At 45.4% G+C, this 72,089-nt stretch overlaps 2 protein-coding genes across 2 annotated transcripts; both read left to right on the top strand.

Annotated features, from left to right (window-relative positions):
* The first annotated feature begins 9,007 nt into the window (after positions 1–9,007).
* On the top strand, positions 9,008–27,848 carry LOC147678828 (olfactory receptor 11A1-like). The gene is made up of 2 exons (XM_086946644.1): positions 9,008–9,061; positions 26,239–27,848. The coding sequence occupies exon 2, from the start codon at positions 26,239–26,241 to the stop codon at positions 27,244–27,246; it is 1,008 nt and encodes a 335-aa protein (XP_086802770.1). The 5' UTR covers positions 9,008–9,061; the 3' UTR covers positions 27,247–27,848.
* A 4,140-nt stretch (positions 27,849–31,988) lies between these two features.
* Positions 31,989–64,433, top strand: LOC147678827 (olfactory receptor 6B9-like). Its single transcript, XM_086945747.1, has 4 exons — positions 31,989–32,087; positions 56,025–56,105; positions 58,141–58,290; positions 63,483–64,433. Exons 1-4 carry the CDS (start codon positions 31,989–31,991, stop codon positions 64,431–64,433), a joined length of 1,281 nt encoding a protein of 426 aa, XP_086801873.1.
* The last annotated feature ends 7,656 nt before the right edge of the window (positions 64,434–72,089 follow it).

Here is a 72,089-nt window from a genome sequence, read left to right as displayed (position 1 = left end):
CTCTTCTGTACGAATTGATACTTTAAGCAGAATAAAAACCATTCTTTTGCAAAAGTCTGTGCCACTGACCTCGTCTAAAGAAACGTATAATCTGCAAGTTGCGAGGACATCTGCAGAGATACATGCATTATTATCAACGAACTGCCATGTACATTTTGCAGAAATGTTAAGTCAAATCTCAAAAATGTCTGATACCAATGGCATCTCACATGTATTTAAGACAACTTTTTCGGGACTGTTAACACCATTTGAAGCAGTCCTCTGCATTTTTCTAAATTTCGTGCACTCTGTGTTCGGCGGCCTGCCTCTCATCTTGGGACTCATAGCAGGAATTATATTTTTATTCCTTCTGCTCCGATATGGCAAGTCCGGCAACCAACGATACCCAGAACAATATGGAAGGGGCCCACCTTGCCATGAGGTATCGTGAGAGGATTTCACAGATTCTTGGCTTGGCTCGTTTAAGAGATCGAAACACAACCTGGTTTCTATCGTTCAGACCAATCTGGCAAGATTGCATCTTACCTGTTCTACAATGCCTGCTTTGCGGAGAGGAATGCGTGTTGGACATCTGTCTTACACTTCCATCAGTCCTGCCATCGGATGTCGACGCCTTGCTAGGTCCTGTAACGGCTCATGCATTGTGTTGTCCCCAATGGGTACCAATCCTGATGACGGCATTCATTGAGGTCTCACCAGTAAGTCTAACTGAGGGTGAGATATGAGAATCAACAGGCACACAGGTACTATCTGATTTGAACACTGCTAATGCGGCACCTGGCGCTGACGACAATGCTTCTCATCTGTGCACATTTGATCTGCTTGATCAAGTGGTTCCTCTTTCACCTACTGTGGTAGATGATTTCTTTGCCAGCTTTGATGATCTGATGTTTTCTCCTGACACCGAGAATAACTTTTGATTCATGCACACAGCGTTCCCTGAACTCTGAAATTCGGCATTCAATTTTTCATAACAAGGAATTCCAACTTTGAGACTATATTTTTCACAGCCTTTTAAATGTTTTATCTCAGAAACGTGGATTTTTTTTGGCATAGACTAATCTGCTTAAAGTAGAACTATACTTAGAGAACAAGAAATTATTTTCCTTTTTGAACACTGCCTAGAGAAAATATTTGGCCTTGTCCTCATATAACAATTATAATAATATGTTATGTCATGAAATGGTCTCGACCTTTTTTTCTGTATTTAAGAACCATTTTTATAAATGTAAATTCATGATTCATTCGGTTTGCATATTTAGATACCATACTATATGCTTAGAGTGCCATCACTTCCTTAAAATGCATACTGCAGAAATGCTCAATATTTTCTCATGTACAACCATTTCAAAGTGTAATTTTTGTATTTTTGGGGTGGGATTGTAAACACTAGCTTTAGATATGTTCAGTGCTTATTTGATTAGCTTAATTGAACTTAAGATCGTGGAGTGGGTGTTGTAATCGAATCTTCCCGATTCATGCCCCTATATAGGTATACTTTATCATATCCTTATATAGGCATAGAAATCACTACCCTATTTGGTCTAAGCCTTACAGCCCAAATACGGCATGGCTACTTCCACTAGGTTCCGAGAATTAACAACAATTTCTTGGAAAAACCCACCTTCAGCAGCTAGGAACTTCCCCCTGCTTGAATATTAAGTTCTCCAAGAACTCCTGGTGTTTTCCAAGAATTTAGCCTTTGAGTGACGATATTAAGTCCAAACATGTGTCAAACTCGGCACCTTCAAAGTATAAATATGCTCTGGTTTGCCCAATCAAACACACACTGGTTTGGAGCAGATCGACTATCTACTTGCCCGACGCCCTTCAACAGCAAGTGCCGAAGGAAGCTGACCCTCCAGCTGATGCACCGAGAGAGACGCTGTCTTTTCTCTTGCCGAGAAATCCTGCTCCAGTGTTTCCGGCTCACCCTTGCGGGTATCTGGGAAAACGAGTCCTGAGAGAGAGATACAAGACCTCCTTCATTCTAAAACCAAGGTACGTAGCTGATTAAACCTCTTCGAGAATTCTTGGAATACATTCCTGGCAGAGAACAACTAAACTTAGGCTACTCCTCACTTACTTCCTCCCTAGTACTAGACTTAGGTTAGGTACACTGGGGTAGGCGTATTTTAAAAGCACCAGTTGATTACTATTAGTCATTATTTATTACTGTATGTATTTTATGCACTTTTATGGCTTAGAAACCATATCATGCTTTTACAGTACTACTTTATAATACTGTTCGTATTATATGCCTTGTACTTTATAACCAGTATTACGATTGTAGCAGTTCATTTTCAATGCTTGAGAGAGAAGACTGTTCAATAAATACTTTTGTTGAAAACGCCCGTCTCTCTAATTCTCTGCATCTCTGGTGAAACGTAGCATGCACGATTTACTGAGTAAAATAGCTATCTATTGTTTCCGCGACTCTAGAGATTTGATTTCTTATTCTTGGGAAACAAAGTTGTCATGTTTATGCGGTTGTCAGAAACTAATCCCTTCTTCTGAATTCGAGAAAAGTTTCTAGTGACCTCTGAGCTAGCTGGCACTCACTATTAAGTTTAATATATTTGGTAGGGACCTATTAGACCTCAGTCCTACGTCTAAACTATAGTATATATTATTCTATTGCGCAGAGCCTATTGGGAATATAGGAACTATACTAAAACTTAGCCCCTCCCCACTCCCAGCTACATTATAGCATTAAGATATATAACAAGTCTAATAATCTGATCCCTTGTTCTGCACCTTTCCAATTCCCTCTCATCCTATGAGCATTCAAATGTCATCATTCACCAGTTGTCACAGAGAACAGACAGATTCTAAATCAATGCCTCTAAAATCCATCCACACTTACCATATCTTGTTGTGTTTCTGCAGACAACCCCTCGCCTTGCACCAGGGAGATCAGACAGGGCTACAATGTACAGGTTAGTTCATGGTGGAGCTGAAGGTAGCAATTAAACTGACTATGATGGAGCTGATACTCCACCTACAAGGTCTGAAAATAATTAAGAACTGAACCCTATGAGGTCCCACCTCCAAAAGCCTCCCAATGCAGCAAACTGCTAAAGCAAGCAGGCCACCTGCACGCTGTCCACCATCCCATCTGATGAAGGGATTGTCTCCACTAATTAAGGACCACCATAGTCACCTGATGAAGACCATGAACACATCTCTCATGGTATAGATATGAAACAAGAGGGATGTCCGCCACTGCCCACTTCTCAGATGCAAAGGCGGGGTCGCGCTCGGTGATTGTACCGTCAGCCATTGATGATCAACAAATAAAACGCACTGTAATATAACTCAATATCCGCTGCAGTGATACCCCCACTACAGGTTGATTGTTGGAAGCTTTTACTGCGGGCAATAAGGGGGTTTCACCCTCCCAAAATAATTATTTAAGAATTGAATTCAGTTTTCGGAACCAATATGTAAATTTCTGTAGCTGGTACAGAAATCACAGAAAGACACCATTTAAAAAAATACATACCTACCAGTCAGGGACTGTTTGGTAGTCCCTTTAACTGTATATACGGTATGCATGTTTAGACAACATAAACTAAGGGATTGGGGTCCAGACTGATTCCATACACCCCAAGAGGATATATTTGCCTTTAGACCAGCTAGTTCACAGTGCCCTCTGACCTTAGAAAGGAACCAATAGTTTCTGGCAACTATCGAACATGAGAACCCTTAGATCCTTCAGGGATCATGGCAACAGTGTACTACTTTTTGCTCAGTCACTCATGCTCAATTGGTGTCAGAGAAATACACATAATAAGGGATGAGGCTGTTTCAATAAGCATTTATTGAGCCACTGTCATTCCAGTATAAAATATGTGTGCTGTGATAACCATTGGACAGAAACAAATACATACGATTACAAGCACCAACAGAGCAATTAAAAGGTAACTTTCTACCTTGTTGCTGAAACAGTGAATATATTCATGAATATCCATACATGGCTGTAACCATGTGTACACCTAACATGCTAACCCTATCTAAGTGTACCTAAATATACCTAGCATGTATGTAGGGTGTAAAGCCAAGAATCCCCTAGGGAAGAGCCATCCCCATTACCTGATGGGAGAGAATGAAGGACCCTGTCTTGGTCTTGAGTTGGACACCCTGCAAGGGATGTCAGAACACTGCATGCTGGGGTTTTTGCGTACAGGAATCTCAGCATCTCGTTTCAGCAGGGAAGTTTCTCGTCTGGCTGCCCAGTGAAGATGTTCTTCTTTTATACCCACAAGATACACTCAGAGGTTCTACCTAAATGTGTAATGGTACTTTGGAACTGTCGTCCAAGGATGATGATAGTAGTGACGTTTGCACAGATTTATTATCAGGAAGATGGCAACCTGCAGGCACGAGATTGAGATGTTATACTAAGAATCCTCATGCATGAGAGGCGTGGCTTAGCGGCAACCATCATGGCCGCAACCTAGGGCTGCTCCGCGCCCCTCCAGTCCTACCGCACTGATCCAACCTACTTATCCAGCCAGAGGATGCATAATTAATTATGGGTGCACAAACGGTGCTGAATGAAACTTCCCCGGGCGAAATTGATGAAAGTGGGCAGGAGTTGTGCCGATCGATGACCCCGGCCTATCGCTGAAGAAGCTGGGGCATCGATTGCTGAAGTGGCCGTCCAAGGAGTTGAGGTTAAGGTGTGACCCACTCCTCCTCCCTCGGGGGGATTGTGAAATAACATCAGGCAGATCCGCAGTTTTCTGGGGCCCCCCACGGGGGTGAGACACTCACCTGGAGCCCCGGATAGGAACTGCGATCCCCGAGCATGCAGGGCCGTGACAGTGTTTGTGCATGCACATTTGTGCATGCGACCCACCGGAAGTGATCCTGTTGCTATTTGGGACCGCAGGACACTTTGAGGCTTCATGACGTCGGCGTTGTGGTGAAGATCTGCCTTGCTCCCGCAGACGACGAAACAGGCTGCACTCTCCCCGCGAGTGACTGCCCCCACCTTCACCCCGCATTGAGACAGGCCAGTGCTAGGTTTTGATCACGTTCTTGGGTGCAGCACACGCTGTGATACAGCGACTACACCCACTGTGGCGGAGATAGAAGGGGTATGAATGGCTAGCTAAACATTGGTCAGATAATAATCACAACATTTCCCAGGTCAGGTTTTCCATACTGGAACTCATAAAAATGCATGAGGGGGTCGATCTTACCAGATCCTTCCTCCAGAGAGAGATTAACTGGATACAATTTCTAAAAACACAAGAACCTGCAGGTCTTAATGAAAAAATAGATTTATCATGTTTTTTGTGACCCTTTTCACTTTGTCTGTATTCATGGCTGTCGCATGTATTTGGTAATATGCCACAAGCTCTCAACATTGGTTTCTTGTATATTTAATTGCTGTAAAATATTCCATTTCACTTCTATGTGGTTATTCCCTTCCTTATTTCTTTGTATACTTCACCCCTTCACTATCGAGTGTGTTCGTTTGCACCCCGTTTTAAGATGGCGCCCGGTTTTGATGAGGTCGAACTACAGAGTTCGTTGATAGCACTAAGTAAGGGAGTTTTTTTTTAACTACTAGTCTGTAGTGAGTACTTATGCTTTGGCTCTTGGTTCCGTTTTTATATTCTTACGTTTTACACCGTTAGTGGAGTTCTTCCCCACGCTTCTAGTTCCGATGAAGGATAAGTACCAGTCCGTCTTCAGTCTTTAGAGCACTGACATCATAGAGGAGCTGCAGGAAACGGAGTGAGCAGCGGTTGATTGAATCATAGTGAGACGGTCCGTTGGTGAACAGGAGTAGTCTTTTCTGACGTATAGAAAGAGGTAAGGTTTCGAGAGAGGAGTCTTTGTATTGAGTTGTGGAGTTTTTAGATCGTGCTAGTAAGTTTGGTTCCCTTCATTGTTGACAGGGTGCAGATCACGGTTGCTGCAAGTGTTTTTGTCAGCTTGGTAAAAGACTCCAAGAGCAACGCACCGTTTAGTAGATTTTCAGGAAATTCAGCAGTGAGGTTCTAACCACCATGTTTTGGTGAATGAATAGCATGAATTTCACAATACTATCCTCTTTTTGCAGGACTATGATTATCGTCGTTTCGGAACAGTGAGTATGAGAGGATTTTCCACACACAGTGGTGGGGGTTAAGGTTCTATTCTTTTGTTGATTCACCTTTCTTATGAGTCTTTCATTCATTTTTTGAATTATTTGCCATGTACTGTGTGAAGTCCTGATTTTCCTGTATTTGAGTCAGTTGACATTTTGTTTATTTCAGTTTCAGGCCCCTGATGAAGAGCTTTTAGAGCTCGAAATGCATTGGGCACAAGAGAAGATTCATCACTTCTGAATGCTTGTCACATAAAAATCTTTAGGAAAATATTTTCAAGTTGTTGCTGGAATGTCCATATGAGAATTTCTGCTAATAATTATGTTTATAATTTTGTGAAGTAAATTTGATGACTACTAACAGTTAAAGACTGATGTTTATTTTTGTTAAAACTGTTTAAAAATCAGTGTTATTCATTTTTTGAACTACATATAGCAACAGTGCATCGAGGTTAAGTGTGTCTCACACTTAAGATAGGAGATAGAAGGGGACCTACGAAGCTCTGCTGGATAACACTGGGGGTGAGTTGTATCTCTGTGGAGATTGGGCGGGCCCGTTGATAGAGCGCCCAACAATAATCTGTTCCCTGCTGGATCGGGTTTCAATGACTAAGAGGCCCCCCGTGACTGGAGGTGAGAGTACATAACTTTGAGTTGTGCTTAGGCTGTGGTTTATGGGGGCACGAGGAGTGAACTTGAAGAGTTCTTCCTGCTCCATCTACGTCATTGCAGTCGACTGCCTTAGGCCACATGGGAAGATCTACCCTGCTCCTCCACCTTTCCTTGGCACACCGGTGGCACATGAGTCTGCCTTGCAGCGGTTGCCCTCTTCTGTCTGGAGGGCTTAACAGCTGATAACGTCCCGGACCTAAGTGGCGACTGGACTGAGTGGCAAACTGGTGAACTGCGACTGAGTCACTTTCCGCGACCGACTTGACCTGCGAGGTTCTCCGCGACAGCTGCAAGCGGCGCCCTCACGGACGTTGACGCCCTTGGTGCCCCTTTCCATTGCTTGCCAGGTGTTTTGGAAATCAGAAGGGTGTTGTCGGCAAAGAGTAGCATTGGTGTTTTTTCCCTTACCAAAATGGGGGCATCTGCCGGGTCCTCTCTAAGGTGGCTTACCACCCCGTTCATATACTAAGAGAACAGGGTGGAAGCCAACAAGCACCCTTGGCGCACGCCCCTATTCACTTATACCCTTCCTTCAGCTGGCCCTGTGAACCCCACCTGACTCTGGCGTAGTTGTCCTTGTGCAGACATTTGACAAAATGTAGGATCTGTGGAGAGATACCTATTTCTTGTAAGACCAGCCAAAGCTTGTCCCGTGGCACTAAATCGAAAGCGGTTTTTAGATCGATGAATGCCAGGTACAAACTGCCCTTCTCCATTGTCACAACTTCCCAACTGATCAGAATAAATCTAAAGACCTGGTCCATTGTCCTAACTTTTTCCCTAAAACCTGCTTTGAAATGGGAGAGAACTTTTTTGTCCTCAATCCAGGACCTTGTCCTCATAAGGAGAACCCTGCCCACCACCTTCTGGATCACATTGATTAAGCTAATCGGCCTGTAATTGGCCGGGTCCTCCCTATCTCCTTTTTTATAAATTGGGACGACCTCAGCTCCTCTCCATGAATCGGGGATTGCAGCCCCCATGGCGATTGCATTCATTAAGGATAAAATAGACTGTGCCCGAGGCTTCAGGTCATGCAAGAGAAGATCACCAGGGAGACCGTCAGGGCCCGCAGCTTTTCCAGGAGTGATCCTATTTACTGCTAGTTGTACCTCGTGGAGATCAAACGAATCTGGTGGAAAGGGGGGTGGAGGAAAAATATTTTCGTCCCCCGTATGGGCTATGGGGAGACCTTCATTGCCAGAATATAGTTCAGTGAAATGTGCTGCCCATATCTGCCCTGTAATCTCTCCCCTTTTAAGTAGATCCCAGAGTAGAGTTGATTCCTCAATTTGGATGCATGTTTAAGTTCCTGCCAGTGGTCCTCGTTCCAGCTACGTTTTGCTTCAGCAAGTATCTTGTGGTATGCTTTCCTTGCAGATCGAATCGCCAAGGGGGCTTTCATTTTCAGCGCTTCAGTCAAAGCCGGCCTCTTCGCCCTGCACATAGGTGTATACCATACGTTCGTGGTCCGCACCGGACCACTATTCGGGCCTTGTTTCCCTTTGACAATAAAAAAGGATCCTATCTTATCTGTTGTTTCTGGATAGCTCACAGGGAATTGCAGTAAGCCCCCTGCTTCTCTTGGCAGACCTTCAAGCTCAATGATCTTTTGGTCCAAAGTGTCCCTGATGCTTAATATTTTAAGTTCTTTCTGTGAGACTCTGAGCCACTTGAGCCGTCTGTTGAAGTGTGAGGGGATTACCTCTCTTGTGGACATTGAAGTGGTTGTGTGAACGACTAGAGCAGAGGGCGACCAGACATTGTTCATTTGGAGACAGAGCGGCTTATGGTCGCTTACATCGGTTGGTTTGACAGAAATCAAACAACAAGGTTGTGTTATCATTAACAGTAATATGATTTGAGGCCGTGTCTTGCCGAGCTGTCGAACCTTGCTTCAGCCAGGTGATGTGGTTTACTCCTGAAACACACATTTCATCCCTCTTGAATGTCCTTTAATTAAATCTATATCTATACTACTATTATAAAGAGAGAACTTGCACCTTTGAGCCAGGTAAACTTGAAAAGTGCACCACCAATCGCAACACCGAATACAGTGTTGGAAATGGGGGGTCCAGTAGAAGGACATAGGCTATAAAAAAAACAAAAAAAAACGCTATTTAAAAAATAAACAATAAAATAAAAGTAGTCCCTAAGAAGTAGCGCCGGCCGTGTGTGCTAACGACGTGAACGTGCGTGCTGACATCATGGGTGGGGGGAGTGGCGGACAGGAGCCCGAGGAGGTCGAGGAGCAGCGGACAGGAGCGAGGAACTCAGGCTGAGGTAGGTGAAGCGAGGGGAGGATGGTCCGTCCTAAAATCCTGCTTTAGAGATTCGACTCTCTGTTGAGCAGAAAACCTCCTCACGAGGGCTTCTAAAACAAAATCGATCTTGCGGCCTGTCTGCAGCATAAAGTTCAATGGAGGTGCCTCCTTCGTGGATGTTTTTATAGGGGAAGAAAACGCTTGGGAAGAAAGCCTGCATAATTAATTCAGAGGCAAAGCGGGACGGTAGCAAGGGTAGCATCGCAAAGTTTTCTACTTAAAAGTTCAGTTCCATGTGTATGAAAGTGCATGAAATCCGGTGTGTCAGACAGACTCATAAACATCTATGCAGCCGGTTTCTTCCACCCGAGTCCCACCAGCAACTTCTTGCACTAAATATTCAGTGCAGCTATTTCCCTCCATTTCTGGGCGTTTGTCAGATGCAGCCCTGTAAATATTCCAATTAGCAAGTTGTGTTGGGGAACCAGCGCGCCCGGATGTTACCGTGCTGCAGCGAACGTCAAACAGGACCCATCTGAGTCTGCCGACTACACACACTGCTCGGTAAAAACACAAAGTGACACAAATGAGTTGTGATCCGCTCTGGGGAAATGAACAGAGACCTCGCTTGATGCAATGCACAAACTCAGACATTAATGCATTCGGCAGCGAGGACTGATTCACAACAAAAGAACTCGTGCTCTTTCATCCTGGTTTGTGACGGGGAAAATGGGACCTGGGGATTAAGCATTGGGTTCGGGACTGGAACTGGAACTTTTTTCAAAGGCTTCGAATGTTCACAAGTGTTTAGAAATGCGTGTCCGACGAATAACAAACACAATAAGGAAACCGACAAAAGCAATAATGTCTTTTGAGTCATAACCCACTAAACCAAGTTCATCCCTGTGAACTAAGCATTACCTTTCTACATACCTGTGATCTTGCTGCACAACAAATTAATTTAAAACACAAATCGGAGATGTTTAGGCAACAAACAAATCTTAACAGAGGAAACCTTCAGTCATGGTTGGACTGGGACTGAACGGACGCACTTGCACTAAAACATATGCCCTCATCTGTGAATTAAGGGGCATATTTATGAGTTCTGGGGCATCTCTGCAAATCAGCAGGGATGCGCCAGAACAAATGCGTCACTCAAAACTACCCTTGCGTCACGGCGGATGCGCCGCATTTACAATGCGGCGCGCCGTGGCGCAAGGGTAGGCAGATGCGTGACGCATCTCATGACGTAAGAGCGGCGCATCGTTGGAGTCGCGTCGCAAGCGCAAGGCGACTCCAGCAATGCTCCGTTGTGCCCTATACTTAACGTGCTGCGTCAGTCCTTACGCCTGCTTCAAGCAGGCATAATGAATTGACGTAGCAGGGTCGCACAAGTGCCTACGTGAAATCTTGTAGATTTCACGCAGGCACTTTTGCGAGGCGCACCTGCCCCGGAACGCCCACCCTGCGTCAGAACGCCCACATGTGGCGCTGGGCTTTACAACATGACGCATCTGCCTAGATGCGTCACGTTGTAAATGGGTCACAGGGATACGCCACGTTTATGCCGCCGTTGCGTCACGCAAGGTGGCATAAACGTGGCACAAGTGCCTTGTAAATCTGCTCCAAAGTACTAAAAGATGCCCATGTTTGCAAAATAGGAGAGTTTTGAACTTACATAGATGCCGTATACGTGTTTTGCAAGTTAAGGACGCATGCATAGATTTGAGCTTGCTTCAGGCAATATTTGTTTTAATCTATACTACTATTATAAAGAGAGAACTGAGTTGGTAAAAGTTTAATCCCTTTTGCTTTTCAAGGTGGAAATGTTCAAAATCTGGGGACATATTAGAGGTGGGTGGGTGGTACAGGAGTAGAAACCAGGCAAGTCAAAGAAGCAAGACAGGCCCACACATGACTCACAGGGGCACAGATATGCCTGACATAGCGAACAGCAGCATACACTTGGTTGATGCCTAGGACACACCCACTAATAGCCACAACCAATAATGTCAAGTATTTCAAGAACCCTATCATATGGATGAACACTGTATGGGAATTATATGACTTGGAGGCAGATATCTGTTTTCAACAGGAGACACATCTCCATCAAGCAGGCCTGCATAGAATACATCTTGCTGATTTCATAACACACCTTTGTGGAACAAAATACCAAGGCTAACCAAGCAGGGAGATGAGTAGCTGTAGATAGAGTGTGGGGTAGACAGCACATCACTCTAGCAGCAATATATGCCCTAATCGTGGAAAGGAATAGTTTCTAAAACAAACAATCCATCCATCTATACTACTATTATAAAGAGAGAACTTGCACCTTTGAGCCAGGTAAACTCGAAAACTACACCACCAATCTGAACACTCAAGACATCTTAGAAAACCTCAGGGCAAGCAGAAGGACATAGGCTACATAAAAATAAAAATAAAACGTTGTTTAAAATATTTACAAATAAAAATAAAGTAGTCCCTTGCAAGTAGCGCCGGCCGCGACGTATGCATGAGGGGAGTAGCGTCAGGACATGAGCGCCGGGAGGAGCGTCTGCGTGAGGGGAGGAGAGGAGTTCACCAGCAACAGCAATACGGGAAAACATGAGCGCCGGGAGGAGCTGCTGAGCGGTGAGAAGCGGAGGAGCAGTGGCAGCGCGGGGAGGAGCAGCGGATGAGGTAAGTCGGGACCTGGGGGAGGGGGGGGGTTACAAAGCCGGGGCAGGAGGCGGAAGGCGGGCGGGAGGCTCAAGGCGCGAGGCGGGAGGCGGTAGGCGCTATGCGCTATGCGCTATGCCCAATGTCGGGGCGGGGGGGCTCAAGGCACAAAGCTCAAGGTGGGAGGCGGTATAGCCAATTTCTGGGCGGAAGGCGGGAGGCGGGAGGGATGCGAACTGGGCAATGTCGGGGGGGTGCACAGAGGCTTAAAGTGCTGCCCCCAGCCCTTTTCTGCCCCAGGCAACGCTTGGGCGGGCTGCTAGTATATTTATAAATGGTATTGTTGATAATGCGGTGTTCTTTGTAGTCTAATTCTCAATATCCCTTCTGAATAGGTTAATTGTGGAGTAATACACTGGGGACTCACCTGTTATGTGCAGTGTATTTAAGGCAAGGGTGCAGCTAATACACACTACTCGCCTGAGTCTTAGCATGTGACCTGATAACAGCCTTGCACGAAAGCACTTTACTCTTTGCAGCTTTTTCCTGATTTCTATCTGTTCTCTCTAGCACCGTATGATATGAATAATCGAGAATTCTCCTGAATGGGACTAAGTTTGAAGCCTTGGATCCATGACACGTGTAGAAAAGGTATCTTCAGCCCCACTCTGCAGCAACCGGATTTCAAAGCACTGCCTGCCCCCATGTATGAGTGTGTGAATGAGTGAGACAGTGCATTACCAAGAGATTGAGTCTGATGACCCTGAGTGCACACCCCTTATGCGAAGTCAAAGAATGGGGGGGCTGAGCCTTGCACTGAGAGTTGCACAGTATTGCATCTCGCAGCGGATTCTGTGATCAGGCGATAAACACCAACACAGAGTGTCCTAGTGACCTTCCTCCCCTTCTCAAAGAACCCAAATGAATCACAAACTAGAGCTGGCTTCCTTCTCCAGCTCCAGGATGCAGTGAGATTGTGTTTGTTTCTTTTCATTGCAGTTGTTTTCTTACAGTGTGAAGGAGGGGTGTGCATTGTGCGTGCCCAGGCAAGTACAAATGGAGGGATTTCCTTAGGATTGGGAGGACATACAGGTTTGCTCTTTTTTAGATTGTTAGAAACTCTGGTCTATGTATTGTGTTTATATATACATTCATTCATTCATTCATTCATCATTGTAAGTGTTGCTACAAATTAGTAACAAAGTGGGGAGCAGAAGCTGGACAAGGGGCGGCGGATATTCCGTGAGCTTCCGGTGACGGGAGCGGCTCTTTAAGGATATGGAAGAGCTGCTTAATATGTGGTGGATCCTGGAAATGTTGAGCTCAAATAGAATGTCTTTCCTTGCCTCTTGTGGTGAGAAGGCTACATGTGGGGGCATGTGGCTGGTACATGAAAGATGCCTCTGCATGTGCGAGCGGCCAGCATCAGAGGCATCGGAACATGTATGGCACTTTTGTCAATATTGGGTAGGACCATAGGGCTCCATTAGTAGCTTCAGCAGCATCTGCTCAACGTGATTTGTCTGCTGGTCTCTGGCCTCAGAATTTACTGTGTTCTCTGCCTCTGGTTCTTAGGAGCCTAGACAATAAAGTGCTGTTTATAACATAGACACTTTCTTTAATAACTGGGTCCCCCCTGTCTTTATGTTTAATGTTTATAGCGTACCGACATCACAAGGGAATGTGTGACCCGTGCTCCATGCTCAGTGTTATGGACACTGACCATCACATGCTGACGTGCTTTCTTCTTTCTGTTTGTGCACTTTAAGCATACATACTCAGGATGCACCTGTGGTGTCAGCATCAGTTTCCTGGAACGCGCTCTCTTGTTTTGAATTAGAGTTCATTCAACTGTGAGTTTGCAGAGACAGGCCTGGGCTGTGGACCGTGGAGCCCACACAGCTCTGAGGACTGCGCTGCTCCCTGCTGCTCTGGAACATGGGGTACATGCACAGCAGTCCCCGCGTGCCCCCACCAGCAGTGCCCTAGTGTGTGCTGGGCCACATTGAACCACTAAACACAGACCCCCCCACACTGGGGCGGGGAAGCATCCGCGGACATGCGGGTGAGTTACTACCGACACAGGAGCTCAGTCACAGACCCCCCACACTGGAGCGGGGAAGCATCCGCGGACATGCGGGTGAGTTACTACCGACACAGAAGCTCAGTCACAGACCCCCCCACACTGGGGCGGGGAAGCATCCGCGGGCATGCGGGTGAGTTACTACAGACACAGGAGCTCTGTCACAGACCCCCCCACACTGGGGCGGGGAAGCATCCGCGGACATGCGGGTGAGGTACTACCGACACAGGAGCTCAGTCACAGACCCCCCCACACTGGGGCGGGGAAGCATCCGCGGGCATGCGGGTGAGTTACTACCGACACAGGAGCTCTGTCACAGACCCCCCCACACTGGGGCGGGGAAGCATCCGCGGGCATGCGGGTGAGTTACTACCAACACAGGAGCTCTGTCACAGACGCCCTCCATGTTCACCAAGTAATTGGTCTGTTTATTTGCTACATTTTCACTGCAAGCTGTATTGTGTGTGCCAGCTTTTTATATTCACTGTAGCAGTGTAAGTGACATTTTATCACCAAAGAAGGGAGGCACCTAGGTCTGTATAAAACCAGTAATATCTTATATAACATAGTATACTATTTGTAGCCTAGTATATTTATGACAGGCTCGATCCATGTATATAGGATATGGTTGTTTGATACATTGCCATATGGCAAATGAAGATAGAAATAATAAAGTAATGACCAATGTCAATAAGTTATAAGATTTATTTTTGCGAACCCCTGTTTTTGTATATATGAAAATGTATCCTTTTCAATACAAAGTCCTTATTTAAATATATATACCTGCTTTTAAAATGTGTTCATGCTATTTGAAAATACCCTTCAATTAAGTTGTAATTTCAAGTTTTGACATATTAAAATATTCAGAAATGTATTTATAAGTGCTTGAATAATTGCCTTGTTTGACATTCTTACCAGTTATATTAATTTTAGACAGTTGACATTTTTCTTCCATTTACCATTTGGTGCCTGCTTCCTCACCCGGGGCATATGACTGAGTGTAGTTGACAGTTAGACTTTGTGGACCCCTCCCAGATAGTCACACAATACAGGGATTACGTGTGCTTGAATGGTCCATCCACTGGCAGGATAGGGCAGAGGAGCTGGACTCAGCCCCACTCACAACTGAGTAGGCTGTGCTCTGCCTTCACACAAAGGGCTTGTCACCACTGCGTTGTTCCTGCTGCCAGGTTGGAGCCAGGGCAAGGGAGTTAGGAATTAACAAGCACTAGAAACCTCTAGATACTTCTCCTAACTTCAAAGAAGGCACCTGGATTGAAAATAGGGCCCTAAGACCCGCTCTTTGGTTCACTTTTCTGGCCAACAGAGGGATGCTCATGAGCCTGCCTGCTGCTGTGGCTTGCTGTGTACTCTACAAGACTACTTTGCTGCACTGGAATGACTGTGTTGCTGACTGGAGCATGTTTTGCACCCTTCGAGCACTGCAATTCTGCTTCAGCCTTGCTTCTCATCTAGAAACCAGGTTTACCAGAATGAGTGCAAGGGCTAGTTTCCTGCCCCCCCGTTCACAGGCACAGGGACATACCAGACTCCCACCATCTTGTACCCACACCTGGATCCAGCCTGTGTGAGTCCTAACCCCATAAATTGTGGCCCTCCAGTCCTGGAACCTTGGTGGTAGCACTACACGTACCAAGTTAGCCAAGATTCAAAATGTGGGACTTAGTAAATGTTTTGCTAAAAGCTGCTCAGAGGCCGAGAAAGTATTGGGACCAACCTGCTCATCTATCTGCCTAGGGTGCATCTCTGGTCAGCCTGACTTGGCGGATGCTCCCTCTATGTTCTTCTCCAAAGCAGCAAAACCTGTTCAGTGGTCCTCCGCCAAAGGGTATCCAACCCCCTGGAACTGTGTTCAGCTACAGCCTCCAGCCCCATCTCACTGGAGGTTTTTGACTTCCAAAAAAGTGACTAAGGGCCTCATCTAGATATTGGTGGACAGGTTACTCCATCACAACGGTGACTCATATCCTTTCTGAGGAAATATAAATCCCGTTATATCCTCAGCTGACGGGACGTCCGTCACTCTTGTAACGGAGTAACCCGTCCCCCAAGCTCTAATCGTGCCCTGAGCCTGAATGCATAAATCTTCAATGCATCTTCATCCATTGGCTCCTCCATGGTAACGCTCCCTCCTCAGACACTGCCTGCAACCTTGCCCCGCTGAACCTAACCTTCTCAAAGCATGTCCTGAAAATTCTTCTAAAGGTAAGTGAGGACTGCCCCCAATACATTTCTTGTATCTGACACACACTCCTTTCCCGCGGTCAGCCATATCTTTGGACTTTTGACCTATGACCGGGTCTTGTGCTACTAGATGTCCCCAATTGGAGCTTTGATCTTATAGGTGTTCGTTTTTACTAAATACATTACAAAATCAGTATTCCGGTTCTAATCATTGGATTTTTGTCATTTTGGCGTCAAATAATGTATTACAATTTGCTCCATTTCCTAAACTGGTGTGGAATATTTCCTGTGTTGTGTTTTGTGGGCTGCATAAATACTTTACACATTGCCTCTAAGATAAGCCTAACTATTGTTTTTTTTGCCAAGCTGCCCAGGGTTAAGCACAGGTTGTTTAGTGACTTTTTGTGGTTCACTCTGCCAGGGATTGTGGCGGTTGCTTGACCAGGGCTAACACCGCAGTCAACCAACAGCTCCATTCTTTACAGAGGAAAAAGAGAACGAGTGTCTGCGCAGTCTTGTGTCAAACTTGTGGTATTTCTTCTCTCCCCCAACACCGGCGGGACCCTTGCAGTACATAAACTATCCTTTAATAGTTTCCTCGTTTTGTACATGTGACATACAATGCAGCACATATGCAAAGAGGGAAAAACAAGTAGAAATAAAAACATTTCTCTTTGCTATGCCAGTCTCAAAGAAGTGTAAGGTTTTGGTGAAAACACTTGACCACAATTGTTAGTAGATAGGAATTTGTGTCAAAGCACATTGTTGGTTGCGTCGGGACAACAATGTACCACCCATGGAATGTCTCATTGAAGCAAAATAGCAAAAAGGGGCACTACTTTGGGGTACATTCCAAGGCAAATCCTGTTTGTATTGGATGTTGGAACACTGGAATGTTGAGAGCTCCATTGAAAACAATGTAGTAGTTCCGGGCTTAAAATGGCGGGTATAAATCCAGGGCTCCAAAATGTTCATGTTTTTCTTCATATTTTTCCCTGTTTAATATAGAACATTCCACCCTCACTGGGTGGAATGTTCTAATAGCCTTATATCCCTTCTGCCTCAGGCTTTAGTGGTTGTTAATACCCCTCTCCCTCATTATAGGCCGTCATCTGCGGTTTGGTCCTATTACTTGGGTTCAGGGCCTTTAACAGACAGCTGTGCCGGCTCTGCAGAGGGCTATAAGGCTATAATAAATCCCAAAACAACACTGCACTGGGTTTGCACCACAAAGGTGATGTAAATCTGGAGCAAAGTGTTTGTAAATCTGAGCCACTGTGTCTGCTCATTACTGGCGTTGCACTCTTCAATACGAAAAAGATGCTGACATCTATGGGAACCTGGAAAAACACTAATATTTTCAAACAGTGGTTCTCATTGGTATCATTTGCATAGTTTCCAATAATCAGTGATATCAATGTTTGCATTCTATGCATTGAAAGAAAGTAAAGAAAGAACCACAACCAAAAAGAATATAGTATAAGAGACACTAATGCAACGTTTAGTAATCTTCACAGAGTTGAAGCTTTAGTTTATTTTGACCTTTTGTCTCAATATTTTGACCCTCAACTCGATATAGGGTTCTCATCAGGACATTGGTGATAGGGAGCATAAAGGCCGCCTTAAACTAGAGGCATATGCTCATCCCATCTGGTACAGAAGTGAAGGATGTGCTTGTTTAATCTGCCAGTGGTAATCAAGAAGGCTATACTCACTCAAGCATAAGGACTCACCTGGAGTGATAGCACTGGTTCCTGTGCTGCCGGAGTCCACCAGCATGAGGAGGGAGCCAGCACTGTGCTCACTCCTCCATTGATGTGAAGTCTTTCCCCAAGGTATATTGGGAACACGATGAACATCAGTGTCCAACTGACAGTGTTACCATTTTATTTCAGGGGTTGTGGCTCTCTTTCTTTCAGTGGGGGCACATTTCACAGTAACAAACTGTCTTGTTTTTGTTCGTGTGTTTTTAAGATTTCATGCTTCTCTGCTTAGGAACTTTGGAAAGTAGATAAAATGTTTGTACTTATCTAAACGGAGTGGATGTTGGTCTTCTTTTGTGATATAATAAGCAGTGATTTCATTGAATATTTGAAACTACACAGAGGATACCGATCAGACCCAATGTTATATTATTTATTACTTACTACATATCAAATCATGCAAAGTATTTGTCAAACAAGCAAAATTGTCTAGTAAAATAGAGTCCTTTGTTTCCTGCTAACCTATTCCTGTACATTGACACTTGCAACATATACCTGCAAGTATGCCACTAGAAAGATGGACTTGCTCCATATAAATAGCTGCAAGCATGCTTCATAGCACTTCAAATCTTTCAAAGTTCACAGGTCAGGGTTTCAATGCACCTCCCAAAATGGCTGCTATTCACACACATGTATGTGAGATCGCAAGTGCACGCCAGATGTCTCAGAACTTCTGCGACATCAGCATTGAAAGGAGTGCACGGCGAGACAGATACATTGTCTTGTAGATTTATGTAGATTTTAATGTTATTTTTTCAAACAAATCTTTGTTTTTATCCTTGATTTTTGGGGGGACTTCGACAGTGAATGGGGGATTTACTGGGGGAAGTGAGTTTTGCACTATGTACGACACAATTTAGCAATCAACCACAACCATAGAGTGGGACAAACACGTCATCGCTCTAGTAGTGGGACTTTAGGCATTATACAATGGAGACAGAGCAGCGGGCCCACCCCAGGAGCACCGAAGGGGTGCCAAAGCTAGCCTGTTTGCTCCCGTCTGAGCCTGAATGAGTCTAGAGGCTAGAAACCCTGGGGCTTATTTATGAGGCCGTGCATCACTTTTACGCCGCCGGGCGTAAAATAGGTAGATGCGTCAGTTTGTAACCCCCTGCGCCACATTATACCTGCGCCAGGTATAATGTATGCAAGGGGGGGCAGTCCGATGCAAGAAAGGGTCGTAGAAGTGATGCAGTGAAATCTATAAGATTTAATTGCGCCACTTCTAGGACGCAAATGCATCAATATCTTATGCCTGCCTCATGGCAGTGTAGTGTGTCGATTTAAATTCTGTATGAATTTCCCGATTTATGCTCTTATATAGGTACAATTCACATTACCCTTATTTAGGCATAGAAATCCAGCCCGTATTTAGGCATTGCTCATGCTAACCAAATACAGGCATGGCTACTTACATCCGTTCATCCAAGTCATTACGATTTCTTGGAAAACCAGACTCTTAAGCCTTTAGGACTTCCCCTTGCTTGGATATTGATTTCTCCAAGAACTCATTTATTATGCATGAACATCTATTCCTTAGGGGTTCATTCATGATGTTCTTATGCCCGACTTTTACGTCAATACTGGCATTCCTAAACACCTTCAAGGTATAAATATGCCTTCACTTGCAATGGCAAACCACAGTTCGGTCCACGGTTCGACTGCCTACTTGCACAACACGGCTCACCACGGCAAGTTTGGAAGGAAGTCCAGTCACCTACTAACGCACTGACCAGACGCTGCCACCCTTCCTCGCAGAGAATCCAGCTCCAGTGTTTCTGACTCCCCTTGTGGGGTGTTAGAGATCGAGACTCGGAAAGAGATACCAACCTCTGTCATTCTAACAAATCCAGTTGCAATTCCAACCATTGACAGAACTGCCTCTGGCTATTTCATTTACTCTGATATGTTTTCTGAGGATCCCAGCGAACCTGAAACAACGCCAGCACAAAGAACTTTCAAAAAACAAGCACCAGACTTTTTTCATCTCCTGAAAAAGACTTATCTGGTTTCAGCATGGATTGAACTGTGGATTGTTTTAGGAATATTCTTCTTTCTACTTTGGTTAGCTCTAGTAATCACTCTGGGTATGCTGATAAATTGAAAATATATATTCAAATGGACACAGCAAGTAAATAAGAAAACTTACTTCTCCAGCCACACAAATCATCCCATTGTGAACAAACAGACTTGTCAGCAGGCCTACCAGAGCCTATCAGGGATATAGGAACGACACTACAGCAAGCGTAAGACTGACGCAGGCCCTTTCACATGGGACTTGCCCATGTGTAAATGATCCATTGCTGAAGTTATGTCACTTTTGTAACACACTCCAGCAATGCGTCATTTTAGCGCCTACAGATACGTCAGAAAATACTGACGTATCTGACACTCCATGCGACATGATGCGTCATACTGTAAATATGATGCATTATTGGTGTCGCAAGGAGGGAGCAAGGAAAAGTGACACATCGTTTTTTTCTCGCAGCAATGTGTCACTTTTCATAAATGAGGCCCCCGGTGCCTTAACACCCAATGCAGAGACTTATGCAAGGGGCTATCTACTCCAAGTTCGAAGTTTGCCGAAAGATAACTGCCTTCATGTAATGGACTTAACCAAGGACCTTACTTCCAGTACTACTCCTTCTCCCTAAACTGGAACTCATGAATGCCACTGTTTAAGACCAAATATAAAATCTTCTATTTAACTTGTAGATCCCTCCTGTGCCAAAAGTGGGAAATCATTTCCTTCCTGGAAAACAAAAAGCCTTAAATTCTTTTCCTAAAGGGAACTTGGCTCCTTACAGAGTTAGGTCCAGACATAATTCAGGCACTTCCTCCAAACCAATATTTAGCTTTCAAAGATAGAATAGACAGAAAGGAGGGGCCTTGCAATTGATTTGAAGGCCTCTCCTAATTCCCTTACCTGCCTTAACGGCCTGCTCCTCCTACCTACCCCAGTGTGAAAGTCTAATCTTTTCAATTTCCCTGTCACAGACATTTATGTTCATGGTTGCTTTAATCTCTGAGACGTGCTGCAAACCAGCAAGGCCTGAGGGACTAACCACTCGTTGGGGAGTCAGGGCACGTCTGGAGCAACCAGGGAAGCTCAAGGAAAAGAAGAGTTATCTGCATGGGGACCCATCAGTCGACAAACCAGGGATCGCAAGGGGCCTCAAGCAGAAATGATAGGAGTGGGCTCACGGAACACTCGTGGAGTGTAGGCCCACAATCTTCGGTGCAGATGGTGCTCAGGGCTTGGACTACAAGCAGCCCAATGTACAACTTCGGGAAAGCTCAGGAAGTTGATGCACTTGCAAATGTGCACCGTGTCCAGGAGTTCCGGTTCCACATCACTTCTGAGGGCTGCAGGTCTCAGCTTTGCTGGGATCTCGTGTCGGCCTCTGAGAATTCTGGAAGTCTGTGTCTTGGGTCACAAATACTTTGGAGTGTGGCGGGAGCTTCGGAAAGGCAGACCGCAAGATGCTTCTTTGGTGCCTGTTTGAACGGGGGAGTCACTCCTTGACCCCAAGGGAGATACTTCAGTACTCTAGTCTTTAGTAGTGTGTTGAAGTTCCAGGATTCAGTTTCAGAGTTAAGTCCAGGTATAATCTAAAGTCCTGTTGCTAGGGGCCCCTTACTTATACTGAAGAAAGGGTTTGGACATACTCTGGGGAGCCACCTATGGGACGGTCTTTTCCTTTGTCCAGTTTTGCACCAGAGCAGGGGCTTACTACCCCTGTAACCGGTTTGAATTGGGGTATGCACAGGTGCCCCATGCACTGTCTGAAAAGCATTCTCTGAATGCACCCACCCAGCCCAAATACACTAAAGCCTGTCTGGAAATTGTTTACACCTCCCTGTGAGAGGAAACATATTGTCCAGGTCTCTCCTGCTGGCGTTTCGTCCAGCAGCAGGAGGTCAGACCTGTGTCTGTGGTTGCAGCATCCATTTTATGATGCTAGGGTTCTTTCAACCTATTACAGGTTAGGTCTGTGTGTACATATCTCTCCCTCTAGAAGGGTTGAATTCTACCCCCGCCACCAGGACTGGCGGGGGGTAGGATTCCAAAGTGTTTGACACCAAACACCACATGTTTCCATGCAGCCACTCAAAATTTAGCATTTACCACGAGGTTATGATGCACTTAAGAGTATATGGTCTGGCTGCATCACAGAACAGCCTCAGAGCATAGGCTCCAAAAGCTGCATAGGGGTCCAGCTCATGCATGGGCACCCTCTCACACAAAACCAAGTACTCTGCCTTCAGGATTGATAAGGCCTGCCATAGGAGTGACTGATAGGTGTATATGTGTCAGTGATTAAAGGTAGATATAGGTAGCCTATATCTTATTAAGGGGTGCATTCACCACTTACCCAGGCTGCAGTAGCAGACCTGTGGTGCAATTTTGTAAGGCTTCCCAGGGGTGGCATAATACATGCTTCAGCCCCCGGTAGGCCTCTGGGGTACCTATGCACTTGGTACCTAACGTACCATATACTAGAGACTCACAAGGGTAACCCAGTAATCAATCTGGAGTGTATCTAAAGTACATGCAATCATTTTAGAGAGGAAGCTGCTAGGCTGGGGTCCTGGACAGCAGGGCCTCAGCCAGACTAAAGTTGAGAAACAGTGAAACACCAGCAAAAAGTGGGGGTAACCATTGTAAGCCGATCCTACTCTCCTACAACTCTATCTAGGCACGCCTTTGGTAGTCGCTCCGAAATTACAAGTGGTGCAAAATGCTGCGGCATGCATCCTACTTGGAATTCCCAGACATTAGTCAGCCAGAAAACTCTTCAAGAACTAGCAAGTTGATTATGAGAACTGCAGTCATTCACCCCTGTACTCACGGTGGCACAGTAGCGGTGGTCCTGTAGCCGCCACATTATGAGGGCCTTTTATGAAATGGCGCAGTGCAGAAGGCCAATTTAATATGCAAGGCTAGACTGCCGCAATCCGCTGAGCATAATGTGAGTTTCCCCACCACCAGCCTTTTCATGGCAGCGGTCTAGCCTTGCATTTTATATAGACCCTCTGCACTGCTTATGGCGTGCTATATTACATCACTCATCATGATATGGTCAGTGATGCCATCACTGTCACCGACGACACTGATGACATTATCCACAGAACCACTCACACACCTACTCATACACCTGGGAAACATCATTTACAACGCATTTATTACAACGCACTACCATTACAACGCAACCATTACAACGCAAACCATTACAACGCATTGCGATGGGGGGCGCTCTAGGATAGGGAATATATTTAATTTACTATCCAACACCTTCCCTACTATCCACGGGGACTGGAGTTGGAATAGTAAATTAAATAAATCACTATCCAGCGCTTAAAAGCACTATGCGTTGTAGTGGTATGCGATGTAAAAACCGCGTTGTAACAGCAGGCGTTGTAATAGCCTGCGTTGTAACGACACCAATCCATACCCCTATACAACCTCTAAGGTTTTTAATGTTATTCCCTAACTATAATGTTTTTTGAGTGACTTTCTAAGGTTTTAAAATGTTTAATTCCTAGTTTTAACCTGTAATCTTTGAGTGTGAATGAGTGACTGAGTGCATGAGTGTTCCAGTGTGTGTATGACGGAGTGCATGAGTGTCTCAATGGGTCTGTAAGTGGGTGCATGAGCATCTGAGTGGATCTGTGAGTGGGTGTCTCTATCTGAGTGGATCTGTGAGTGGGTGCATTAGTGTCTGAATTGGTCTGTAAATGGCTGTGTGAGTGACTGTATGGGTATATGAGTAGGTGCATGAGTGTCTGAGTACATCTGTGAGTGGGTGTGTGTGTGTCTATCTGTGTGTGTGCGTGTGTTTGCGTGTGTGAGTTCAATTTTCTGTGTGGTGTCAGTAGCTGCGTGAGTGGCTCAGCCACAAAGGAACCACACCTGGCCTTTTATCCAACAAGAGTCCACAGTTTTGCTCAAATTATCTACTTAAGTAGAGTACTATCTTTTGGTTAAGTAGAAACTGCTACCTCTTTTGGTAAATGTCCAGTGCTTATTCTACACTACATCTTTGTAGTTGACCGGGAGGAAATGGCTCCAGTGACCTTTTGCCACGACTATTTCATTTTACAACTCACAAATTGCGATTTTTAGTAACTTGCAATTAGCGAGTAGCAAAATGAAATGTTCTAATGTGTCCCAGACAAATTTGCAATTGCCACTGGGGTTGCAAATTACCTACCTCATTAATATGCATAAGGTAGGTCCCAATTTGCGATCCATTGGGAATTACTTGTAACCACAGGGATGGTGTCCTGCTGGGGTCAAATATAGCACATTACAACACATGCTTTTACTTCGAGTAGGTAACAACGCAGTAATTACAACAACTGTGTTGTTACAACTCGATGCCATTACTACACAAGTCATTACATTGACTTGCAGTAGATGGCGCCGTAACATTAGGAATATATAATTTAGTATTCCAACTTAAGCCTACGCAACAGTAGGGAAGGTGTTGGAATAGTAAATTATACTATTCCTTCCGTTAGAGAGCCATCTACTGCAAGTCGATGTGATGACTTGCCTAGTAATGGCATCGCGTTGTAAGGACCGCGATGTAAAGGTTGTTTCCCGCTAGGGTCAGTTGACCACCATGTCTGCAATAGGTTTTTAAATAAAGCATTTTTTTCTGAAATGCAGCCATTTTCCTTAAAGGAAAAAGGGATGCATTTAAAAGTTAAATTAGTCAGTACCTCCTGCACACCGTACAACTTCAACCAAAGAGCACACTTTGTGACCTCAAGTAGATCTATATTACAACTCTGTAGGTCCTGCCATGTTCACGATGTCTACTGCATTATCCCTGCCTTAGAAAGAGCTATGTAGTACATGGTTCCCACACTCTGTTTCAATGTCACCTTGACACCCGTGTGCTGACAGGCGGAAACGTTGTGAGTGACTCGTAGGAGCAGAGGAAACACAGAGCGCTCAGCCTGCGAGCCTCATGAAGTAGGATGCTGCTGCTCACGGCAATCTAGCCACAGTTGATCCGTGACAGGCCAAAATGACAAGTTCTACCTGGGCGGCTTGCGACAGAGCACGCACCATGCATTCCAGGCTATCACGCAGACATGGGTGACAGGAGGCCCCTCAATGGAGCTCATCCTACTTCTCCATGTCCTGGAAGTGATTCTCTGCCTTTCCTGTTGCTGTTGCAGAAGGAGGGAAAGGGGACAGTTGACAGCATGTCCTGCAGTCCAAAGTGCTTTGTACCTCTTGCAAGCAGCCACGCGGTCCTCCGCACAGGGCATGCTCGACTTAAGGAAAAGGATGCAGTATGCTCCATATTTATGTGAGCCCTGTAGCCAGCGGTGCCCAAAGCTCAAGGTTGCAGCAAGGGGGTGAGGCAGGGTCCTCTCTCCCAAAGTTCATTGTACAGTGCAGTATCCTGGTGCGACTGCACTTGATACGCTTCACACACCTAGGCACTGCCAATTTGGGATAGCAACACTGGCCAAGTAACCTTCCGCCTGCCCGCAGAACCCCAGGCCTGGGCTGAAACTCCACTAGCTCTGCCCAGGACTACTTATAAAATAAAATAAGGCAACACAATTTTACCCTATGGGAGTACCAGGCATCACAGTAGTGAAACATTTATTTAGGAGTTTTTCAGTACTAAGACATGTAAAACCTAGAGGTACTTGCCTAACCTTTTTATTAAAACGCACCCTGCCTTATGGACTACGTAGGGCCTACCTAAGGCTTAAGATATATGATAAAAGGGGAGTTTAATGCTTGGAAATTGGGTTATATTGCTAAGTCAAATTGGCAGTTTATAACTACATTCAGGTTGCATTGGCAGGTTTGGGCCATGTTTTAAGGAACTAGTTAAGTTGGGGGCACAGCACAATAGGTGCTGCTGGCCCACTAATAGGTGTAAATGTATATGACATACCACTTTACTAGGGACCTATGAATAAATTAAATATGCAAATCGGGTGTAATCATGTGTAAACCAATCTTACTGTGTTTTAAGGATAGAGCATAGGCATGTTAGCATTGGTTAGCAGTGGTGAAGTACACAAATCCCCAAAGCCAACAAAATTCAATTCAACAAAATAGGAAAGTGAAGAGAAAATGTTTGGGAGAAGGCCATCCAAGGGCTGACAGTTCTCCCAAATATTTTATCACAAACATAGCATATTCTACATTTTATGAGTTCCTTAATCGAATGTCACCTGTGTTCAGATCTTCTCTAGTGGATTAGTATAATTCTACTATTTCTGTTTCATTTACCATCACACACTGCTCTTGTTCCTAAATTCTACCATCTTATTCAAAAGAAATATTCATTCCCTGAGGAAACTGTGATTGAGGATTAACAAAAATGTACTTTTGTGTCAGTTGAATTGCTATTTACTTTTTAAATCAGTGCTATTATTGTCATGTTAAAACAACTTCAATGATTGTTAATAATAATGGATCAATTTCCTCTTCTATCCTCTTCTTAGATGATGTACAGAGCAAAGCCTATTTGTTCAGACAACAGAACTGAGGTTCCAGGATTTATCCTTCTTGGTTTCCAGATTCTGCCTGAGCTGAAGCTTTTCCTCTTCCTCATGTTCCTGTTCATTTACTTATTGACAGTGGTCGGGAACATCTTAATACTTGTGACAGTGTCTGCTAACAACAGCCTCCACTCTCCCATGTACTTCTTCTTGGGAAATTTGTCATTTTTGGAAATCTGGTATACAACAAACACCGTGCCCACCATGCTGGGTGGGTTTTTATCAGGCAATATCACACTTTCTCTGGCTGGTTGTGTCATACAGTTAAATATATTTGGTTGGCTTGCAATTACTGAGTGCTTTCTCTTGACGTTGATGGCTTATGATCGATATATGGCCATTTGTTACCCATTGCATTACAGTACGCTCATGAGCCAAAGACTTTGCCTACTCCTTGTCCAATGTACCTGGGCAGCTGGATTTTTAATTGCAATGATTACAAGCATTTTGATTTACCAGTTGAATTTCCCAGCTCACAATTGGATTGACCACTTCTTTTGTGATAATATGCCTCTTTTAAAATCTGCATGCTCAGATATCTACCTAGCTGAGATGTTTTGTGTTGTTGTATCATTCACTGTTACACCAATTCCTTTTCTGTTAATTGTTGTCTCATATATGTACATTATTGTAGCCATCATAAGAATACCTTCAGCTACAGGGAGACAAAAGGCTTTCTCCACCTGCAGCTCCCACCTCCTTGTAGTTGCCATGTACTTTGGTACTTTAATAGCTTTATATGTAGCACCATCAACTGGTCACTCCCTCAATATAAACAAAGCTTTGTCCTTGCTGTACACTGTGGCCACACCAATGCTTAACCCAGTTATATACACCTTGAGGAACAAGGACATCCGGGGCGCCATGAAAATCACTTTCCAAATAGTTTGTAGCCGTCATGGAGATCGACCATCCCAATTTGTATTTTGTCACACAAAAACAACATTCTAAGGAAAGAGGTGTTGAAACATTCAGACAGTATCTCTTCTAGTTACTAATTTATGATATCACATCCATTTGCAAAGCACTCTCTTCTGCATAGAACACCAGCTGACCCTAATGCAAACAGAGCAACAAAGAAGAGACAGCAGAAACCACCAAAGAGAAGCCAACACCAGTAATGGAAGGATGATGGCATTGTAGGACCATGATGAAAACATATGAAAACATATGGAACATGTGGCCTTTAAAGTAATTGAATCACATACTCAAGGTGACTTACAGCTACACTGACAGCTCTGTCTCCCAACTCACCTCGTGTATCACTGACAGCGACTTCAGTGATATTTACTATTCACATAAAAGTTTTATTCTTGAAAGACCTCCACATGTCAGCTCAATTCCAGATTTGCTTCTCTCCATTTTAAGTACAAATCCGTATCGCTGTCCAACAGAAATTTGAATGGGGTCTTGTTTGTAACCTTAAAAACTTAGACCATGAAGGGCTAGGTTTGATTTCTGACATGCCCAACACAGCTACTGATGCTGGCCCATGTATGGCTAACTATAATGATATCAAGTACAACACTGTTGATGATCTTCCCACTCTTAAGCCAAAAAAATAAACAAATCAAAAATACTGCCATGTGGTTCTTAGCAGAATTAAATCAAGAATGAATAGAACAACCTTAGAGGACATACGGTAATGTTATCTAATCAAAAAGAAAGTACAGAAAACTAAGAATTGAACCACAGACACTCCTCTAACCCTACTCCAGGGATCTCTCATCCCTCTTCTTTTGTAAATGTGAGGCTTTCTCTGAGATCTCAAACCTCTAAACATGAATCCCCCCCCCCATTTCAGGATAATTTCACCTGTCAACTAATTTACCTTCAACCCTATTGCTCTATGTCAATAACATTTTGAGGTTGTGAGCTTTCAGCCATATGTTTTGCCCCATCTGTGTCACCTTACTAAACATACAAGCAATCAAATAGGCCATATGGGACCCGCATTGTTATTTCCTCTCTGCATCTTATGGTGAATTCATTGCTTGCCTGAAAGTAGGACATGGTAAACCACTACTAAGTAAATCAATTGTCAATTTAGAAAGGCTCAATGATTACCAACACCTAAATGATCTCCTGTGTGACATCTGAGATTAATTGTTACATCCTAGGCAATAATCCAAGTCATGATATGATACGATAGCGACTTAAAAAAATTGACAAAGTAATAGATGTGAGGCTTGATCATTATACCTATACTCCACGATGTATTTATAACTTTCAGTAGTAACTATTGGCATTTGTTGACCTTGAAAGGAGTGCTGAATCCCTTGTAGTGAAATGCTGGGTGAGTCCATTTGGTGCACCTGTTGCTGCAGTTCAGAGCCACAGTGCTGTGTATGGCTGTGGGTCTGGGTCCTGGGGCTCTCTCCTGTTGTGCCAGGTGGAGCGCATTCACTGGGGTGCCAGAGCTCCCATTTCCTTCACTGGGGTTTTGAGTTCCAAACTGTTGTTTTCACCTAAACCCCTTCTACTTGCCATGTCAACTGGATCCCACAGTTGCTGTGCACAGAGGAACCCCCTTTTTCCCCGGGTGAAGCACACGGATCCGCCGTGCCCTGGAGAGCAGGCACCATGTTCATGTGGCTTTCAGGGACCCTCCTGAGAATGGAAGACAACAAGCAGCAGGTGCTGCACATCAAAGGGGTGGTGCAGCCCTGTGGACTGGAGCGGTCCAAGGTGAGTGTCTTTGACTACTCTGCACAAAAGCCATGGTGAACCTACTGTGGAGCCTGTCTGATTGCATTGCTTTACAGCAGGGCATTAGGACATCTAGGGGGTGCTGCAGAGCATCTACATGGAGCATTAGGATTTGAGGGGGTTGTGAGTTGCCCCAGGTTGCTTAGGAATTACATCTAGATGCCACTGTTGAACTAAAGAGGGTAAGGCACTAGTTGGTTAAAGATGGGTATTATGGGTAAATGGAAAGCTAGGCCCAGGAATACTGCTGAGCACATGTGGGGTGTAACTGTATAACTGGGCACCACATAAAGTCACACAGGACAGCTAGCTAGAGCCCTATTGTTGTACATTAGGACCCAATGATGAGTTTTTACCTTTTTAGTGCCTCAAGTACTAGCATTGCTGTGCTGCACATGCAGCCTGTATGCTAGAGACGCACCTCCACCAAGGTGCAGTGTATCCCTGAGAACAGCCGCAGCAACCCAACAGGGCCAAGCAGCCATGTCAAATGGCTAGCTCTAAACTTTTCAATAACAACATATTGCAAACCCAAACCTACCACGGTGTGACCTCGTGGACTCTGGAAGCAAGGCACCTAAGTCCATATATGTTTGTTTCCCCACTTGAACAAGCTTTGTTTTCTTGCCCAAACCTCAGTCAACTGTATTTAACAAGAAAAAACATTGGAATTTATTTGCTTAGAATCATTTCAAACCGTATTTTTGTACTTGTTCTCCATGATTGTCTCATTTTTAAGTTCTCTGTGGCTTTTTGTTAAATGCTTGTCATTGGACTTTGTTATTGCATTGTGACAGGCAAGCACATTTTTTATCCATATAACAATACAATCAATCAATCAATCAATCCAGGTTTGAAAAGCGCAGCTACTCACCCATGAGGCTCTCAAGGCACTGTGGAGGGGGGGACTCAGTGTATCAGACTAAGTGCTGAGTTCATCTGAAGAGGCAGGACTTGAGGTTCTTCCTTAATTGTGTCAGCGAGGGTGTTTTCCGGAGGTGGATGGGCAGGGTAGCAGAATGGCCACCAGGAGTCATTCCAAGTGGAGGGGGAGGCTCCAAGGATGAGTACTTCTGTATAGTCCCATTGAGCTTTAGGCAGCTGATCTTCATCCAGGAGGTGACGGCTTTCACACCTTCATACAAGTTGTTCCTGGTGACAGTGTGTTCTTCATGGAGCAAGAGGATCAGCTGGGTTTCATCAGCGTAGGTGACAATGTTGAGCCTGTGGTTCCTGATGATGCTTGCAAGGGGGGCATATGGAAGCTGAAGAGGGTGAGGCTGAGGATGGAGCCCTGGGGTACTCTGCAGCTGCTCTCTGTCAGTTTTGTGAGGTACGGTGGCAGTCTAACCTGTTGTGTTCTGCCGGTAAGGAAGGAGTGGATCCAGTTGGGGGCCTTGTCTCAGATACCAGCCTTGTGGAGCCTTGCGGCTAGGGCACGGTGTGAGATGCTGTCAAAGGCCCCCGAGAGGTCCAGTAGAATGAGGGCCATGGTTTCCCCCTGGTCAAGGATAGAGGGGATGTCATTGGTGGCTGCGAGAAGGGCAGCCTCAGTGCTACAATGGTTTTAGAATCCGGATTAGGAGATTTCCAGGACATGGTTGGTTTTGATAATTTCAGCGAGTTGAGCTTTTATGGCTTTGTCAATAGGACTTTGTCTAGGAATCGTAGCAGGGAGATGGGTCTGAAGTTCTTGAGGTCTGTCAGGTCAGCGGAGGGTTTCTTCAGGTGTGGATTGATCTTGTTGTGTTTCCAGTCATCGGGGAAGACAGCAGCCTCATCTCGAGGGAGCAGTTGATGGTTCAGCATAGCTCTCATGCGATGGCAGAAGCAGCTCTGTGGAAGATGCAGTGCAGGGAGGGGTGTTTATGGTGTTGTCCGTGGTGAGTGGGGACCAACTGTACAGATTTGGTCGGGTGAGTCGACGTTGGTTTTGGTGGTTGCTGGCATGGTGATGTGATCCTGGGTGTCAAAGTTGTCATAGATAGTCTTGATCTTGTGGTAGAAAAGGTACTGAGTCTGTTGCAGAGGTCTTGGGAGGGTGGGATGTCTGTGGCCTTGCTGTTGAGTTTGGCAAACTCCTTGATGATGCTGAGGAGTTATTTGCTATTGTGTGAATTGTTGGAGATTCCATCTTGGAAGGTCTTCTTCCTTGTGGTTTTGATGAGGTGGTGGTGTGTGGTGGTGGCTGCTTTGAAGGTGGTGTGGGCTTCTGGGGTTTTGTTGTTCCACCATGTCTTCTTGAGAAGTCTACAGGTGCATCTAGATTCTTGAAGTGTGAGGGTGAACCAGCTTGCTCTCTTGACGTGCTGTTTGCCAGTGGCTTTCTTAAGGGGATAAAGGTGTTGGCGCAGTTTGTGATCCATTGGTGGACATTGTGTTCTTCTGTGGTGATTATGTTTGAGGATGTCGGTGATGATGTGTCATTGAGGAAGGTGGTGAATTTATCTTCTGTGACCCTGTTCCAGCTTCTGCAGGGTAAACGTTGGGCGTGCTGAGTGCAGTGGTGGTCGGTCCAGAGAAGTTCTGTGGTGTGGCGGGTCGAGATGCTGTTTCCTGCAGCGAAGACGTGGTCCAGTGTGTGTCCTGCTGTGTGCAAGGGAGAAGGGAGTAGCTGTTTAAGTCATATGTTGGCGATGTTCTCAAGGAGAGAGGAGATGTTGGGATCATTTTGGTTGTCCAGGTCGGAGTTGAGGTCTTTGAGTAAGATGTAGTTGTTGAATGCGAGGGCCTGGGGTGTGATGAGGTCGGCGATGGCATTGGTGAAAGAGATGGGTGGTCTGTAGCTGGGGGTGCTGCGGGGGTGGTTTACGGGTTGGTCTGGATCTGGAAGTGGAGGTGGAGGTGTTCCATATGGGTTGTCGGTTGGTCTGAGTTGCTGGTCAGGCGAAGGGAGCTTTGTGGAAGATGGTGATGGGACCGACATGCAAACATGTTCCCTTCCATTTCTGTTGTTCTGTAAGGACATAGTGGTCGGAGCCACAATGACAATCAACTTGCAGTATTATGTTTCATTGCTTTGTGGGATGGGAGAAACTCCGCAGAATATTGCAGAGTTTTTTTGCAACTCTGTGGAATTCCAGGTAGTATAACTTCCAGAGGTATGCCCACTCTACTGTACCAAAGACTTTTCTAACAATTTATGGCTCTGTGATCACTGCATCACTGCTCTCCGTTTACAAGCTATGGCGATACAATCTCTCCGCTCTTTCTTAAAAAGGTCAACAATTCCTTTATTTACATCAAGTGGTCAGTTGGTCATGGGCCCGAGGGCACAGGACATGTCCCTCTTTGCCTCGCTGAAACTGGGCCACTGTTTACCCCTCTGAGTGGGGACATTGAGGCTGATTCACCTCAATCTATCTGCGGCTTTTGACACGATATTGCACACTACACTCCTACATCGTCTGAGTGCCATAGGCATTTGTGGGTCTGCACTGACTTGGTTACACCCTTTTTAAAGATAGATCCTAATCTGTCTGGGTGACTCAGTTTGCCTCAGAATCAAAACCCCTGGGTTATGGGGTTGTGCAGGGGTCTGCACTGAGCAACCTTGATTGAATCATATGGAGTACAAATTGTATCATATGCTGATGACGCACAATTGCCAGTGGTGTAACTAGGTGGGGCAGTCCTCCCAGGCTGCACCTTTTGAGGGGTAGCAGTGAGCACAAGGTCTGTTTTCTTTATTATTTAATATATTTATTTTATTCTTCTTCGTTGGTTGTCTGTTGCCACCCCCACCTGCTCTTACCTTCACACCTATCATCACTGGGTGGCAAAATCAAGGACTGTTCAACATGGCAAAGGCTCTAGCTGCAGCACTGACAATTGCTCCTCACTCTGGATAAAAACACAGTGCAATTTCAGACCTGCATGTCCGCAGCATCTCAATGGATGCAAGAAAAACAGAAATCTTGTGCTTTGGAATTTCTTCTCCTAGTTAGGACAACGATCTCTGGCCAAATGATGTCCTGCACCCTCCTGCCCCCACCACAGCGGCTCTCAATCTGGGGAGGGGGGGAAGGGTTAAAAGCACAGCATCCCTGCCCCCCCAGGTGGCTGGCATGGTTGGATCCTGTTTTGGATATTTAATACTGTTAAAAGTTCCTTTACCTCCTCCCCCTTCTGCAACAAAAACAGTGATCCAGGCCCTGATATGCTCTAACATGTATACAATTAAACCCTTTGTTAAGCACTCACATATGTAAGCCCCATTGACCATTACATCATAAGTCACATGTGCATAGATATTTCCAATGTCTTTTGTAAAATCACAAATATTAAGCAAAGTGATCCCCTCACTATTGGACTACGTAAACTGACGATACTGGGGCTTGCCGGGCTATCACTTGAAGAGACTACAGCTGGTCCAGAACACCGCTGCTAGGCTTCTGCTGCAACCTTAAAGGAGAGTCCACACACAACCTTACCTGAAGAACTGCACTGGCTGCCTATCAAGGACTGGGTAAGGTCAAAGGGCGGGTTCTTTCACACAGGGCTAGCTACTGCGCTGACCCTCAGTATTGGTCCAATACGCTGAATCCCTACCATCCTTCCAGATCACTCCAAGCCTCCAACGTCCTGCTCGCAGTGATTCCTCAATTCAGAAGGAAAGAGTGGGGTTGCAGTTCCTAATCCTGCAAAGCAGCCGAATGCCCTCTCGCAACAGCTTTGTGTTCCCTCAAAATCCGGTTCTTAGCTGATGTTTGGGTCTACTGTCAGCACCGCGACAGTCATCGAGGAGCTGTTGCACTTTACAGATCCCCCACTAATAAAATTATTATTTAAATATTTTTAAAAATTGAATATACTTTCATAGGAATTTTGTGAAATGCAGTGCCTTTACCGAGCTTCATTAAGTAAGAAAGAAGGCCCGTGTTCTAGAGGAAGACTCCTGTGGTAGCGAACATGGCTTAGCACCAAGTAAAGGCGACAACAAACATCCCGTGGTTTAGGACTGTCTGGTTCTTGTCCTTGTTTACTGCTTTGGGGGAACAAAGATGGCGGCTCTCAGAAAGGGCTTGGCTGTTCCCCAGGTGAGTCTTTGCTTTGACGGGTGCGGGGAGACCGGGTAACGGTGTTGTAGAGAGACGGACACTCTGTGCCTGAGAGCCCTGTAGAGTCGTTAGGCAGCAAGCACATGGTGGCGTTTGCGCTGCGGCGGCAATAAGACTCAGGACACGCAGTTTAGTTTACCGCGTGGTCCGAACTAACTCCGCCGGCCACGCCCCCTTTATTATATATGCGAGCGCGTGACGTCACGCGCTAGGGTATGCGCACCCTTCGGTGCGCGGCCAACAAGACCGCTAACCAGCAGCCGCGAACATTACAAGCCCCAGGGGTAACAAGACAAAGAAGGATAATGGAAGAAACCTTCACCAGATCATTCTGACGCCCACCTGTGCTTTTGTCTCTGGGGTCCCAAGCCTGCACTCCTGACCTGGGTGACACGCAGCCCTCTCTCGGTGGCTCTTGGCTGTAGCACAGGCCTGTAATTATCTTCTAGGAAAAATTTATAATTTTACGTTCAGACCTGTTTGGTATGCAATGCATTCTGGGAGTTGTAGTCTTCGATTATCTTCAGTAAAAACTGACTAAAACACTTAAGAAGCGCGATCTTGTGAAACAAAAATCTGAATATAACCGTGGGGGGACTTGTTCTTGAAGCCAGCCCCAGATTATGACTTCCTTTTGTCCAGTTCTCAAACACAGCTATTGTAAGGTGTCCCTGCCGTCCATGCCCTCCGTGAGCATCACAGTCTCTCCCAGCCTGTGCCTTGGGGGCCAAACAAGTGCAGCAGCGAGCAGTGTGTATACAACAGCTTTGGGTGTGGTACTGCCCTGGTCTCTCGTGTTCTTTACGCACTTGCTACTGGCATACGTGTGTCATGGCTAGCTAGAGGTCTGAAGAATAATATATTGGTGTGCATACTGCTGTATTGCATAAAACATACAGATAACACTCCACACTCTACAGCCCAAAGAAAAACAACCAGATCCTTGTCCAGCCCCAAGTCAGACAAGATTTTCCAAAGTTTGCTGCGATTGACTCTATCAAAAGTGCTGCTTGGGTCCATGAAGGAAATGTGCCATAGAGTTTAGAAGAGAGATCGTCTTGTAGCATTGGGGGTCTTGTGTGCAGCCTTTTTTTTTATAAATGGGGATAATCGTGGCTGAGTGCCAGGAGCGCGGAAGCCGCTGTTAATAGCACTCTAACAGCCTTATTCATCAAGGCCAAATCGGCTCGCAAAGGGCCAGATTCTGAGAATCTGGCCCTTTGCGAGTGCGATTTTTGCATTTGGGATTCAACATCCCAAATGCAAAAATCGGTATTTGCTAATTCGCATATTTGCGAGGATTTACATTTAAGGAATCTCTATTTGAGATTCCTTAAATGTAATTCATCATCCATTTTACAATTGCGAAATCTCAATTTCGGGCCGCAATTTACCGCGAGGTCAAACCTCGTGGTAAATTGCGAAAACTCAGAAAAATGCATTTAAATGCATTTTTCTGAGTTGCACGTTACACACACACATGTCCTTTGGACATGTGTGTGTGCAACACCTGTGTTAATTTCCATTGCAGGGGTGCTACAGGGTGTCCTTTGGACACCCCAGGCACCCTTGTACTCGCAATCTCATTTGCGATTAGCTAATTGCTAATCGCAAATGACGAATGACTCCCCATGCATTCCTATGGGCCTTTTGGCCCATAGGAATGCATGGGGTGTTATTCCTTATTTGCGATTAGCAATTAGCTAATCGCAAATAAGGAATCAGTGGGAATCGCAATTAATATTGCGATTCCTTCATGATTACCGTTTTGCGAGTCTCAAATAGCGATTCCTTATGATTCGCTATTTGAGCCTCGCAAAACGGCCCGTTCATGAATCAGGCTGTTAGCCATTATAATGACAACGGGGCCCAAAAATCAATGGGGCATATTACCAAGCAATAGCGATAATTATCGCTATTGCTTGGTTAGAGACAAAAATTTACCGCTGAGCTGCGGCGATTTTTACCGCAAATAAACCTTGGTATTACCAAGGTTTATCGCAAATGCGATAAAAATCGGCCGCAATGCATGAATATCGCTGAAAAGTCTGCGATATTCATGCATTACCGAGCTAATGCTCTTAGCCATGTTATCCACCTCCCATTGGATAACATGGCTAAGAACTGCTCAGGGCAGGTGTTAGCTTTTGGAGATATTCGCGCTTAGCGCGAATATCTCCAAAAGTTGGTAATAGGAGATAGCGATGTTAGCGACTGTTTCCAGTCGCTAACATCTTGACACGCCCACTTGGTATGTCATTAGTGATAAATATCACTGACATGCAAAGTGGGGCCCAAGATGGTCGCTATCTCCTACTAGCTGTCGCTAACTGGTGTTAGCGACAGCTAGGTAATAGGGAGAGAATTTTATCTCCGCTTTCTTGGCTTTTAAAGCCAAAAAAGCGGAGATAAACCCCCTTGATAATATGCCCCAATGTTCTCCTTCTAGAGATCCATCTGGACTCCGCCATGCCTGGGTGTCTTCCTTGCTGGACTGGTGCTAACACCTCTGTTAAATCGAATCTGATAGACAGTGGAAAGGTGGGTGGATCTTCTAAACTGCAATCCGCAGGGTTCAAGTAGGATTAAATAGCTTTCAAATGATGAATCCAAAGTTTTGCGCTGATGGGTGACCCTACACCGTCAGTGAAGGCGTCTGTGATTTTGGGGTGATTGACAATTGCCCCAAAAAAAACACTTGCGTCCCTAAATACAAGAGCAGCAACCAAAATTGTCTCACATTTCCTGTGTCATTGGCCATGAAATAATTCTGGTAATTTGTGGGTTATTGTGCGCTTCTATGATTACAGTGGTGATGCAAAGTACACAAAATAGAAGAATCTTTGCATGTGTGGCAGTGGTAAATAATGATATAGTTTAATAAATAAATAAACCTTGTATTACAGAAAGAAGTTGTACTTTGCTTTATGATAGCATTCACCTTGTGATTTTCGCTATCGATTTTATTTTTAAAATCTAAGTAAAAGGCTGTATTAAGACGCAATATTCATGTATTTTCATAAACTGAAAAACGTATGTCTGGGGGAAAATGGAAAGTTATACAATTATATATCATAACAGTATTTGTTTGATAATCACTATTGGGTCTGCAGCTCTACTCTTTCTGGACCAAGAAATGTGCATTTTTTATTTTTCTACCTTACATCCTCAAAGAAATTTTTGAGTCATACAATGTGACTAGGAGGAGCAGGCGGGAAGTAAAAATGCAGAAGTAAAGAAAGATGCTAAGACTACGGTTGGCCATGTGAGACTCATGTTCTTATTATAGATGGCATTTGAGATCTTAGAGACATTTTGCTAATCGTGTATCACTTTAGCTCTTGTTTTTCCGGTGAGTAAACCCCGAACCCAACTATGGGGGTCAGTCACACCAATAGCTTGTCACCCTGAAATTGCAGGTGTATCTTGGGAGTCTGGCTTTGTTGCACATTTAGGTAAGAACAGTGGTGCACAAAAACTTCATTTGGTTTATTTTTGGGGAAAACGTACGGAAACCATGTGGTTCACTTGCAGAGCTCGCGTCCATGCGCAGTGTAGCGCTTGTACAGGAATTCTTATCAGGGCTGCCTTTAGTGCCAGCACCACCATGCCTGCATCTGCTGGAGGTTGCATTGTGATCAGGGCAAGGCATGATGTTATGTGTGTCATGTAAGCCTGCCTGCAGAGCTGTAACATTTGGTTAGACAAAGAGTAACACAAGACGTGCTGAGCCGGAGTGCCAAGGTAAGGGTGTGTGCGAACCAGCTCCCACTGGACTGTCTACACAGACTGTTATCATCAAAGACTACTAAAGGGGCCAACCTCGCCAGTGTCCCCGGGCCCTGCTGCCGACAGCTACCATCCTCCCTGAGCAGAGTCTGTGTGCGATGAGTCAAGTCCACCAGTGACAACTGACAGCCTTCCTCCTCTGGCTGGGAGCTGTGAGAGCAGGAGATACACCTGGGTCTGCAGCCAGGCAACTCACAGCTCTTGACCATATCCAAAGCCTGGCGCTGTGCCTGCAGCCGAGTGGGCGCATCGGATACTGGAGCGGGATGGACTCCAGTTCAGAGCCAGAAGCACATTATTAGAGGTGCAATGACCACCTGCCCACAGCCAGCCTCAGTGAGGGGAGAATAAACACCTGGAAAGGAATGCCTGATGGGTTTCCCATTCCCGCTCTAGGCCTGTTTGTGATCAGTTATATACGTTTCTATGCCTCTCTTGAGTCTACCTTTGATTTAACCTGCTAATAGGCACTGAAAACTAGCAAGGATTGCATTGTTTGTATCTGTCACACAGGACCGACTTTTTACACTGGCAGCGCTAACCCTCATTTCTGGGGCTGGTGCGCAATATTCATCATCAGATTGTAACCCGGATGAAGAAAGGCAGAATGTGAAGAATGAAGCAGGAAAACAAATATAGGACAAAAGAAGCCATCTGATAAGCAATAGTAACTGAAACACTTTCACAAAATTACTGTTATCACAACATATAGACCAAATATTGATGACCCTATGTTCTATAGTAGATTGGAAAACAAACTATATGCCCTCCAACCAGAAATAACAATATGGGGGGATTTAACCACCTACCTAGATCCTGACATGCGCTTTTCAAGCTCAATGTACCTCTTGTCTTTGGTATTTAACTTACCTTGCTGCATTGTGCTTCTCACCAATCGGTTATAAAAAGTACCTGCCCTGATTCACAGGTCCAAGAAACAGAGACCCTTATAAGTCTCAGAAGCCGCAATGCCATTCTAAGGCAGGGGGCTAAAACAGAGAAAAAAGAAGAGGAGACCCCTCTTTCAGGTGACATTAAATACAGCATACATTTAGAAGCTTTAACAGATTTGCCTGGTTTTGGTGGCAAAAGTGAGTGGGCGCAGACCTCAGGAGATGACTGTTGGTTTTGAGAGTTCCACCAGGAACAAGTGTTGATAAAAAGGGCCAATAAGTGGAGCTAAATTGTACATTTTCTAGCATTATTCTTTCAATCTACTCTCCCTAGTGCTCCACACCAGCATGCTGTGTGAAGCAAGTAGAGCAAAGGATAGTGCTACAAGGCCATGCGGATGCAGATCTAGTGCTACCCAAATGGCACTAACATAATCCATCATGTATGCGCCAATTAGAGAAGATGTTCACTCACAGAAACATTGACTTCAATGTGAATCCTACTGGCTATTAACTACTACCAAGCAATGTCTTCTTTACGTTATTGTTATTCAAGAAGTAATCCTAACAGAAGCGTTATTTCTTGTCCATAACAAAGTGCCAGTGGCTGGGAAGAGGTGGTGTCTTCAAGGACTCTCTTTCTTCATCAAGTGGATCTGTTTTGTGTAACATGGCTCATCTATAGCTTGTAGGGTCAGATTAAAACCTTTCACCAAAGAACAGCACTGAAACTCAAAACGTATTCATTAAAAGCAAGATCTCCCGCGTTGTTGCCTTTAAGGCTTCCCAGAGTGTGCCAGCTCCCTCCACCGTGCCCTCATTGTCCAAGAAGTAATGAGTAATAGCCTCCCGCACCCCCTCTTTAAATATGGGACCCAGCAACGATGATGCCTGTTGAAGGCATTGGAATGAGAGGGCCTGATGCGTGGGAATCCCCAGATCTAACACCGCGGGTGAGTGATCTGACAGAGTACGTGGAAGATGTGCAACCTCGCTTACCCATGGGGCCACCGCCTCAGAGAGCAGCCAATAATCCAATCTGTACCAAGTTTTATATACTGAGGAGACATGTGTGCCTTCCTGTGCTATCAGATATCGCGCTCTCACGATATCACGCAACTTATAAGCGTGTATAATTTAATGAATAGCACCTGCTGAACGCTTGCCTTGCCACTCCGTTACCACACTGCCATCCATGTAGGATCTAAGTAGGTGGTTAAATCCCCCCATATTGTTATTGTTATTTCTGGTTGGAGAGGATATAGTTTGCTCTGTCCTCGTTTGGTGCCAAAGAGCAGTCACGCTTTACTAGGGGAACTTGTGTTAAGCATTTCAGGGTAACAACATGGATGTTTTGCACAACTGGAAAGAAATCCGATAGTGATTTATAAAAATAAGCAGATTATTATATTCATTTATACAACAAAATGAACATGATCAGATACATATACCCGGAGCGATGGAATTTAGAAGAAAACATAAATCACTGCAATTCAACACTGCAGAACTTTTGCATTGTATTCAATGGGAAACAAAAGTGGAAGTGACAATCAGTCACTTGCAGGTCGCATTGTGTGTACCCCAAGCAGGGTAAGAGTGGTGCAGATCCCAGGCCAAGCCACAACAGTCCATTCAATTTGACCTGGCTTGAGAAACCCAGGTGCAGAGTTGTCATGGGTGTCATTGGTGCTAAAATGGGAACTACATGAGAACTGGCTTTACCTCTTTCACTGCACTGGTGGGGAACAGGGTGCAAAAAGCTGACAACTAGGCAACTGACATCAGATGAAAGTTTTGCAGTGTTCCATCTAGATGCAGCGTTGAGTAAAGGGGGTAGTTGTGGACTGGTGACCAACCCACCTTGGCAGCTGTAAGCACAACTGAAAGTCATTGCCACATCCAGAGGCCCCGGGAACATGGTAGCAACGTAAAACGTTTTGGAGGTCAGGACTACAATTTTCACAATGCACCCGATCATCTACTTCTGGGTGATCCCTCAAAATGCCCGATGGCCAGCAATTCTTTGGATCAGGCATGCTGTTTTTACTTGCTGTTGCAGGGGACTAGTGCCACTAGTCCAGGGGAGTCTGGTGATGTCTTTGGCTCTCAAAGAAATCCCTCTGTCTTTGGGAACTGAACTTCGGCCCAGGACAAGCTGCATTCAAGCCGTTTCACGCCTTTCGTTTGTGCAGCTCCTGTTGTTGCAGACATGGGTCTCTTCTTTTCTCCTTGTTACAAGTCAGATCACAACTAAGGTTCTGGTGTCAGGGGTATCCCTTAAAGTCTAGATTTATGGGCATTATGGGTGTGGCTTCTAGTGGTTAAAGGGCTACTAACCCCAGCGTCTAATGTGCCCCTTAGGTGACCACATTCGGGGGTGTAGGTCACCTTTCCTACCCAGAACCTACTATTTTACCACTGTTAAACATGTCAGAAGTCTGAAGTAGCTGTAGAGACCTGGTATTCCACCCTGGAGATATGGCTAGCCTTTTGGGGTCTGGGGTGTACTCCTCCTGAATACCTAATATTCCCTCCTGCCCAGGTACAAATGTGGCTGGGGGCAGGGGGAGGGGTACTTCCTCTTTTGGAAAGCAGCAGTGTTAAATATCACAAGCTGCACAGCTTTTGAAGCTCACTGCCTTGATGTGCCACTTCACTAGCCATCCTGTCTGGGCGGGAGGTGATAACTCCTTCCCATCCAGGTAATTTTTTCTGACTCCTGCAAGAGTTCACACCTCCTGTTTAGGGGGTCGTGTTCCTTTCTTTGTAGCAGCAAGTGCAGGCTAGCAGCCAGAGCACAGGAAATACTGGGGCAACCAGGTGGGCAACCTCCAAGGTAGCCACCTGGGTGAATGCCACATTGTCCTAGACACAAGATTTGTGTCAGGGGGAATGAGGCACATTGTTTGATACCAAACACAACATATTTAGGTGGTTCCATAATGGAGCTGCAAACCTCGGGTTTGCATTGGTGCTACCCCATGCTGTACTATGGACCGTTATCACTTGAAGTGTCCTTTAATGGCAAAGCCCACTGTAGGGACATATAAGCTTACATTTACATGCAAATACCTTTAATATTATGCACCCAGCCTCCTGGGCTCAGGAGGCCTTCCTTAGGGGTACCCGGCATATATTAAAGATAGTGCATTAACTTTACCACAGATGGTGAGGCCAAAGTCGAGTTCAAGCAGTTTGCACTCCTCCTGCAGTAAGCAATGGCAGACCTGCTGTAAGTAGTTTACTTGGGTCGCTCAGGGTGCCACAAACAGTGCTTCAGGCCCTGGTGACCCCTTTAACACCCATTCCATGGGTACCACTGGTACCATATACTAGGGGCTTGTTCGCTTAAGTCCTTTGCCAATTAGTGTTACCAATGTACATGTATCAGTTTTAGGGATAGAGCACTGGCGCCTGGTTAGCTGGCTAAAGTGCCCTGCCAGAGTTGAAAAGCAGCATCTAGCAGTCCAAACGGGGGCTAAAAGTGAGGGGCATCTGCAAAAAGGCCAGCTTTCTTACATATCTTCAATGTATACAGGTGTGGCATTAAGAATAAAAAAACATTAAAAATATGTACTTAGTTCTGAATCTCTTAGTTGTAGGTATTCTAGGTACTATTTTTTCAGACATTATTTTTGTAATTTATCATCTCTCATATAAACTAAATCTTCACTACTCATCTGCAGGGAGCAGGTTGGGGGAAGATTAAGAGGAAAGATGGGAAGAAATCAAAAGAAATTCTATCACATTTTTAATTAGTCTCTTACTGGTTTTGTCATAAAGGCATAGATTCATCAACCGAAATTGCGATCGCAATTGCTGCGAAATAACTATTGTGATCGCAATTCCCGCTCCCGCAATCCATTTGGCAAAAACCACCAAATTGCTAATTCGCAAACAAAAATTCGCAGAATCAATGTGGAACCCCCTTAGCGAATCTGTAACAGCGAATTTCCACTTATTCTGCAATTAATTCGCAAATTCAATTAATCAAACATCGCAAATTGCGAGAAAAAAAACTAAATCGCTAAATGTGAGTCGCAATTTAAGGAGAAGTCAAACTAGGTGGTAACCATGAAGTACAATTGGTAAAAAAAAAAAATAATTCTAACAAGAAACAGGTGCGGGGTAAAACAAACACACTTAAGGAGACACAGTAGGAGCATGAGGACATTCACAATGCCAGGTCTATATATTGTGGCAAGGCGGCTGAAGCTCCAGGCTGACCAACGCAGGATCCAGGAGCGCATCTTCCGGCTGCGGATAACACTCCTGGGCCAGACTGAAGAGGAGATCTACTCCAAATACAGGCTGAATGGGGCAATGATAAATAAGTTCATCCGAGACCTTGTCCCCCTAATGCAGCACCCAACAAGGAGGACCAATGTTGTACCCACCCATGCCCAGGTCCTGTGCTGACTGCACCTCCTGGCCTCCGGAAGCTTCCAGGGGATAGTTGCATATGCAGGGGGGATCTCCCAGAGCACACTGTCACGCTGCCTACAGAGTTTCCTGGATGCCATGCTGAGCCGGATACACCACTACATAACCTTCCCAACCACCCAACAGGACTTAAACCAAACAAAGCTTGACTTCTATACCACTGCGCAATTCCCCCATGTAATTGGCTGCATTGGCTGTACCCACATCCACATCTGCCCACCCGCTGAGACAGAATACATGTCCCGAAACCGCAAGTCCTACCACTCACTAAACATCCAGATGGTCTGCAATGCAAAGACATTCATCACTGACATAGTGGCACAATACCCGGGGAGCATGCATGTTTCGTTCATCTTCAGGCACAGCGGCATACACACCCGCTTGGCCGGTGGTGACTTTGGCAAAGGACATCTCCTAGGTAAGTACACATGCCCACATACAGTAGGGCAAGACCATGTAGCTGCGCATAACAGGCACTGACCCTCTGCTCCTACCTTCAGGTGACAGCGCCTACGGCCTCTGAGTACCTCCTCACCCCATACTTCAACCCTGCTACACCACAGGAATGGCGTTACAAAGCTGCGCACATTCACACAAGAAATGTAATTGATCGGACATTTGGGATGTTAAAGAGCCGATTCTGCATCCTACACAAGACTGGTCAAATACCAGCCTAAGGTCTGCTGCCGCATCGTGGCCGTGTGTTCCATACTCCACAATATTGCTACCAAGCGGAGGATACCTGTGGAGATCTCTGGTAGTGAGTCGGAGGGGGACAACCAGCCACCTGCACATGTGCATCATGCACGCGGGGAGAATCCTGCAGAAGGACACAGGCGCCGCAACAACATTACACAGAACTATTTTTAGTGCACCCATACCCCTCACACAACACTGCACTCATGCAAGCCACATGAAATAATTACATGAGTAATATTTGAGTTCAAAATAAATTCTCATTCTATTTTTTGAACAAGATCTAGAACTTTTTTGTATTTTACAAACAACATAACTGCTGTATTGCATCATACAGCCTCTTTAATGCAGAGCAGGCGTGCTTGGTACATCAGCATGGCACTGCTGCTTATGTTCAGCCATTCACTGTCTCCTCCTGCCGGACGCACCCTGTCGCCTCTCCAATTCCAGGTCGGCAGTGTCCGGCTGTGATGCTGCACTGGGCCTGGCACTGCGGCGCCGTTCTGGTGCCACAGGCACAGACAGGCTGCTCAGGCTGGATGTGCCCTCACTGGCATCATCAACCCCCCCCCCCTTGTATGGGCATGGCCACACACCTGTTGGTTTTGGATTGCGGTGGTCACCTGCTCCAGGGCCCTTGCAACATCCTGGCTGCATTGCACCATTTGAATTTGCATTGCCAGGGACCGGCGTGATAGTTCGGATGTTGCATTCCCGATCAGGTGGCTTGACCTGGTGTATGCTGATAGATGGGTCAGCAGCTGGCGGTGGTGGCGGCGGGTGATGTCCTGCTGCGATACCATCAGTTGGCTGTTCTCCTTTACTGCAGCAGTCAGCTCCTGCACACTTTCATTGAGCTGATTAATTTTGCGCGCAGTCTTGTACAGCTGCAGCTGCATGGCTGCCATGTGCTGTGCCTGCTTGCAGTGCACAGCTAGCATCCGGCGTTCGATCCTTAGCCCTGGATCTTGGGCCTGTTGCTCCCTCTCTGCTCGTATGCCCCCGTTGCGCTGCTGCCTCAACCGGCCGCTTGCCTGCGACCGCACAGTGGCTGTGCTGCGTGTCTGCCTCCTGGGTGGTGGTGGGGCCTGTTCCACTACCATGCGTAACACATGGGGTGGTTGCACTCCTCCTGTGGCTGCAGGGGTGGCCCTGTCCGCATGTGGAGTTGGTGGTACTGGTGCAGGTGCAGGTGTGTGTGACGCTCTAGGTTGTGGGGCAGGATGGCTCTCTCCCTCCGTCTCCTCAGGGGTCTCCTTGATATGGAGTGCCTCGCTGTCTGTGGTCTCTGCTTATGCAGCACCTGTGATGTAAATGGGGGCAAGATTATTGCATTCCCTGACTGGCTGTAGGGATATGTTTCGCTTGACAGTTCGGACTGTGTATGGCTATCAGGGAACTATTGTCACACTACAGGTCCCACAACGCAATAGTGCGTTTCTGATGTGCAGGGACTGCATTACTGGGGTTATCAAAGGCTAGCTCGGGGGCATGGGCATTCTTAGGGGAAGTGGTCGCAGTTGCATGGCTCTTAATTTGTGATTGTTGTGTGGGTCGGGAGGTGTCCAGCCGAGTGACCCCACGCAGGCTGCAGGGTTGATGGTGTCCTCAACCAGGTCTTCAAGTGGTGTATTGGTGGCAACTGTGGGGTCTCCTCCTCCTGTGGCATGTTGCTCCCCCAGCCTCTCTGCTATGCGCTCCTTGGCACACCCTCTGAGGTCATACCACCTCTTCTTTAGGTCATCAATTGACCGCTGGGTCACTCCTACGGAGTTTACCTTCGCCCTGTTGCGCAGCCAAATGCGCCTCTTGTCAGCCTCGGGCACCTTTCTGGATAGCTTCCCAAAAAGCTTATCATGGTCTCTGCTGACTCCCTCAATCAGGAACTCCAGCTCCTGTTCTGAAAACTTTATTTTTCTTTTCCTGCCAGTTTCACTGGCTCCTGCTGCATCCTTGGACATTCTGGTGTTGGATGTCTGTTCTGTTGTGGGGCTGCAGGGTGTGTCTTGTAGAGCTCAGGGCTGTGCCTCCTCCTCTCTCCAGCTCTTTGTTCAGAATGAGTAAGGGAGCTGCCTACTTCCTGGTTGTGATGTCATCATTGTGCTCAAAATGCGATTTCCCATTTTTGCGATCTCGCAATTTGCCAGATCGCAATTTGTGAGTTCAGTAATTGCGAAATCGCAATTTCGGGTTGGAAAAACAGGAGATTCTGCGAATTGTCTGCGATTTTTGCAAATTTGCATTCGGCGATTGCGGCCGATTGCGAATCGCATTTTTTTTCGCATTTTTTGATGCATCCTATTCTGCAAATTCCAATTTGCGATTCAGTATTTTTTGCAAATTGGAATTCGCAAGGTGCTTGATGCATCTGGGGGATAGTTTTCTATTTCTCTAGTAGACAGCTTCTGGACTGTGAAATGAAAAATATTTACATTACTGAAATATTTTGAGAGTCATAGATACAAGTTCTTTGGTGGGTAGAGTACAAGTCCCAGGGCACCTCATTTTATGAAGAAGATGAAAGGTTGTCCCTTGGCACATGTATGTCCCAGAGGTGATCCACAGTGTATAAAGTGTTTCTCTTCCAGATTACCTGTTCAGCCAGCAGCTGACTAACAGAAGAGATCACCACATTTACTAAATATTTCCTGATATGCAAGACACTTCCTGGATGGAAGGTGGGGTCTGTGGCAGCACCAGATACCCAACCTTGTATGCTCTGCTGTCAGCTCCAGGGACATCTCCATCATAATTCACCGTAGGTGGCTGAGAGTTTAGAAGTCTTGGTCAAGTTTGGGGCGTCAACCAAGAATGGGGTTGGAAATGTTGACCTTTGCAATAGGAATTTATTTGAGTTTGTTTTTCTTTAGATGTATGCTCTCTCGGATTGTGAATAAACAGTCTTTAGAATCTGTAGTCTTGAGTTCAATCTTTAGTTTTATTACAAGAATAGTCTTTTTTTGGACTGGTGAACATCTTGCACTCTGGTTTCTCTTCTGATCAGTAATGCAAACATGGCTTTGTATAAATGCAATACGGCACCCATGTGAGTAACTACTGGCAGTGGGTGGGAGAAAGGGCTTGTTGGTTTACGGAGATATTATATAGGGGTGTCTGTATACCAGAGATGGGTAGACCAGGGGACGTGGAGAATCTCACTCACATGCTCAGACAACACTGCAGTCAGGAACCTTTACGTCTCCACCTCCTCTATGGGGGCAAGAGAGAGTGCCATGAGGTATGGAATGATTCCTTCTACATTCTGTCAGAAGCTTGACCTACGGTCTGGGTGTTGGCTGTAGATTCATAGGTGACCCACACCTCCCCATGCAGGGTGCGGCTCCCAGAGTGCAGCGTATTTCCCTCATCAGGTGGATTTTCATGTCCAATGGTCCAAAGGCCTAAATAGAAGATATTCAGTGGCTGCTGAAGTCACAGTCATTCTAGCCTCTGTAGTTCTTCACGCCTTGTCATATTTTATTCTCTCTTTGAACTATCTTACTACATCAGCTAATAGTCATTAAACTCTTTTGATGGTTGATCTGCCAGATTGAATGACTATCAATAGTTATGATTATTTATCAACCGCATCCTTGAGCGGCTCCCTGGGCGAGTCATTTATGGCGAGTGTAGAACTCACCGTTGTGTGGATATATTTAAGATAAGGTTTATAGAGTATTTATTCAGCTAGTGACCCCCAGGGGTTGGCTTTACTATGTTCCTTTTTTAAATCATTTTGGCTAATAATTTGTCATAAGAATAATGGAAATATCAAATGTTGTGCAGCTGTTCTTCTTTCTTTAGTTTTGACAAATACAATGTTCTTGTCTTCTTCTGCTTGTATATTTTACTAAGACAGCTTTCATCTCAGTATTATCACTTAGGCCGGTGCTTCCAATTCTTTCGTATTTGGCATACAGCATCACTCTTTCAGCCATTCTAGTTCCTCCTGTGGAGATATATTTCTTGGATGATATATTCTGGAGCATATTTCTAAAACATTACACAGTGCAGGACAGTGCAGCAAGTCATCGTGCTGTGCTGCGTGATAGGGAAAGGGGAGAAAAGTGCTGTATTTAACATAATACTTTGCATTCCTGTCTTTCCCCTGAGCTAGCTCACCATGTGCTGCCTAGCTCCAGCACAGGCACCCCTGCAGGATGGAGCAAGCGTACCCGCATTGTGAGCAGGTTTGTCTTTGTGCACCTTCCTGCACAAAAACCCTCCTCTGAGGCATTTTCCTCTTTCTTTGTGTGCTGCCGGATGCAGCACACATAGAAAGAGAAAGTAACAAGGAGAAATAACGTTATCTCTTCTCATTACACATCCCCCTGGAGAGGTGTAGTATGTTGACACATTCCCAGGTCTACCTGTAATGGTAAATTTAAGTATGTGTCAGAATCCATGGGTGTATGCACGGAAACACCCAAGCTCCACCAGTGGAAAGCCTCCCTGGGTCAGAGTATTGTAACGCAGTGATTTGTGCTGCTTTGCATTACTCGATATTTACTAAGCCATACAGGGCCACACACGGTGGCTTGATAAATCCAAGATAAGAGTTGCATTGCTCTTGTGTCCCATTGCGTGGTGCAAGAGTGATGTAACGCAGTTTGCATTACTCTATATTTACTAAGCCATACAGGGCCACACACGGTGGCTTGACAAATCCAAGATAAGAGTTGCATTGCTCTTGTGTCCCGTTGCGTGGTGCAAGAGTGATGTAACGCAGTTTGCATTACTCTATATTTACTAAGCCATACAGGGCCACACACGGTGGCTTGACAAATCCAAGATAAGAGTTGCATCGCTCTTGTGTCCCGTTGCGTGGTGCAAGTGTGATGTAACGCAATTTGCATTACTCTATATTTACTAAGCCATACAGGGCCACACAAGGTGGCTTGATACATCCAAGATAAGAGTTGCATCGCTCTTGTGTCCCGTTGCATGGTGCAAGTGTGATGTAACGCAGTTTGCATTACTCTATATTTAATAAGCCATACAGGGCCACACAAGGTGGCTTGACAAATCCAAGATAAGAGTTGCATCGCTCTTGTGTCCCGTTGCGTGGTGCAAGAGTGATGTAACGCAGTTTGCATTACTCTATATTTACTAAGCCATACAGGGCCACACAAGGTGGCTTGACAAATCCAAGATAAGAGTTGCATCGCTCTTGTGTCCCGTTGCGTGGTGCAAGAGTGATGTAACGCAGTTTGCATTACTCTATGTTTACTAAGCCATACAGGGCCACACGAGGTGGCTTGATACATCCAAGATAAGAGTTGCATCGCTCTTGTGTCCCGTTGCGTGGTGCAAGAGTGATGTAACGCAGTTTGCATTACTCTATATTTACTAAGCCATACAGGGCCACACAAGGTGGCTTGATACATCCAAGATAAGAGTTGTATCGCTCTTGTGTCCCGTTGCGTGGTGCAAGAGTGATGTAACGCAGTTTGCATTACTCTATATTTACTAAGCCATACAGGGCCACACAAGGTGGCTTGATACATCCAAGATAAGAGTTGCATCGCTCTTGTGTCCCGTTGCGTGGTGCAAGAGTGATGTAACGCAGTTTGCATTACTCTATATTTACTAAGCCATACAGGGCCACACAAGGTGGCTTGACAAATCCAAGATAAGAGTTGCATCGCTCTTGTGTCCCGTTGCGTGGTGCAAGAGTGATGTAACGCAGTTTGCATTACTCTATGTTTACTAAGCCATACAGGGCCACACGAGGTGGCTTGATACATCCAAGATAAGAGTTGCATCGCTCTTGTGTCCCGTTGCGTGGTGCAAGAGTGATGTAACGCAGTTTGCATTACTCTATATTTACTAAGCCATACAGGGCAACACAAGGTGGCTTGATACATCCAAGATAAGAGTTGTATCGCTCTTGTGTCCCGTTGCGTGGTGCAAGAGTGATGTAACGCAGTTTGCATTACTCTATATTTACTAAGCCATACAGGGCCACACAAGGTGGCTTGATACATCCAAGATAAGAGTTGCATCGCTCTTGTGTCCCGTTGCGTGGTGCAAGAGTGATGTAACGCAGTTTGCATTACTCTATATTTACTAAGCCATACAGGGCCACACAAGGTGGCTTGACAAATCCAAGATAAGAGTTGCATCGCTCTTGTGTCCCGTTGCGTGGTGCAAGAGTGATGTAACGCAGTTTGCATTACTCTATATTTACTAAGCCATACAGGGCCACACAAGGTGGCTTGATACATCCAAGATAAAAGTTGCATCGCTCTTGTGTCCCGTTGCGTGGTGCAAGAGTGATGTAACGCAGTTTGCATTACTCTATATTTACTAAGCCATACAGGGCCACACAAGGCGGTTTGATACATCCAAGATAAGAGTTGCATTGCTCTTGTGTCCCGTTGCGTGGTGCAAGAGTGATGTAACGCAGTTTGCATTACTCTATATTTACTAAGCCATACAGGGCCACACAAGGTGGCTTGATACATCCAAGATAAGAGTTGCATCGCTCTTGTGTCCCGTTGCGTGGTGCAAGAGTGATGTAACGCAGTTTGCATTACTCTATATTTACTAAGCCATACAGGGCCACACAAGGTGGCTTGATACATCCAAGATAAGAGTTGCATCGCTCTTGTGTCCCGTTGCGTGGTGCAAGTGTGATGTAACGCAGTTTGCATTACTCTATATTTACTAAGCCATACAGGGCCACACAAGGTGGCTTGATCAATCCAAGATAAGAGTTGCATCGCTCTTGTGTCCCATTGCGTGGTGCAAGAGTAATGTAACGCAGTTTGCATTACTCTATGTTTACTAAGCCATACAGGGCCACACGAGGTGGCTTGATACATCCAAGATAAGAGTTGCATCGCTCTTGTGTCCCATTGCGTGGTGCAAGAGTAATGTAACGCAGTTTGCATTACTCTATATTTACTAAGCCATACAGGGCCACACAAGGTGGCTTGATACATCCAAGATAAGAGTTGCATCGCTCTTGTGTCCCGTTGCGTGGTGCAAGAGTGATGTAACGCAGTTTGCATTACTCTATATTTACTAAGCCATACAGGGCCACACAAGGTGGCTTGATACATCCAAGATAAGAGTTGTATCGCTCTTGTGTCCCGTTGCGTGGTGCAAGAGTGATGTAACGCAGTTTGCATTACTCTATATTTACTAAGCCATACAGGGCCACACAAGGTGGCTTGATCAATCCAAGATAAGAGTTGCATCGCTCTTGTGTCCCATTGCGTGGTGCAAGAGTAATGTAACGCAGTTTGCATTACTCTATATTTACTAAGCCATACAGGGCCACACAAGGTGGCTTGATACATCCAAGATAAGAGTTGCATCGCTCTTGTGTCCCATTGCGTGGTGCAAGAGTAATGTAACGCAGTTTGCATTACTCTATATTTACTAAGCCATACAGGGCCACACAAGGTGGCTTGATACATCCAAGATAAGAGTTGCATCGCTCTTGTGTCCCGTTGCGTGGTGCAAGAGTGATGTAACGCAGTTTGCATTACTCTATATTTACTAAGCCATACAGGGCCACACAAGGTGGCTTGATACATCCAAGATAAGAGTTGTATCGCTCTTGTGTCCCGTTGCGTGGTGCAAGAGTGATGTAACGCAGTTTGCATTACTCTATATTTACTAAGCCATACAGGGCCACACAAGGTGGCTTGATAAATCCAAGATAAGAGTTGCATCGCTCTTGTGTCCCACTGCGTGGTGCAAGAGTGATGTAACGCTTTAATAATTATGCCTTAATATATTTGAATTCTCTCCAGGCTTGCTTAATATATTTTCTTTGCTTTGAATTATTACATTCGAGGGAATCAGTAGGATCACACTCCGTGATGTGCTGCTGCTCCGGATCTGAAAAAGTAATTCTGATTCCTGATATCTTGTTCATTTGGATGTTGACTGTCTTGGTTTCTTCTTTCTTCTTTGATTGCCCACAGTTGCCACTCCTCCCCCACATCACCCACTTTTTACTCACTAACTTTAGGTCCTAAGGCAACTTTTTACAATCCTTGGGGGGAGATGGAATGCAGAAAAGCCGCGTAGGAAAAGGTCGCCCACATTTTTTGTGGATAGAGGAAAATGTAAATATTTGATTCAAATAGGGGAGCCCAGAGGACTTTATTTTGCTCAGAGTTGGATACTCATGTAATTACATTTGCTGCACCACTTCTGTTGGGGGATCTAAATATGTGCTTTTATCCTGGAAAGTGGAGCCCTCGTTTCAAAGTTTAAAACATATCAACAAGGCCCACCCAACAGTCAGAAAGTTGCCATTGATACATTGTGGTTAATTTACAAAGAGGCCTAGATTTACTAATCTTTCATGCGACACAAAGCAGCAAGTGAAGGTGCTACTCTGCCTAGCATGAAAGGGAATGCGCAGAAATATAAGATATGGTGCACCTCTGTTCTTGCCTTGAGCTGGCCCACTTTTGGCTGGCTAGCACCAATGCAGACACCCTTGCACCATGGTCCAAGGATGTCTGGGTTGTCGTAAGGTTTGTTTTTTGTGCAGGAATGGATACCTTTTAACACGAAACCTGTTCTTAGAGACATATTCCTCTTTTTATGTGTGAGCACCAGGAGTAAGAAACAAGGAAAAAGTTACATATTTCCACTCGTTAAACACCTTTGGGTAGGTGCATCATTTTGGCACAACTCCAATTTACTTAAGTAAATCCGTTTTTTGCCAAATCATTTTTTTATTAATTTTGCCGTAGCAGAAACATAAAATATATGCAATGTGAGGTGAAGTACAGCAAATGAAACCCCAAGTCAGTGAGGCAAACCCAATCTACAAGATAAAGCAGGTGACAGTTTAATAGTAATGAAGCATACTCATTCCCATGGTACTGCAGGACCAATCTTGAGTGTGTAGGCCTCCAGAGTCATCAACCCCCTGGCACTCCCCCTCCCCTAGGACATTCAAAGCTGCCAGCTTCCCTTCCTTCCACAATTTTGGGCATTGGGTCCTGTACTTTCACCCATCCTCACCTTCTGACCAAGGGTCACATATCTTAGCAAATAGGGGCAGTCCCTAGTCCAATATATCATCTCCTCAGCCTGTTAACACCATTCCAAATTGGATTTAAGCACTCCCCCAGCAATGCATCACATCCCGGGGCACCCCCGCCAGAGAGGCCAGCCGGGAGGGGAGCTTAGGAATCTCCCTCAACACCTGAGAAAGCTTCAGTTACACCTCAGTCCAGAACACCCTCAGTTTGGGCAGTCCCACAATTTGTGTACTAGTGTCCCCCTTTGACAGCAGCCCCTCAGACAACAATCAGTGTGGCATTGAGTCTTGTGTGTGTAAAGTATGCTCAGTGCAGCAGTTTCACTTGTATAAGTCTAAAACCCACCAGGATGGCAACCTCTCCCAGGTACCTACAGGCAGCCCCCATGGATCGTCTTACAGCCTGCCCAGGTCTCTCTACCACTTCTCTATCAGTTATTGCAATGAGGCCTGACTATTGCACAGGAGTGCAACTGGGATGTGGCATGCCTATGGCGTGGCACTCCCAGTGCCTGACACTCCAGTGGACTCTCGTCCTCCAGGTCTGGAGGGCAGGGGATCCGACGGTGTAGGATGGAGCAGACCTGCAAAGAGATCAATAATTGTACCCCTGGCATGCGTATTGGCCATGCACTTCTACAAACATCAGCAACCCTGTATCCCCTTGCAGGCCCCCCACTTAGAGATCCCAATCCTATCCCAGAGATGGTAGCCGACACAAACCGAAGTACAGCCAAACTTCTCAAATCTGCCCAGCCCGTGTCGCGAGTTGCACATCTCCACGCCCTGACCACTGAGGCGGTCGGCCTCTGAATGGTCATTAGGCTCCTTGTGTGGTAAAGCTATCATGAAAAATCGCGGGGCACCAGTTCCCAGCGGTCCACCAGAAAGGCCGCCTCCCTCTGGTTCACAAATAATGAGTCATTAACAGTCAGAAGGCTGGTAACCCAGTAGTACAGCTTCAGGTCATGCAGGGCTATTCCCCCATCCATCAGACTCCTCATCAACAATCTGAGGGCGATTCGTGGGGCACCCCATCCCCCAAAAATGGGACTGAATCTCCACCTTCACTGCCCAGAAGAATCTGTTGGGACCACACATAAAGAATTCTGCAGCACATATGAATTTGGGAAGGTAGACCTTCTTGTATAAGGCTGCTGTACACATCATTGAGAGGGGGAATTGATGTCAGGGCTCCACATCCCTGCAGAAGATCCTCTGGATACGTCCCACTTCGTTGTCAAAGAACAGTTTTCGATCGGTGCTCACATAGATTCCCAGGTAAGTAAAGCTGACGTCAGTTCATATGAGTTACTCTGGTCACACTCACACTGGTCCCCATGTGGGCAACAGAAATATAATAGATTTCCCCCAGTTAATAGTTATCCCAGTCAACTGCCCAAAGATTCTAAGCATCTCCATCACCGTCGGCTGGGACCGGACTAGCTGAGCAAGAGAAAGCAAGACTTCATCAGCATAAAGGGAGACTACATCCTCCCACTCACCATACCAGAGGAACAGCAACGCGTTTCACCGAAACCAGCTTGGCAACAGCTCCATTGCCACTGCAAACTCTGCACCATTGCTGTCAAGTAAGAGCCCTCCGCGTCTGCCAATGCCTCTGCGGGCCAGACTCCTCTCCTCCTGCCACTCAAGGGTCCTCGACTGGAGGTCTCCCCTCGACCACATTTGGGGACCCTTGACACCCTGCAGTACTGGACCAATGCCTGACAGCGCAACTCCTTCACATGGCCTGGCTCACCAGACTGAGCATCGCCGCCATCTAGCTAGCCTTCACCGCCAAAGCCCTCCCCATGGGCCGACATGCCCCTGACCATAACAGCGGGCACTCAGCACCCCACACTGCCCCAGGAGACACTGGGTGGTGACCAGGTGACCAAAGATCACTTCCCCAGCGGTCTGGCAGCAAGCAGCTCTGGGCCAAATCTCTGGAACCAAAGCAATCCGGGTTTGCTTCAGAATCCATGGAGACATGTATGGGAACACCCAGGCTCCCCCCATGTCAAGGCTTCAGAATCCATGGAGACATGTATGGGAACACCCAGGCTCCCCCCATGTCATGGCTTCATGGTGCAAGGTACCACAAACCAGTGTACTGCCCTGCCTTGCTTTTCGTTTTGTGTAAAATATGGCGCAAAGCAATGACATTAAGATGTGTTTGGCTTTGTCAATCTCAAGTAACATTGTGTGTCATGGCTGTGGCAAAGAAGTGTGCAACAATGATGCGCCAGTAGGTGCAGGCGGTGGGCACCGGTATTCCATTTTGGGCACTGGAACCTAATTTTATCATCAAGCTTTGAACCTGATAAAGATGGAAAAAAGGCAGAAAAGGGAGAAAGAAGTAAAAGAGAAAGATAGGAAAAAGGGACAGGGGACGAAAGTAGCAATGAAAAAGAGATAAAGGACAGAAGGTGTATGCAGGTGAAAGAAATAGGCTTGGGGTGGAGTCAGCACCCGCGGTGGGCTCCTGAGAAATCCTTGAGCCCCTGCTTTTATTTTATTTCATTTCACACATTAAGCACAGCTTCATTACTTCAAGTTGAAAGGAGTACCCCTTTACGTGAAACCCAAAGATCGAGCACAGTCATGGGGCTCCAGCAGCAAAGACATTGTAGGTCTATCTAAAGGGTAAGAGGAGGAGCGGGGTCTCTGTACCAAGAGGCACTGGACCTTGGGGGAACTCACAGACTATCTGTCATGAATGGAGCCCGGCGCAAGGCAAGGAGGGTGGGGGGGTGGGGGGGGCAGGAAGGGTTCCTCTGCAGATGGCACTAGATTGATGGATACACGGGGTGTTGATACTTCTGGTTGAGGTGTCCCTGCTGAGATAGCGCTCTGTACACAACTCTGGCAGGGGCAGAGGGGCGGGACACTGGGTGCACATAAGCAGGGGTCAGTAATATTCCCTGCTGATTCTCCCTGGGATTGCAAGAAGCCGGACTTCGAGCTCTTTTGCTTGCAATGGAAGCTCCTGGGTCATTTTAAAGCTCGGTGAGTTTCATCAGTTTATCGGTTCCATTTCCTCCTTTGTATGCTGCATTGTTGCTCAGTATAAGTTATTGATCAACTTTTCTGTTTTATCTTTGCTATTCTTCCTTGCAGGCCACTGAGGAAGAGGAGGCTGTTCAGGGCTCCTTTAAGCAGGACAGCTGCAGCTGCAGGACAAGGAATGCAGCTGTTCAGGTCAGTGTGGAAGGGGTCTCCAAGAGGTAGATCCAGCCATTGTCAGGAAAGAGTTGACTGGTTTCTCTTCTCTTTCCGACAGCATGGAGAGGGGCGGTGGGGGCATATTAACAACGGCCAGTGATAATTATCGATGGCCGTGCTTCTCGATAATTATATTATCGCAGCCTATCTCTGGTATTTATCGCCCTGGTAGCGCGTAATTAACAACGCGTTACTCCAGGGCATTAACAAATCCAGAGATAGCGAGGTTATCGACTTTTGCAGGGAACATCGCTGGTTTTCCAGCAATGATCCATGCAAAAGGGTGATAACCTCGCTGAAACAACCCACAGCATCAGCATAAGCCTAATCCACCCCCTATGTCAGGAATGGCTAAGTCAGGATTTTAGCAGACATTAGATTTTGGCGAAAACTGCAGTTTTTGCCAAAATCTAACGTCTGCTAAAATCATGTGGGCTGCCTTGTAAATATTGTGATGTAAACATCAGCGATATTTGCAAGGTAGACCATCCAGGGTTCACCCAGTGACACCCACTTTGCATCTCATTAGAGATGCAAAGTGAGGCGGTGGGACAAAGGCTGCTAACATGCGATTATGCATGTTTGCACCCTCTTGTAAATAGGGCGCTGGTTTTATCTCCGATTTTGTGGCTTTGTAAGCTACTGTTACAAAACAAAAACTATTTTACTTGCTAATAGTTTTAACATTCTGACATACAAATGTCAATGTTAAATTGGATGACCGCTATTTCAAGAATATGAAGGGGGATTAATATTTGGTACTGTTGGTAAGTGTTAGAAATCAGGGTCTCTTGATGGCCGGTTTTTGCCCTGTCCAAGTAAGGACCCATCCTTCTAGTCAGGGTAAGGGGATTGCACTTCTAAAATAACCCCTGCTAGCCCCCTTGGTATCTTGGCACGAGCAGTCAGACTTATCTCAGAGGCAGTGCGCAAAGCATTTGCACATTACATACAGTAACACCGTGGAAACACTACAAAAGGACACCATACCAGTTTTAGGAAAATTGGCAATATTTATCTGTGTTAAGCAAGACCAAAACAATAACAATCTAACATACAGAAATCAAAATATGAATGCTGTAAAAATAGACTTAAAATACAGTTCCTTGAAGTCGATAGCTCCCTCCAGGGCTATCACGGCATCGAGATCAAACAAATCCAAGAGTTCAGGCCAACCACGGTGTTGCTAGCTAGCTAAGGTGTCAGAAAACACGCAAACAGTACTTCGGAAATGACGGGCATCGTGGACGTTGTGATAAGCTCCGAAAAGACAGCATTGGCTGGTGTCCGTCTCGGAAGTCGATGAAGGAGTTGTCTGGCCATTGAAGTAACACAAGTTACAGATTGAACTTCGCGAAGCTGAAGTCAGGAGTGCCGGTGTCGGCAGGCATTGGGGCTGCAGTGCGAAGTAGAGCAGTGCGGTGTAGAGTACGCTTCCAGTGCAGACAGACACTCAGTGATGGCATTCAGCGGCGTTGTGAGACCAGGATAATGGTACCAAGTGGGGTGGTGCTTGTTGCTGTGCACATCGAGGTGCAAGCAGCGGCAACGTCGTTGTTGAAGTGCTGTCGTCAGTATACCCAAGGCTACAGTGCGAAGTGGGGCCATGCAGTGTGTAGGCCCACAGGTCACAACGAAAGCAGAGTTGTCGGTTGACAATTTGTAGTTGATGGCGCTGGCATCGGTGGGCCAAGGCTATGGTGTGGGATGGGGAGGTACGTTTAGTAACTTACCAGAGGTGCTCCGTAGACGACAGAGCAGGCAACTGCATCATTGTCGTCGTGGAACATCGTCATCAGCGAGGCCAGGTGGTGATGTGAAGCAAGGCGATGTGAAGTGCGGTGTCCTCAGTTCACCCTGCAAGGAATGGCTCAGTGGTGGAGTCGGGTGGCGTCATCGGTGAGTCTAGAGTTGCAGTGCAATGCTGGTCATGGTCTCTGTGGTGCCAACAGGTCATGAAGCTGACAGCGGCATCATTGACAGGGTCAATTTGCTTTTCCCTCTGTGACAGATGAAACACGCAGTTCCACATGCGGGTATCCAGAGGATGGTGAAGTCTTTGCTGTGCTTTAGACTTTCAACAGGAGTAAAGCTCTACTTCAAGCCCCTTGAGAAACTTTGCAGGCCAACCCTACAAAGCAACGCACAGCTCTTCTTCTTGGTAGGTCTTTAGTTCAAAAGTACTGAGTTCTGGGCCCCAATATTTCTACTACTTTTCCCTTTGAAGTCTTAGGCAGAAAGTCTATTTGGCTCTGTAAAAACCAGTTCTGTCCTGCCATGTCCAGCTCCACTATAGGAGGTGGAGACATTATTGTGCAGAGCAGACACAGCCTATGCAGGTGCTAGTGAAAAAGTCCTCCTAGCACTCTTAATGCAGAGAGGTCTATTCAGTCTGGCTATAAGTCACCCAGGAAAGGCAGGACACACCTCAAACCCTCCACACCCCTGTGACTGTCTAGAGTGAATGCACCTCCCCAGCTCCTGTCATTTCAAAATCAGGAGGTGAAAACACAAACAGGCAGAGATAAACAGGACTGTTTACTAAGAAAATGCCCACTTTCTAAAAGTAGCATTTTCGACCACAATCTAACAACCGCCTTCACTAACTAACTTCAAATCTCTAGCTGTTCCCAATTGAAAGTTACACTTGTAAAATGTTATATTGCAGTTCCAGTGATAGTCTATGGGTGAGCTAGCCCTTTCAATAGTGAAAAACGAACTGCACAGTATTTCACTAACAGGACGTGTAAAACACATTACTACTTGTCATACGTTTCACATAAACAGCACCAGGCCTTGGAGTTACCTTGCATCTAACTTAGGGGCGCCTTACATGTAGTAACAGGGAAGGTTGGGGCCTGGCAAGTGGGTGGAATTGCCAGGTCGACATAGCAATTGAAAACTGCACACAGACACTGCAGTTGCAGGTCTGAGACACCTTTGAAAAGCTACTTGTTTGGGTGGAACAACCCATGCTGCAGGCCCACAAGTAGCATTTGACTTAGAGGCCCTGGGCACGCACAGTGCCCTGTACTAGGGACTTACTAGTAGATCAAACATTCACATCATGGAAAACAAATCATAACACCATTTACAGTAGGAGTACTTGCACTTTAGCACCGAATAGCAGTGAAAAAGTGTGAGAGACACGAAACCAACAAAAACGAAGTTCAACATACCATCAAAAACAGGAAGTCAGAAGGCAAAAAAGACAGGAGAAACATGCCAATAGATGCCAGGTCTAACGGGAAGCGACATGTTGCGAAACACATGTTGGCCATCTTTGCGTTTTGGCTAAAGATTAATACATTTTTATTTTTTTGAAATAAAGATTCCTTACAGAATCCATTGCCTTATTTGTCAAACCTTAAAACCCAGTCCACTTTGTCTATTGCTGGAATCTTAACCTAATTGCAGATTGATTACATATTACAGCTGTTAGACCTATCAAACTTAGGGTGGTCTTCCCCTGAAGTTTTTGCTCCAGGTTCTTCCGCCTTAGTGATGAGAACTCCCAGGAGGTTGGCTAGTTCTCCCCACCTTCTGCTGGGAGAATAAGTGTTAGACCGGACAGACTTAAGATGGTCTTTCCTCATAACATGTGCCTACTTGCCTCCAATTTGTGATGGATTTTTGCATCCGCCGGCCTTATGACTCTGTGCACTTTACCACTGCTAAACAGTGTGTTGTAAATAAAATAAGTAGTCCAGGTACGTTTCCAAGTAGATTTATTGTAGGTAAGATGTTTCCAGGATGAGAGCCCCACAAGGAGCAGCCTCACTGCTGCTCAGCTCATCTCCAACTGACACTTACACACACAAACATTCCATTCACCCATATTCTCTCTCCCAGGCACTCAGGCTGAACAGCTGCAGTATAACACAGTGCTAAAGTGCTTCGTCTCCTAAACATGGTTTTATTGGCATATAGCTAAGGGGCCTATTTAATTGACTTGAAAGTCCCTTGTAGAGTGGTAATATCATATATGCAGAGCCTTTAAATTAAAGGCTACCAGTGGGACTGTAGCACTTATAGCTATAAGTTCTAGGCCTGCACTTGCAGCATGTTTGCACTGTCACTCTACCATGCCGACTTGCCATTTAAACTCCCTTGCCAAGATTTAAACTCCCCTTTTATTACATATAAATCACTCCTGAGGTAGGCCCCAGGTAGCCCATAGTGCCGGGTGCTGTGTAATTAAATGGTTGGACTGGTACTTTTAAGTTTTACATGTCTTGGTAGTGAAAAACTCCTAAATTTATTTTCCCCTGTGAAGAGGCCTACCCCTCCATAGAGGATTCCTTATTATATTTAATATGTGTAATTTCCAATTGGGAGAACTCAGATATGTCATATTTGGTACCTTTGAAATTGTAATGATAAATGCTCTTTAATTGTAAAGTCAGATTTTCCATTACAATTAGAAAACATCACTTTAAAAAAAATGCATTTTGCTGCCTTTAGCCCTTTGTGCCTGTAGCCTGTGTTGGTCCACATGACTGAGTGTAGCTGACAGTTAGACTGTGTTAATTTCTCCCAGACAGTCACACAATGGACAAATTAGGTGTGCCTCAATGGACCATCAACTGGTTGGATGGGTGGGTGGAGTTGAGCACAGACCCACTTACGCATTAAAAGGTCTAACAACCCTATATTGTCATTGCAGCCAGATTGGAGCCAGGGCAGGGGAGTCAGGAAATTCCAAGCACTTCAAAGAACCTTTTCCAGAAACCTCACCCACCTTCCAGAAGAGGGGTACCAGGGTATAAACACGGGGCATTCAAACCCATTCTTCAGTTCTCTACAGGGCCTGTGGATGAACTCCAAGAGCACCACCTGCTGCCGTAACCTGCTATGCACTCTGCCAGACTGCTCTGTACCTGAAAGGAATGCTTTGCTGCCTGGAGCCTGCCTTGACCCCTCAGAGGCAAGCCCTGTTGTTGATCCCTACATCTTCACTTTTGCCCAGGATTGCCAGAAGTGACTTCAAGGGCTTGTTTGCTGGCCTCCTTTTCAGAGCCACTGGTACAAAAAAGACTTCCACCATTTACCTGCACCTGGACCCTGCCTGCGTGAGTCATGAACACCCAAGACGTGTCTCATCAGTCCTGTACCCTGTACCCTGTGGTGCTAAAGGTGCCCAGGTGGTCAATTTTTAAACCTGACGATTTAGAACCATGAGAAGACCTGGATCAACCTGCTTGCATATCCTTTTAAGGTGCATTGGCAGTCGGATTGACTTTGCGTCTTCTCTTGGTACATTCTTTGCCACAGCAGCAAATCTTTTTCAGAGGTGCTTAGCCAAAGGGCTCCACAGTCATTCGACAATGATACTGCCTCCAGGTACACTACTGCAGCCTTGCCCTACTGAATTTCTACCTTCTAAGAAATGTTTCTCCAATAATTTTTCCAAGTCCAAACGTAAGCACTGACCAGGCCCAATCTACATCTTGAATCCTAACCGTGTTTCATCGCAGTCAGCCTTAACTTTTGACTGTGACCCAGACTCACACGAGCAGATGGCCATGGTTGGCGATCTGATCTTTATGTGCTAGATTTCACTAAAATCTCAAACAATTCATAACTCCAGTTCTACTAATTGGATTTTTGTTGTTTTGGTGTAAAATGATTTATTGAGATTTACTCTATTCTTCTAAGTTGATTTGGGATTGTTCTTGTGTTGTGTTTGCGCGTTATTTCTGTTTGTGCGCTACATAAATACTTTACATAATGCCTCTAAGTTAAGCCTGCCTGTTTTTTGTCCCAAGCTGCCTATAGTTAAACACAGGTTAATTTGATGATTTGATGATTTTGTGTGGTTCTCTCTGCTAGTGATTGTGTCTGTTGCTTGACCAGGGCTCACACCCCTGTCAACCAGAACCCAAGTTCTCACAACAGCTTTGTTTGCCTTGAGAGTGTTCCCTAACCCTCAGTCGTTCTGTCTGTATTTGTACACATGTAATTGCTCAATCACATCTAGCAATCTTCATGTGCAGAGAGGCCATGAAACAATGCTATTTATGTCTGTGAAGACTACATTAAACTGTGGGTGCCAACTGATGTGTTTTAGCATGGTCTACTGCAAATGTTGCAGAACATTGGCTGCACACACACTACTGGCCATGACAACTGGGCTCAGAAAGGTCCCCATGGCACACACATGTAGCTCCTTTCCTTTGTACTGCCCGTGGTCTAGTTCAGTTGACATCCGGCCTAAAACCAGCAGGAATTCCGTTAAAATGTATTTGAAAGTCTCTTCTAGTCTTGGAAAATCATTCTTGTTTACTCTGCCCTATTTTGCCCCTCACACCAAGTGGTTGCTGATGTCTGCCCTCAGTTTGTTGGCATGGACCAAGAACTGCTCTTGTTTTGATAAATGTATATATGCTTCTAATTATTGTGGTGATATCAAGTGTCATACCACACATGGTGCTCGAGGGTGCAAAAGGCGTGTTCACCTGCTTTGCGAACTCCAGGGCACTACTGTATTACAAAAGGGGCAGCAGACGCTTGTGCAACCCTTTCTGTAATAATGATCACACCAGCACACGTGTAGCAGCAGCACTATCTTCAAGGGGTACCCCCTCTTCTTCTGGAGTGCGTGGCCCCATGCAAATGAGGGAATTACTTTGCCTCTGCCACTATATAATGGCCATGGACTCAGAAACACACTGCCATTGGGAGTCTTTAGCCTCTTAGGTGCTGCGCCTATTCCAACGGCCGACGGCACCACTACCTCAGGAGTGCTGCCGTGGGCCGTTGGACGTTCGAACCTCACCTGCACAATGGAATGTTCAGCACTGGAGCTGGGCGTTCCATAGCTGCTAAGAGGTTAAGCCAGACCTCTGGAGGGGCAGAGGGTGTCCCATGCACAGCCTAGACACCCCCCATTCGGTAAGTGCAGTGACGCAAGTGACCTGCAAGGGGAGCTCTTTAACGTGCAGGCTGCACACGGCCTTCCACCTGCACTTTGAAACATGGAGCTCTTTGATTGGTATAGGGTGCACTGTCCCTGTGTGTGCGGCGCGCCTTCTTAAAGGCGTGCTCTGAATCAAAGGTGGCCAGTGCTCATGGACCCAGAAGAGTCAGCACTCCTGTGGGTTCACCCTGAGCTAGACTGAAAGAAGCACCTGTCATGATCCACTTTACAGAATATCATGGAATGTGGATTGTCACCATTATCAATCCATTTAATTCAATTTTCGCCAAAACGAATGTGGTCATGAAACCACAGGGGTCATCTATTACATTCGGCCTCCACATGTTTTGTTTAGCCTAAAAAGGATTTTTTTTTCATTTCTATTATTAATTGAATTCTTCAATTGTTTTAGATTTTACTTCTTACTTTCGCAGAAGCCAATCATGACTCCTACAACATGTTCAGAAAATGTCACAAGTGCCAGCGAATTCCTTCTTCTGGGTCTTCACGTCATTCCAGAGCTGAAGCCCCTCCTCTTCCTGCTGTTCGTCACCATCTATGTGTTCACTATTATTGGTAATAGCATCATTGTTGCCACGGTAGCTGTTAGCGAGCGCCTCCAGTCACCGATGTTCTTTTTTCTGGGCAATTTCTCTTTCCTGGAAATCTGGTACTCCACTAGCACAGCTCCCAGCATGCTCTCGGGCTTACTGACACACGGCAGCTCCATTTCCTTTGCTGGTTGCCTCATGCAGTTCTATTTCTTTGTTTCCTTGTTGACCAGTGAGTGCTTCCTTCTGATGGTCATGGCTTACGACAGGTACACCGCCATATGCTTCCCCCTGCATTACAGCGCTCTCATGGACCGGGCAATTTGTGTTAAGCTACTTGCCAGTGCCTGGGTTGGAGGGTTTGCACCCCCATTTGTCACAGTAATCCTACTGCAAAGATTAAGATTTTCAGGTGAAAAAGTTATAGACCACTTTTTTTGTGAATTTGCTCCAATTCTGAAAACAGCCTGTTCAGAAACTTCTTACATTGAACTGTATGTTTTCATCATGTCTTTTTTAATTTTATCAATTCCTTTTCTGCTAATCATCTTGTCTTATGTTTACATCATGTCGGCCATCTTGAAAATCCCATCAGCCACTGGGAGAAACAAAGCATTCTCCACCTGCAGCTCCCACCTTGCTGTGGTCAGTACATATTTTGGCCCGCTGATTGCAATCTACGCCACACCAAAAAGTGAAAGCTCCCTTAACTTAAACAAAGCCTTGTCCCTCCTCTACTCTGTTGCAACGCCGCTGCTCAATCCCATCATATACACGCTGCGGAACAAGGAAATAAGGGAGACCTGGATGAAGGCACTACACAAGATACCTTAATCTACAGAATCCAAGCAAAGTCTGTTAACATGGATATAAAGCAGCTGTTATTCCTATATTTCTTTGTGGTTTTCATTCACAGTTGCCTTTGCCTTTTCAGATGCCTTGATTCTATTACACACCTTAAATTCTTGATTTTTTTTAAATTATTATTTTTCTAATCACAGTTATATACATTTCTAATCTTACATTGTCTCTTTGGTTCCCTTTTGATATTCCCTACTTGGTTGCACATGTTTTATCAATCATTTTTATGTGCCCTGTTTAAGTACAGTTTCTATCCATTCAATTTATTGTATCATACAGTATTTATATTAAATGTCATGCACAGTTATCATTCAGTAGTTTTTACGGCTCTATGTTCTCTGCTGTGTCTGTCATTCAAGTCATAGTCTGTGGCCATTCTCAAGGTATGCCTGTTGCCCTGTCAATCAATTCTTGAAGGGTTGGACAAGGTGCCTGGCTACGTTTTATTTGTTCAATTATTAAGGTTTTTAATGGGAACAAAAGCTACGATGGGAACAGATCCTTTAGAATTCATGAAAAAAGGAGAAAATTGTGAGGGAAAAAAGGAGTTTAATATTTTAAGTTAAAGGAAAGAGGGTAACTAAAACTATAAAGGAACGCCAAATTGATATAGGTAGCTCATCCATCACATGGCCACGGAAGAAGAAGAAGACATGGAAAACAAAGACAAATTGACCACCAAGAACACACTTGTTGGCTCCACAAAATGGTGGTTACTGCATTGTCATCAAAAAAAGGAATCATAAAGAAAAAGACACAACGGTGGCCCACGGGACTCCCATGGATGGTAATGACGTTCAGGGAACATTGAATAAATGAATTACACATTTTTCTGCTGTCCATTCTTCAGGGCTCATTGGACTCCTGTTGGAGGCAGGTGGTGCAGAGACATAACGAATAAATGAAGAAATGTTTGATAGTGTCCATCCAGGGTCTATAGGATTCATGTGGGAAGCAGGGAATTCAGGGAAAAATCAAATAAATGAATTAAATAATTCATGGTCCCCACCCAGGGCCCACAGGACACCTATGGGAGGCGCGCGGTGAAGAAAAAACCTAAGTAATTAACTTAACGGTTGGTATCACTCCAGAGTCCATGGGACTGCTGTGGGAGGCAGAAGGTTCAGAGAATATCAAATAAATAAATTAATTAATTGCTAATGTCCATCCAGAGTCCATGGGACACCAGTGCTAGGCAGGGGAATTCAGGGGAAATCAAATAAAGAAATTAAATAATTGTTACTGCCCATCCCAAGCCCATATGTTTCCCTTGGAATTTACTCAATGGTTGCGATGCCCACTAACAAAGGAGGACATATAAAATAGATTTAGTGTTCTCTAACTTTTATCTGTCCTTGTCAGACTCCATTCCTTTAGTCTGAACAGGTCACTTTTTGATCCAATTTAATTGGTCTACCTCCCGTCCGGACCAACAGGACAATGTTACTAGGCCACTATTTCATCCTTTATCTCAAATTATTGGTGACAATTTGCGGGCGGCTTTGAAAGATACTATTGCACCCCTCTCAGGTTCCATTGATTGCACCGTGATGCAATATGATCATTGGTTGCGTACTATGGAGGTGAAACTTGCCCCTCGCCCCGCTCACGCCTCCAGTAGCAAAGAGATCTCGAGCCCCTGCTCTCTGATGCTCTTATACAAGAGAAAAAGCTATGTAAAAGACAGAGTGGGCATAGAGAAAAAACGATAGCCTTGAATCAAAAATATTAGTCAAAGTAGCTTAAAACAATATGTGACCCTGATAAACCTCACAGAGAGAAAGTATTGTGAGGGGTGTGTAGGAAAAGCTGCGAACAAACACAGGGAAATCTTTAAGATTGTGAAGGATTTTACCAATCCGGTGGCCAGTATCCATCCATGAGTTGGTGTGAGCAACTCACACTATTCTTCCACAACAAAGTCCAAGTGATACAGAACAGTCTTCCTGTCATTTCTATCTCAGATGTGACTCTTGGTTGCACAGGTCAGATGGCTCTACCGGGTTCCTGCGGCCTCTCGGACTTCAATTCTACCTCCCTGGAAGACTCTGGGACAGCCATTTTAAACCTTAAATCAGCCTCTCCTAATGATCCTTCTCCTCCTACCATTTTGGTTTTAGGTGTGGACATGATCAACCCCATTCGGAATGCGGTGTTGAATCAGTCCCTTGTCACTGCTGCGGTTCCTCCATGTTGGAAGAGAGCAAAAATGGTTCCTCTACTAAGAAAGCCTCGAGAGGATCCAGATGTCCCAGGCAATTATAGACCTATTTCCCTTCGTCCACGCCTGCTAAAATAGTTGGAAAATGTATCTATCAACAGCTGCCAAATATCTAGAGGCCAAAGGGCTTCTTTATCCAAGCCAGTCGGGTTTAGACCTAGGCATAGTGCTGAGACTGCCTTGGTGTAGGTCTCATATTGTATAGGATGCACCATTGATGCAGGAAGCAGGGCAGTCCCACCTAACATGCTGCTCGCACACTTTTGTGAGATTGGCATTGGAGATAATGCTTTGCTTAGGTCCATTCTTGAGGACAGGAGACGGGAAGTTTGGCTGCCCCCCTATTCTTCTACCAGTCGAAAGGTGTCAGTTAGAGTCCCTCGGGGCTCTGCACTTAGTCTCACTATGTTTAACATCTTTTTCCCCCCTCAGCTAAGCTGGTGGAATTGTTTTGGGCTAAGATTCTTTCCCTGCAGAGCATTTTTTCAAAGGCTGACATGCAACCTCTTGAAATGCGACACAGAGATGACAGAGGGGCTTATGTCATGTTATGTTAAAAAAATTTATAAAGCGTAATGTACACTTGAGGGTGTCCTGGCGCTGATAGCTACACAGACTAAATGGGCAACCATTTAGGACTAGAAAGTTAAGAAAGCTAGGTTTTATGACGTTTTTTGGTAACCTGTAATGAAGATGTAGATCTAATGTGGGGAGGCAGTAGATTCCAGTGTCTAGCCGCTCCAGCAAAGGAAGCTGCTGACACCCCGTTTCGTTTTCTTGAATCTGAAGGTCATCACTTTATAGGTTCCCAAAGTTCTGAGATTCCTGCTAGCGGCACACCAGGAGATAGCTTGTCTCAGGAATTCAGGACTCATGCCATGCAAGGCGCTAAAAGTGAGACAGAGGGTTTTGAATTTGATCTAATTCCTGATGGTGAGTCACTGCAGTTCCTTGATGGCAAGGGATACTGAGCGATGTTTAGGGAGAAGAAGGAGTACCCTGGCAGCGTAATGTTGGCGAGCCGGCAATTTGTTAATGTATTGTTTTTGAAGATTGATGTGTAAACCATTTCAATAGTCAATTTTAGATAGGACGAGGAAGAATATGACTGTTTTCCTATAGGTATAGATATATAAGAAAATATCTTGTTGATGGTCTTAACGTATTGTAACAGACAGATTCAGTGGCATTAGCTTGTCACCCCCAAACTCTTGTCTTTAGTGGTCGGCATTGGGAGTGGACTCATTTTGAATGGCCCGCTATCTGGAGTCCAATAGTGAGAATTATTTCTGAAGAGAATGATCTCTGTCTTATCCAAATTTAACTTTGAGCAGTGCCTGCCCTTCCAGGTGCTGATTGCTCTCATACAGTTATGAAGCTAAGAGCTGGTGTGGATAGACTCATTTACAGCAGATAGCACAGTTTGTGTGTCATCTGCGTGAGAGATAAGTGATAGACCGAAGGATCGAGTCAGCGGGCAGGTTCAGCTACATATAGGTTAAAAAGGGTGGGACTGAACGAGGACCCCTGCGGAACCCCACGTCGTAGCGAGAAGATGTTGGAACTGAAGCTGTCTAGCATCACCGTATTTTCCCTATCCTTTAGAAATGATCTGAGTAGCTCTAAGGCTGAACCCTTTATGCCAATAGACGTTAAACAACAGCATAGTATCGAGTGATCTACGGTGTGAAAGGCTGCGGATAGGTCCAGAAATATCAAAGCTGCATTGCCGCCTTCATCTAGGATGGTTTTAAGCTCAATCGTGACTTTGATGAGTGCTGTCTCGGTGCTGTGTTCTGATGTGAAGCCAAATGGAGTTGGGTCTAATAGATTGTGCTCTTTAATAAACTGTGTATGTTGAAGCAAACAAAAGGAGATGATGGACAGAATGCTGAAACTTTTCAGACACTCACCCCAGACACACAACGGCTTCCGGTCACATGGTCAAACAACAACAGCCAGCAGGGGGCTTGGTCACAACAAAGAACACATGCAGGCCTATGGCAAAAGCACACTGGCTGGATATGCAAAATGACTGTCAGCCACTCAAACAACAACAAACAGCAAGGAGGCATGGCCACAACAAAGAACACAGGCAGGCCGATGGCAAAAGCAGGCTACACAAAATGGCAATCAGCCACATGGTTAAACAACAACCAGCAAGGAGGCATGGCCACAACAAAGAGCACATGAAGGCCTGTGGCAAACACGCACAGGCTGGCTACATAATGTGGCCACCAGCTAAATGGTCAAACAGCAAGCAGGAGGCATGGAAAAGAAAGAACACATGCAGGCAGGCGTATAGCAAAAGCACATTGGCTGCCTACCCAAAATGGCCACCATCCACATGGTTAAACAAAATGCAGGAGGAATGGAAAACAAAGAACACATGCAGACCTATGATGAAAACACCCTTGCCACCTACACAAAATAGCCACATAGTAAAAAAACAAGCAGGAAGTATTGAAAACAAAGAATATATGTAAACATCAACCTAGGCAATCGTAACTGCTTGTCTTAGACAGTAATTTAAGGGCAAAAGACCATTCCCGAAGATGAAATTACAGTTTGTATTGTCAACACATCAGTGAGTTATCGACAGACAAATAAAATCATTGATTTAATAAACCAAGCGTTAAAAATAGTTCAAAGAACTATACATCAAATATCAACATAAAAAACAATAAATATACAAAGGAAAAAGGGGAAAACCTAACAGGGTATAAAAGAGAAATATATGTGGCACAATAATAAATAATCGACGCGCATTTCGGCGACCAGCGGCTGCTTCAGGAAAAGCCACTCGATTACCTAAACAATAAACAACATAAATTTCAAGTTAAAATCAACAAAAAAATTTCATTCAACAAAAAATAATCATGGTCATATTTCATCTTTCAGATGTCGTTATGCTCAATTACAATGCAACATATGACTTAAAATCGAATATATCAACATTCAAGAAAATTGGTCAAGGGCCCATCTGTGGACAAGTCTAACTCATAAATACACATGAGTTCAAATTATGGATTTCTGTGCTCATTTAGAAAAGGAACCAGCCAATCTAAGAATTTGTTGGGCATTCATAGCAATGTTCAGAGACAATTTTGAATAAGGCAAAAATCATAATGGTAGTGAGGACATGAGGACTACTTTCACACCTAAAATGATACAAGGCTAGCAATATATAAAGATAGGATATATAAATGTCGCCAGTTTTTAATGTGGCTTAAATACCTGTTTAAAGAGACTACCTGTAGGAGAGGCTTTTAACCTGTTAACCTGTTAATCCGTATCAGAGCAGATCACAAATACTTACTTTATTCTGTAAAAGGTAAATAGTTGATATATCTTCTCATTTTGATTTGAGGCAACAAATGTGGGTAATTTCTGATAGGTATACAGGTTCAAAATTCCGTTTCTGTCAATGATAAAAGTGTGGTATGAGTCCCAGAGTTTATATAATGATTGTAGGCATCATTATCAAAATTCACTATAAGACTCCCTCTCACTATCGCACGATGTTACACGAAATCTAGAACTGCAAATAGAACAAACTAATCCCATTTCGGTTCTAGGACGTAATACTTAATTTAGAAAAATGGTTACCTAATTTCTTTTCTCCACCAGGTTCGCCTTCTGATAATTGTGCAATATTCGTACAGAGGATGCAACACCTACGGGAGACCTTAAAATGGAAGAAACAAAACTCTCACTATGGTAAAGTAGCAGTAATTCCCAATTAACAGACACCACATAAACAGTTATTTAATGCACCTATGTCTAGAACTGGGCCTACTGCCTGAAAAGCCCAATGGAAGACTAGGCCACACAGTTAATTAAATGAATACAGGAAATTTGTCAAAAACGTGGAGAAAATGTACTGAACTTTGCAACATTTTTCCTTTATAAAAGAACTAGCAGCCCGCCCCAGCGTTGCCTGGGGCAGAAGGGGGCTGGGGGCAGCATTTCAGGCTTGCGTGCACACCCGCCCCGGCCCCCGCCCGCCCGCCACAACATTGTCCGTGTCCCGGAGCCTGAGCCTTACCTCAGCTGCCGTTGTTCAGGGCCAACCTCCCGCCCCCCTTCCTCTCCCGCCCCAGCCCCCTCCCGCCCGTGTCCCGGAGAGCCTGAGCCTTACCTCAGCCACTGGACCCGCTCCAGGCGCTTTTCCTCCTGAAATTCACCGTTTGCTACCTCCCGCTCCCCGCGCACGAAGCAGCGCCAGTCACTCCAGGACTCACCCCCATCCGCGTCATAAGGGATTGTCCGGTCCCACTCCAGGCGCCCCGCCCGCACAGGCCGCCACTTCGCCCGGCAGCAAGCAGGGCCGCGCCAGTCCTCCCAGCAGGTCGCGATCTTCCGTCAATGGGCACGATCCGTAGAGATGCACAGCCTCGGACACCCCGGGCAGCACGATTCGCCGCCATTTCAGGAAGTGTTGCCAGGGAGCGCAAATGATGTCATCACGCAGACATCGCGCCCAGCTCTACTTGCAAGGGGCTACTTTATTTCTATTTCTAAATTTTTTAAACAACGTATATTTTTTATTTTTAATAGCCTATGTCCTTCTGCTTGCCCTGAGGTTTTGAAAGATGTCTTGGGTGTTTGGATTGGTGGTGTAATTTTCGAGTTTACCTGGCTCAAAGGACACAGTTCTCTCTTTATAATAGTAGTATAGATAAAATGTACATGCAAAAACATAACAAGGCCCCACCAGAAACTGAGGGCCACCCACTAGAATACATTTTAAAGAACAAATGAAAGTACAAACAAATCCTTGTGTATCCACTCTATCAAACAAACGCCACCCTAAAAAAACAGGTTTTGAACTTACATGTGATATCACAAAAACAAAGTCCTCAAAATCCAATGGCATATATGCAGCAGACAAACAGTGTACTTTACAGTGCCAAATTCAAATAGGAAGTGACCAGAAGGTGGACAAAACACTCAAAGGAGCCTGTTGGACCACTTCCTCCTTACTGAAAAAAAGTCAAATAAAATAAGGGCTCCTCTCACAAAAAACAACGCAAACAGTCTATTTAAAATGTTTTTTTAACTCCAAATTGTCTTTTTGATAAGATTTACCTGTTTCTGCAGTTTGCTCTCAATCACACTTGCCTATTACACAAAAAAAGTGCTGGAGGTTGCTGGTGCAGCCTAAACCTGTGCTAGTGGACGCAAAATCTCATGGAAGCTGGTGGGTGGCTAGAAAGTCTTGTGGAGGGTCACGAGTGCCCGACAAGTCTCTTGTCATGCTCCCAGGGTGCCCAAAACAATGTTATGAGCATGCCATCAGAAAAATCACCTGCTCCTTTGTGGAGTGCAAAGTTTATTGGTAACTCCACATTCTCCAAAGAATGCGCAATTGACTAATCCTGCAAACTCCAGGAGTAGAGTGGAGT

The sequence above is a fragment of the Lissotriton vulgaris genome, chromosome 12, assembly GCF_964263255.1.
Source record: "Lissotriton vulgaris chromosome 12, aLisVul1.2, whole genome shotgun sequence".
Classification (NCBI taxonomy): Eukaryota; Metazoa; Chordata; class Amphibia; order Caudata; family Salamandridae; genus Lissotriton; species Lissotriton vulgaris.
This window is presented reverse-complemented; position numbering and strand designations above follow the sequence as displayed.

What these genes read in the sequence shown, in the direction of transcription:
- LOC147678828 (XM_086946644.1), top strand. Translation starts at nt 26,239, where the DNA reads ATGATGTACAGAGCAAAGCCTATTTGTTCAGACAACAGAACTGAGGTT.
- LOC147678827 (XM_086945747.1), top strand. Translation starts at nt 31,989, where the DNA reads ATGACAATCAACTTGCAGTATTATGTTTCATTGCTTTGTGGGATGGGA. An exon ending in GCAACTCTGTGGAATTCCAG is followed by an intron (nt 32,088 to 56,024) that starts GTAGTATAACTT and finishes TCTTCCTTGCAG; the next exon opens with GCCACTGAGGAAGAGGAGGC. An exon ending in ACGCACAGCTCTTCTTCTTG is followed by an intron (nt 58,291 to 63,482) that starts GTAGGTCTTTAG and finishes TTACTTTCGCAG; the next exon opens with AAGCCAATCATGACTCCTAC.